A 72,089-nucleotide genomic window follows, 5' to 3' on the forward strand; every position below is an offset into this window, starting at 1 on the left:
CTCCACCAAAACAGGGTTGGAAGATATGCTAAAGGGACTGGTTTAAGAAGATGAAGAAAAAGAGTGAGAAAGAAACACAGATACAAAATGAAAAAAATGAATATGTACCTATCAATCATAACTCTAAATTTAAATGGACTAAATGCCCCAATCAAAAGACACAGAATTGCTGAATGGATAAGAAAAAACGTCCCACATTTATGCTGCCTACAAGATACCCACCTCAGAACAAAGGACTTACTTAGACTGAAAGTAAAGGGTTGGAAACAGTATTTCAAGCAAATGAACAGTGAAAAAAAAATCAGGGGTAGCAATACTAATATCAGACAAAATTGATATCTAAACAAAGGCCATAAAAAGATACCCAGAAGGGCACTTTATAATACTCAAAGGAAGAATCCATCAAGAAGACATAAACATTGGAAACCTCTATGCACTCAACATTGGAGCACCCCAATATATAAGGAAAACCTTGGAAGACTTCAAGAAAGATATAGAAAGTAACAGACTGATAGTAGGGGATTTTAACATCCCACAGTCAACAATGGGTAGATCTTCTAAAGAATACATCAACAAGAATATTGTGGAACTGAATGATGCATTAGATCCAATGGACTTAACTGATAGATATAGAACCTTTCATACCAAAGAAGGAAAATATACATTCTTTTCAAATTTACTTAAAACATTTTCAAAGATAGACCACATGATAGGACACAAAATTAGCTTCAACAAATTCAAGAAAATAGATATCATAACAAGCATTTTCTTGGACCACAGGGCCTTTAAACTAGAAATGAACCTCAAGGAAAAAACTCAAAACCTTTCAACTCATGGAGATTGAAGCACACGCTATTAAACAATGAATGGGTCGATAATGAGATCAAAGAAGAAATAAAAAAGTTTCTGAAAACAAATGAAAATGAACACACAACATTCCAAAACCCATGGGACACAACGAAGGCAATCCTGAGAGAGAACTTCATAGCAATACAGGCCTATGTAAAAATACTAAAAAACATTTCAAATACACAACATAACCCTCCCACTTCAAGAACTGGAGAAACAACAACAAAGCCCAGAGCAAGTAGAAGGAAGGAAATAATCAAGATCAGAGCAGATTTGAATGACAGAGAAACTAAAAGAACAATTCAAAAGATCAGCCAATCCAGGAACTGGTTCTTTGAAAAGATAAACAAATTTAACAAAACTTTAAGCAGAGTCCTCAAGAAAAAAATAAAAAGGACCAAAATAAATAATATCATAAATGAAAGAGGAGAAATAACAAGGAACACCACAGAAATACAAAGGATTGTAAGAAATTACTATGAACAATTTTATTCCAATATTTGAAAAATTCAATGGAATGGAAAAATTTCTAGAAAAATATAACCTTCCAACACTGAATGAATAAGAAGCAGAAAGTCTGAACAGACCAATAACAGCTGGGAAATTGAAGCAGTAAACTCCCAGCACAAAAATCTCCCAGCACAAAAAAGCCCTGGACTGGACGCTTTCACAAGAGAAATCTACAAAACATTTAAGGAAGAACTAACCCCTGTCCTTCTCAGACTATTCCACAAAATCCAACTAGAGGGCACACTCCCAAACTCTTAATGAGGCCAGCAACATCCTTATGCCAAAACCAGATAAAGACACCACCAAGAAAGAAAACTACAGGCCAATGTCATTAATGAACATAGACGCTAAAATCCTCAACAAAATATTGGTAAATCATATCCAGCAATACATTAAAAATACCATCCACCATGATCAAGTGGGATTCAACCCAGGGATACAAGGGTGGTTCAACATTCACAAATCAATAAATGTTATATATCACTTAAACAAAAGGAAAGGGAAAAACAACATGATCATATCAATAGATGAGGAAAAAGCATTTGAGAACATACAGCACCCATTGATGATAAAATCACTCATCACAGTGGGAATAAAGGGGGCATACCGTAATGTAATAAAAGCCATATATGAAAAATCTACAAAAACCAACCTCTTACTCAATGGACAAAAACTAAAAGCTTCCCCACTAAGATCAGGAACAAGACAAAGATGTCTGCCTTCACCACTTCTATTCAACATAGCATTGGAAGTCCTAGCCACACCAATCAGACAAGAAAAAGAAGTAAGAGGCATCCAATTTGGAAAGGGGCAAGTAAAACTATCATTGTTTGCAGATGACATAATAATGTACATGAAAACCCCATAGACTCCACCAAAAAAAAATAATAACTCGACCTAATAAGTTAATTTGGCTGAAGAGCAGGATACAAAGTCAGTGTTCAGAAATCAAAGGCATTTTTGTATACCAAAACAGAACTATCAGAATCAGAAATCAGGAAGACAATCCCCTTTGCTATAGCAACAAGTAAAATAAAGTACCTAGGAATAAACTTAACCAAGGAGGTAAAAGACCCATACGTAGAAAATTATACAACTCTGTAGAAAGGAATTAAGGACGGCACAAATAAATGGAAGCATATACCGTGTTCATGGACTGGAATAATTAACTGGAATCGTTAAATTGTCCATACTGCCCAAAGCAATTTATAGATTCAACGTGATCCCTACTAAAATACTAATGTCATATTTCACAGACATAGAGCAACTGATTAAAAAATTTATAATAAGCCATAAATGACCATGAATATCTGCAGCAATTTTGAGGGAAAAAAAACACAGTAGGAGGGATTACAATACCTGACCTCAAACCATATTTACAAGGCCACTGTAGTCAAATCACTCTGGTACTGGCATAAGAGCAGACACATAGATCAATGGAAGAGAATAGAGAGCCCAGAAATAAACACAAGACTCTATGGTCAATTAATATTCAACAAAGTGTGAGGAAGCATAAAATGGAGTAAAAATAGCCTCTTCAACAAATGGTGTTGGGAGAGCTGGACAGCTACATGCAAAAAAGTGAAATTCGACCACCAACTGACACCGTACACAGTAATAAACTCAAAATGGATAAAAGACTTAAATGTGAATCCAACACCATAAAAGTCCTAGAGGAGGACATAGGCAGGAAACTCAGATATCCCACACAGCAATATTTTCACTGATATGTCCCCTAGAGCAAGGGAAATAAAGGAAATAAACAAATGGGACTTCATCAAAATAACAAGCTTCTGCACTGCTAGAGAAAAAATCAGTAAAAATTAGAATGTAACCAACAATATGGGAAAATATATTTGCCAATTATGCATCAGAAAAGGGTTTGATATCTAAAATATATATGGAACTCACACAACTACACTCCCAGAAGAAAATAATCCAATTAAAAAATGGGCAAAGGACTTGAACAGACACCTCTCCTAGAATGACATACACAGGGCCCAGAGACATATAAAAGGATGCTCATCATCACTAGTCATCAGAAAAATGCAAATTAAAACCGGAAAGTGATACAAGTTTACACTGGTCAGAGTGGCTACCATAAAATAGTCAACAAACAATGGGTGCTTGTGAGGTTGTGAAGAAAAGGGAACCCTTGTATACTGTTGGTGCAGCCACTGTGGAAAACAGTTTGGAATTTCCTCAAAAATCTAAAAGTGGAACTGCCTTTTGACCCAGCAATTTGACTGCTGGGATTATCCCCTAAGAATTCCAAAACTCCAATTTAAAAGAACCTATACATCCCAATGTTCTTAGCAACACTATTTACAATAGCCAGGTGCTGGAAGCATCCTAAGTGCCCATCAGTAAATGAGTGGGTAAAAAAATTTGGTACATTTACACAGTGGAATAATACAGAGCAGAAAGAAGAAGCTACTACACTTTGTTACAGCATGGATGGAACTGGAGAACATTATGCTAAGTGAAATAAGCCTAGAGATGAAAGACAAATACCATATGATCTCCTCTATAAGTGGAACCTAATTAGCAAAGCAAGCAGGCAAGGAAAACGTGACCAGATACATTGAAAGAAAGAAGAAACCAGCTGGGACAGGAGGGAGGGAGGGGGGTTGCAGGGAGGGAAAGTGTAAGGGTTAGATCAAGGAACAGGTGTGAAGGACACATGGAGGAAACCAAGGTTGGGAGGGATTGAGGGGGGATGGTGAGAGTGAGTTGGGCAGCTGAGAGTGGTGGCATGTAAGTGGAGAGAAATGTATGTGAAAAATAAAAAAAAATTAAAAACAAACAAAAACAATAAATAAATAAAATCAATCTGCATTTTAAAAAATGTACAAAATAAGGAACTCATACCTTTTGCGACATCATGAATGGACCTGGATAATATGCTAAGTGAAATACACCAATGTATGAAATAGAAATTTCATATGATCTCACCTAAATGTGGAATCTATTCAATAAAATAAACTAAAGAACAAAATAAACCACAGGTAATGAAACATGGAGCAGACTGAAAGTGACCAGATGGGTGGGGAGGGAGGACAATGATGGAAAGAAGGGGAAGGGACTAAACAAAGAACATGTATGAATGACCCATGGACATGGAGAACAAAAGAAGGAGTTGACTGTGGGAGTTGAAGATGAGGTTGGGTGGGAGGAGGAGGGAATAGGGGGAAAAATTGAGACACCTGTAATAGAATAAACATTATTTAAAAATAAAAGTAAAAAAATAAAAAGTTATGAAAAATGAAAGTTCAAAGGTGTCTTTTTATCATAAATTGAGGAAGGGCAAAAGAATTTCAAAACTAAGTCAGTGATGGTCCATCAGAAACAAAGACAAAACTGCTCTGAAATGGTAACTTAAGTCCATGGGAAAATAGGGTTTGATTAACTTAATGTATCATTTCTTTCATAAATTATTTACATTTTATATCAAAATCATACCTTATCCTGTCAGGTTGCTTCTGGTCACAAGGAATAGGAAAACTCAAACTGGCTTTAGTATAATTATAAATTTATTAGCTCATCTGACTCAAAAATTCAGATTGTTTTCATGTGTTGTTTCATCAGAGCCCCAGTCCTATTTATCTTTCTTTATTTTTATTGTTATTCAAGTACGTTTTGTCTCTCTTTTGACTGCCTTTTTGTGTCTATCTGCCTTTTCCCCTGGCTGGACATCCTCATGATCACATAATGGTTGCCAGCATTAATTGGGAAACCATAATGGAAGCCCACTTCTTTCATATTAACATTTTGGAGAATGAGTACCTCTCCCTTGGCCATTGAATAAAAACAGTCAGCTTCCTTTATTATCTATTCTTAAGCCAATTAATGTTGCAAGGGAATAGAATTATGCTGACTCAGGCCAATCATGGTGTATTGCTGAAAATAGGGATGGGATTAAGCCACCTTAACCTGTTACTTTTCATGTTGAACTCTTTTTACTCACCACTTTATTGTGTTGCAATTTATTGTAGCATATATGTAGAAAGAGGTGGGACACTATAGAAGTATTTTCATTTTTAGCAAAAACCTCAACCCAGAGATCTTTAAATGTGGGTACCATGTTGCACATTTGCTCAAAACTATTTAGACACTGAAAGATGTCCCCAAGTTGCTTCAGGGAAGATCAGACTTCTTGCCGGAGGGGATGGTGGTCCCCAAGTCATTGACTATTTCTGTGTGATTCCTACTGAGTTAGCCAAACTGGGCACAATTAAGGTGTACAAGTACTTCAAAGAGATAAATTTGTTGTCAGGAGACTAAACATAGAAGGCTAAACTGATATCCAGTGCTTCATTAAAGTATCTCAATCTGAGCCCATTCTTATAGTATTTTATTTTATATCCCAAAAGTTATGTTCATTTCTTGTTTTCATATCTCAAAAATTCATCAGAGTTGAAGAATGTCCAGATAAAATTAGAATAGGCACATCTGCTACAAATTCCAGAATTAGAGGCAAACCCACATCACTGGGTTTTATCAATGTTATTGATGTAACAGCCTCTAAATATTTCCAGTGTAATTTATTATTTATTTATTTATTTAATAAATAAATAATAAGGGGATATATTTATTGATGAAAGAGAGAGAGAGAGAGAGAGAGAGAGAGAGAGAGAGAGAGAGAGAGAGAGAAACATTGATTGGTTGCTGCCCATACCCAGCCATGAACGGGATGAAATCTACAATCTGCAACACAGGTGTGTGCTCTGACCAGGGATTGAACCTGCAATCTTTTCGTGTTTGGGATGATGCTACAACCAACTGAGCCACCCATCTAGGACTCCAGTGTAATTTAGAGAGAGCCAAGATGGACTAAAATATTGAGACTTTTAAATCTAGACAAATGAAGACAAAGAATATCATTAAATGCTATAAAATAATAAATGATATGAACATATGCACAAACCTATTCACCAAATACTAGTATATTAGAACTAAAAGACATATTTTATCTATCAACTTTAGGACAAATGAAAAGATATGTCCCTTTGTAAAGGGAGAAGTCAGTTCATAGAGATAAATACCCCCAGAAATTGCTGCTACCTGAAAATATACCCTAAAAAAGTTTATATTATTTTAAGACTGATCTATCTATAATGGATGATGAAGGGAAATGAAGATGTTTTCAAGACATCCTTAAATTTTGAGATTAGTGTCAGAAAGAACAGCTTTGCTATACTTTGTGCCATGCCCCCTATGATTCATACAGCAAGGCTTATTTTTTTTCTAAAAATCTACTTTTTATGCCTGCTGCATCTGTTTGTGCACAGCCTCCAAGCAGGTCAATTTTAGAACACTCTCTCCCCAATTGCCTGTTGAACTGGGAAGAGCTTAAAAGTATGCATAGAAATATAATTCAGTGGAGCTATCTACATAAAGACATGACCACAGGCCTGTGTAATTTTAAAAACACCATTTTTTAAGAGTTGGAAATTCATTCACAATAGAAGTTGACCATAATGCTACAGTTATAAAAATCTAGATTTTCACAAAGATAGGTTTGAAGTTTAGCTATGTATTTTGATAAGCACGATTATGTAGGATTGGGGTACACTCATATCTGGTTTCTCTTTTGTTGTCTCTGGATGGTGTACAAAACACAATATATCGCTCTAACAGCTATCCTTGACTGGATTCTTGCAGTAGCATTTCCTCGCCTTGCTCATAGGTGCCTAGCTCAGTGCCCTGTCAGCATCGGCCTTACCTAATCCCTATCCTGGTAAAAGGGGGTGATTGCAGGGGTCAAAAGACCATTTTGTATAAAAGGTCAAATAGCAATAATTTCGATTTGCATGCCATACAGTCTCTATTACAATTACTCAAGTTTGCCATTGTAACATGAATGGAGCCAATATGTAAGCTAATTAGCATAGCTCTGTTCTGATAAAATTTTTGTATAAATACAAAATTTGAATTTCATGTCATTTTCACTTGAACTAAAAGACATATTTTATTCTTCTTTTCCTAGATCGTTTAAAATGTGGAAAATATTCTTAGCTCATGGGCAATACATAATCATGAAATTGGCTGAGTTTGGCCTGAGGGTATAGTTTGCAGACCTCTAATTTTTGTTGAAAGTATCAAAAGGGAAGAGGATCAATATTTTGTCTTTTTTCAACGTTGTTTACTTGTAATGCTCTTACATTGTGAATATCAGCCTTGTTTTTGCTAGTATGTTTCCTCACTTAAGGAGATAACTGTGTCCATGTGCTTATAATATAAAAGACCCAGAGGAGGAAGTTCCTGCTTTGTCTCTCATATTACTTTTGCACAGTGCATGTTTGGAAACTGTGAAGTAAAGCAGATTATGTATTTCTTCCATTCATTGTTTTATGGTAAATGTCTACATGTAGAATCACATAGTACATGAGTATCACCAAACAGTAAATCCTAAGTGTATATGCACAGGACATGCATAGATACCATCAGAATCTGAGAAATAAGTGGGTTGCACAACCAGGAGAATATGTGGTAATGTAATAATAAGATGTAGTCCAGTGACATATTCTGTTGCCAGAATGTTTATTACTGTTGATTACAAAAATATAATTGTTAAGTTTAACATTAGTGATAATAATAATAATGAAAGAGAAAGTAAGTAATAAGGAGAATGTAGTTTCTTTCTTTATCATGCAATGGAAGAATGGCCATTTCCTGCTCCTCCGGTTGGTATTCAACCAGAATCAACAGGTACAAGCATACCAATTATCTATGGCTGCCATCCATTTTGATTGGGCCCTGCCCATGGTCTACCCTTGGACTTAAATGTGTGTTAATTAAAACTACTAGATTGATATACCATATGATCTCATCTGTAAGTGGAACCTAACCAACAAAACAAAGATGCAAGGAAAATAAGACCAGCAACACAGAAAAGAAAAGAAACCAACAGAGACAAGAGGGAAGGAGGGAGGGGTGGGTGGTGGAAAAGGAAGGGAAGGGGAAAGTCTAGGAACATATAGCAAGGACTCATGGACAAAACCAAAGTGGGGAAGGATTGAGGGAGGGAGGGAGGGAGGGAGGGGCGAGGGGGAGGGGGCAGGGGAAAGTGCTGAGGGGAAGGTAGAGACAAATGTATTTGGAAAAATTAAGTAATTAATTAAAATAAAAATAATAAAAATAAAACTACTAGATTGAGTCTTGGGAAAGAGCATGAAAACAAAAGTATGAAGTGTCATCCTCAGTTGCAGAAACAATAAACATTAATATGCTTAACTTCCAGACCTATGGAAGATAAAATATAATTATGGTTAATTTTCAGAATAATTGAAGATAAATATAAATATCCTGTTATAATCCCTAGAAGTTCTGTAAAATATAACATATAACAAGCAAGAAATTCCAACTTGCCACTGAAAAAGAAAACCTATAACTGCCAGAGGCAGGGTACATTATGGTCAGACTATATAAACCAAGAATGTTTCAATGTCTGTGTAGCAAAGAGATGAAGCCTTGGGTCCTTGTGAAATGACATTTTGGTATCATATACACCAGAGGATAGCTTTTACTTTGAATTTTTGACCTTTAGTAAGAAGGTGAAAAAGAAAAAAATCCTACCCACAGAGAAACAAGGAACTTGACTATTTGCCCACGATTTGTGTGAAAAAAGACTCCCACAAAAATTTGTAACCATGAGTTTAAAAAATCACCCCATACCTAGAAAGTAGCATAAAAATCTGGCCTGAACTGGTGGTCCCCCTGGGATTCTAGACAGAAGCAAATTCAAAACAGGTTTGAGGAATATACAGACTATATGGTATTCTTACAGGAAAAATAGCCCTGTAAATCATGTATTCACAATAAAATACTACTAAGCAGATGAGGAAATGGTCCACTATAATGAAAGTCAGTAGACACAACAAACAACAGAATTTTATTCCCCAAAATAGAAATAGAAGAATAGAGATACAAGAGAAAATTTAAAAATCAAAACCCAAAGAATTAAATATGAAATTATGAAAACAGGACTGGTGGATTTTTAAAAAGAAGAAAATAAATATTTATAAATAAAAATTATCATTTGTGGACTAATCACCAGATAACATTAAGGTAGAGGGAATTAGTAAGCTGTTAAATGGACTGAGGCAATTACCCATAATGCAGCAGAAAGAGGTAGCAAAATATGAGAAGTTAAGAGATGTGAGAAGGAGAAAATTAAATGCATCTAAAAGGGGTTCTAAAATAATAATTACTGAACCTGAAGGAGAAGGAATATTCAAAGAGATAATGGCTGATAATTTTTCAAAACTCTTGAAAGACATGAGCAGATTTAAGAAACTCAGAAAACATTAAGCAGGGCAAATAAAGAGAATTCTACATATAGTCATCTTTTAATGAAACTGGAGATCCCCAAAGAAAATTAGAGAATGTTAAAACACACCAAAACAAAAAGACAAATTACCTATGAAGCAATGGCAAATATACCAACTACAGACATCACAACAATATTTAGGCTAAAAGAATATCTTTCAAATACTGAGGAAATAACCATTTGTCTAGAACTTCTACATTGAGTAAATATAAAAGGGTGTGGGAAAAATAAATGCAAATTTAGCTGAAGACTTCTCTAGATACTTGGTGAAAAAAAACTAAAAATATATATATCAGAAGAAAGAAAATTGAATCCAGAAAAATAAACTCAAGATGCATGAACCAACGGTGACCAATGAAAATGATAAATATATATAAATCTAAATAAGTACAGATTATGCAAAATAACAATAACATTAATGATTAAAAGACATAATAAGTATGTTATGGGTTGAATTTTGCCCCCCTAACTTATATGTTGAGGTCTTAACCCTCAGTACCTATTATTTATAAATAAGGTTGTTGCTGATGTAACATATTAAGATGAGGGCATACTTGAGTAGGGTTGACTCCTAATATAATGTGTGGTAACCTTATAAAGGGGAGAAATTTGTACACACACACACACACACACACACACACACACGCATACTTAATCATGTGAAGAATAGAGGTATGCTGCTATATCTATCAAAATGTCAGAAGTTAGAGAACGGCCTGCACACAAATCCTTCCTGGTACCTTCAGAGGGACCATGGACCTGTTGATATTTTGATATTATACTTCTGTCTTCCAGAACTGTGAGACAAATTTCTGTTATTTAAGCCACTCAGTTTGTGGAACTTTGTTATGGCAATCCTAACAGACTAATATAAATTATAAAATAGATTGAAACACTTGAAAATAATAATAATAATAATAGATATTACAATGTGAATTGCATTTTTCTAGGTCTCTTGTATTACAATCTGAGAGGAAGAATAGAAAAACTGATTAACTTAGAATTTAAGTCAAATATGCATGATAAGAATCTGATGGTAATCAACAAAATAAATAGAATGTTCATAACCAAACCAGTAGAGAAGGACATAGAGGAATTGTAAAAATTTAATTAACACAATATAAAGAAGGAAGGGAGAAAAGAAGCAAAGAATAAGAATGGTAGATAGAACAAAATAAAATAGAAGAAATAATTTCAAATATATAGTTAACAATAATAAATGTAAAAGACCTAAACTCCTCTGGGAAGTGTGTAGAAGCTCATATTGAAAATATTTTTAATCATCTATATGCTACAGACAAGGGATAAAAGTAAAATACAATGCAGACATGTTTAAAATAAATGGATAAAAGAAATAGGGGAGAAAAATAGTAACTAAAAGAAGCCTGGCATTGCAGTGGTGTAATAAGAAAAAGTATTTAGGCCAAAAACATTTTTAGTGTGAAGGATGTTCACCAGTTTTTAACCAATGCTTCAAATAACTTTATTTAGTAAGATAGATGATGTTTCTTTTAAAAAATTATATTCATTGGGGTGGCTTGGTTAATAAAATCATATAGTTTTCAGGTCTACAATTCCATAAAACATCAACTGTATCTTGTATTGTGTTGTCCGCCATCACAAGTCAAGTCTCTTCCTCCTTATTCCCCTTTTACCTTCTTCTACCTACTCCAACTCTCCTTCCCCTTGGTAATCCTTTTAATGATAAAGAGCAAAACTCATTAGGAAGGCATATTTTTGTTTTTTAATACAAAAATTATACAAAAAAATTATGGTTGTTCCATTACAGTTGTCCCTATTCGCCCTCCCCCATTTCTCTCCCCCTACGCTACCAACCCCCACCTATCAAATTCAATCCTTCTTCGCTGTTGTCTTTGTCCATGGGTCCTTTATACATGTTCATTGACAACCCTTCCCCTTCTTCCCCTGACATCCCCTCCCCCATCCTATCTGGTCACTGTCAGTTTGTTCTTTATTTCCATGTATCTGGTTCTTTTTTGCTCACTTGTCTGTTTTATGGATTAGGTTCCACTTATAAGTGAGAACATATGTTATTCATAATCTCAAATATATAAAGCAAGATGACAGAAATACAAGGAAACATTGACATTTTGCAGTCATATTTGAAGATTTTAACACACCTCTCTTAGTAATTGATAGAGTAAGCAGGAAAAATAATACAATTATAGAACAAACGATATAATGGACATCAATAGGACACTGAGTTCAACAATTAAATTGTTTTTCTTTTCAATTATTCCTGAAATATTTCTAAAAACTGACTGTGTACTAGATTACAAAGAAAATCTCAATCAAATAGAAAAGTTCATATAAAAACAATTTTCTCTGACCACACTGCAATAAAGGTATAAAATCAACTTAAAACAACATTAGAATCCTTGTAAATTTTAAAATTTAAATTAATGAAATTAAAAAATTTATACTCTTTAATATAATCCACTAGTTGAGAAACAAATCACATGGGAATTTATAAAACATTGAGAATTAAATAACAATAGTGACACTTCATACCAAAACTTGTGGAAGGCTCCTAAAGCCACATTTAGAGAGAAATTTTCAGCTTCAGATGAATGTGTAAGAAGAGAAAAAAACAACATTAATGAACTGTACCCACTTTAAGGAGTTAGAAAACAAACAACAGAGTTGGCTTCAATAAATAAATAAATAAAAGGATGGAAGGAAAGTTACAGGTAGAAATTAATAAAACAGAAAACAAAGAATTAATAGAGCAGATCAATAAAAGCAAAAGCTAGCTTTTGAAAAGACTAGTAAACAAGACTGACAAATTATGCATGCTGTAATATTGATTTTACAAAGAATTGACAAATGATAAATATTAGGAATGAAAAAGAAGAAACAATAAACTTTAAAAGCACACTAACAATACTTTGAATAACATTGTAAATAAATTTGTGTAAAAAATTACACAAATCTTCAAATTTATATGAAGTGTTCATACACTTCATACAAAAATAAAACTTATTAAACACTTCATACACAAATAAAACTTATTAAACACTTCATACAAAAATAAAACTTATTAAAACTGTCTCAAAGAAAGCATTATGCTAAGTGAAATAAGCCAGGGGGTGAAAGATAAACATCGTATGATCTCACCTATAAATGAAATCTAATCAACAAAACAAACAAGCAAGGAAAATATAACCAGCAACATTGAAAGAAAAAAGAAACCAAAAGAAACAAGATGGAAGGAGGGAGCAGGGTAGTGGGGAAAGGAAGGGGAAGGGTCAAATCAAGAAACATGTATGAAGGACCCGTGGACAAAGCCAAAGTGGGGAAGGATTGAGGGAGGGAGGTGAGGGTGGGTAAATTGAGACAAATGTATTTGAACAATGAAAATTAAAAAAAAAAAAAAGAAAGAAACTGACAGGTGCCAGAGGGAGGGGAGTATCGGGGAAAGGAAGAGGAAAGATCAAATTAAGGAACATGTATAAAGGACCCATAGACAAAGCCAGAGTGGGGAAGGATTGAGGGTTGGAGGTAGGGGTGGTTGGGGCAGGGGAAAGTGGTGGTGGGAAAATGGAGACGAATATATTTGAACAATAATAAAAAAAAAAAGGGTACCAGAAAAAGTCTTATGTAGGGAAAAAAAGCTGTCTCAAGGAGGTATAAATGACTTGGATAAATATAACCATTAGAGAAATTCTGTCCACAGTAAAAAAATTTAGTACAGAAAATATCACCACATCTAGAGCTTTTCATGTCAGTGCACCAAGATTTCGAGAAATAAGTTCCTGTGAATATGAGCTCTTTCAGAGAACAGAAAAAGAAAGGAACCTCTCCTCAACTAATTTTTAGAGTCTAATAGAATCTTATCACCTAAACTAGATAGACATACTTTGAGAAAGATAAATTACAGGAAGGCTTCACTTATGTATATAGAAATAAAAATCATAAATACAACAACAAATTGAATTCATAAATGGATTTGGTGAATAAAATGCAACCTTATGCCAATTTGTATTTATATCAGATATATTAAAGAGTAGTTTAACTGTTAAAAATGTATTAGTATTTTGATCACCTTATGGTTCATATATAACCATTTCAACAGGTTAAAAATCATTTAGTATAGTTCATTCAACATTATTTTATGATTTAAAAACTCCTAGCAAGTCCCTGGCCTGGTAAATCAGTTGGTTAGATCATTGTTCGGTACACTGAGGTTGCAGGTTCCATCTCTGGTCAGGGCACATACAAGGATCAACTTAATGAACAAACTGAACTAACAAGCTAAATATAGACAGACTCATAGATAGAGAGCAAGTTAACTGCTCTGGTGGTGGTGTGGTTGGGTGGAAGGGATTGAGTGAAAAAGAGAAAGGACTCATGGACATAGACAACAGTGTGGTGACTGTGTGGGAAGGAGGACGGCGGGTGGAGGTGGAAGAAGGTATAAGGGGGATAAATGGTAATGGAAAAATACAATAAAAAATCAAGTAATAAATACATAAATATGTGGAACAACAAACTGATGCCTCTTTCTCAAAAAAAAAAAAAACACCTAGCAAACTATGAATAAAATAAGTCAATTAAAATTGGATAAATGTTATTGACTAAGAAACATTTGGAACAAAATAATATTGCCCACTATCATTACATCTATGTAACAGACAATAAGAAAAGAAAAATAAAAATTTTAATCATAGGAAAATTATTGTCTATTGTTAACAAAGTTATTGTCCTTGTAATCACCTATATTGTCTTCAGAACTAAATTGTCTTTATAGAAAATTCTAAATAATCTAATCAGGTAAAGTGTTAGACTTAAAAATAATTAAGCAATATTTCTGGATATAAAATACAAAACAGACTTCAGGTCAAGATGGAGGCGTAGGTAAACATGGCTCACATCCTTAAATAACCACATCAAAATTACAACTAAAATATAGAACAATCATCACTCAGAGCTGTCAGAAATCAAGTTGAATGGAAGTCTGACAACTACTGAATTAGAGAAACAACATCCATCCAGACTGGTAAGAGGGGTAGAAACATGGAACAGGCTGGTCCCACATCCACAAATTCAGGAGGTATATCTCAGGAGCAGGGAGTCCCAGCGCCATACCAGGACCCCTAGCCCAGGGTTCCAGTGCCTGGAAGATAACCCCAAATAATGTCTGGCTGCAAAAACCAGCGGGGATTGAGTTGATGAAAGAAACTTCTGGAGTCCCAAGAAGTTCCCCTTAAAAAGCCCACACATGGACTTAAACTCACTCCCTCTGAGCTCCAGCACCAAGGTAGGATCTTGAAAGGCACCAGTGGCATACAGGGAGGAACTGAAGTGTTTGGCCTCAAGGAGAGGTCTTGGGGACAGCTTTGTCCAAGACAGAAAGGTGGGAAGAGGCCATTGTCCCTTTTATGAGCCCTCCCCACAGTGAGTCAGAGCAGGCAGGAAGCTGCCATACCTTAGACTCCGTCAACCTGGCTGACATTGTTTGCCGACCCTGGAGATTCCCTGAGAGTCTGTCCCACCCAACTTATGGGCCCACCCAAGCTCTCAACCATGACTTTTCCATGTAAATGGTTGGTCTTGGCTTAAGCTTCACACCTTCCTAAATCCAATCAAACAAACAACAGCTAGACAGCCAGAGACAACCACACATTGATGTTTCTCTCCCTCTTTCTCCCTCCTTTCCCCTCTCTAAAAATGAATAAATAAGAATCTTAAAAAAACTATGAAGAATAAAATGGCAATAAATATGTGTCTATCACCAACTGAATCTGACAAACTAACTAAGCAAACAAGAAGAACACAGACAGAATTATGAATACAGAGAGTGTTTTGATGGTTGCTGGGTTGTAGGGGTTGTGGGGGAATGGATGAAGCAGCGAGGTGATTAAGTACTAATAGGTAGTTGCAGAATAGCCATGGGGATGTAAAATATGGCATAGGAAATGGAGCAGCCGAAGAACTTTTATGCATGACCCATGGACATAAACAATGGTGCAGGGATTGCCTGAGGAAGTGGGAGATTTTGGGTGGAGGGAGGCCAAGAGGAAAAATTCAGACAACTGTAATAACATAATGAATAAAATATAAAACAAATGACCATAAAACTTCTAGAATATACATGGGAGTTTATATTCATGACCTGCACTTAGGGAAAGAGTTCTTTATTAATATTGTAAACTTCTGCTCTGGGAAGTACACTGTGAAGAAATTGAAAATATAAAGAGCAGACTGAGAAGAACATTTGGGAATCACATATTTGATAAAAAACTTGTATTCAGAATGTATAAAGAACTGTCAAAACTTAACAATAAGAAAACCAACAACACAAGTAAAAATGGACACAAAGATTTGAATAGATACTTTACAAAGTAGACAAACAGATGTTATACATACATGAAAAGATGTTTAATTCCATTAGATATTAGGAAGTAGAGATTAAGGCTACACTTATATGCCCCTACAGGCCTATCAGGATGGCTGAAATAATTTTTTTCTTAGAAAATGCAATATAAGTCACAGTGTGAATGAAGAGAAACAAACTTGTGAACATTGCTAGTGAAAATGTAAAAAGGTACAACACTCTGGAAAAGAGTTGGGCAGTTTCTTATAAAACTAAACATGTAATTCTGTATACCTCAACAATTGAACTTTTGGGCATTTATCCCAGAGAAATGGAAACTAATGTATACACACAAATCTGTCCATGATTGTGTAGAGGGCTTTATTTCTAATAAGACAAATTGGGAGCAACCAAAATGTCCATCAGTGGATGAATGGATAAAGCACATTGTGGTGTATTCATATAATGGCATACTACTTAACTTACTAGAAAAAATAACTTTTGATACATGCCATCAACTTGGATAATTTGTAAAAGCAGCATGATAAATTAAGGAGGCCAATCTCAAAAGATTACATACTTTATGATTTCATTTATATGACATTCTCAAAACACCAAAAGTGCAGTAGTAGAGTGGCTGCTAGGGTTTAGGAGTTGAGGAAGAGTGACTACAAAGGGCTAACATGAGGTCCTTTTAGGATGTTTTTAGGATGAAGGACTTGTTCTGTATCCTGACTGTGGTCTTGGTTACATCTATACATGTGATAAAACTTATAGAACTATTAAGCATGATACCATCAAAATGTCTTTCTTTTTTTATTGTTGTTCAATTACAATTGTCCCCATTTTCCCCCATTACTCTCCCCTGTCCTACCCACCTTTACCTCCCACATTCAATCCTCCCCCCACCACTGGCCTTTGTCCTTGTCCATGGTCCTTCATACATGTTCCTTGAAAATGTCTTTCTTGAATAGTACATTATAGGGTAACCCTAAATATGACACCGTTTGTTTTTTTTTAAAGTGTGTAAAGCAATAGTAAAAAATATATTGTTTTTGTTTACCAGACACATGGAAGCATATAACATACATGGCATACATGTTTTCCCTGAGGGAGAGGAAAGGAATGGGGGCTTTAGTTATCATTAGTAAATGTGACGAAACTTAAAGTTAAAAACTAAAAAAATAAATAAAATATGGGTCTCAATGGAAAGAAAATAATAAAGTTGTTTTTTTTTAAATAACAACTCATGTCTGTGTTCTAAATTAATCAGTTCTTGAGACAAGTGGGTGATTGGAAATGGTGGTGGTCCTCTTTGTTGGAAAGTGAAATGATAAGTGTTGATGTTACTTACCTATCCTCTGACTGTGCTGACTGAAACTTCCCCACTGTCTAATACGTATGAATGGTGTTTGTTAAAGTTCGGGCTTAGCAACTATATGAACAATAGCCATCCTGAGGAAGGGCACCATGATTACCCTAATACCAGAGAGAAATTACAGATGCAGTAGCTACCTAAACGCTAGAATATATTATTGTCACCTACTGCTTTAATGGGAAAAAATAGTCATGTCATTAGTGTCAAGTGCATCCTATGAGCAGGTTCTCTTTGTATGACTCAATCCACTCACAGTTTGCCTTTGAAAGGAGACAAAGGGGATTGATTATATGCAATTCTTATTTGATAACTTTAGTTATAGAATTTTTTTCTATAACCCATTTGCAAAACTCCTTTAAGGATAGATCTTTCTCACAGAACTAAGATTTTAGTTTTGAAGTTTTCTCACTTCAGTCAAGATAAATGCAAAGGAGGCTTTTCCCCTCATGTAAACATGTCATCATAGAGCATAAGCATCCCTTCCCTCAATCCACTTCCTCTGACAAAAAGAGACATGGCTTTCATTTAGGTATTACAATGACATCACATTGTTACTTTCTTTAATTTGGTCCTCTTTTTCTTTTTCTAAAAACTACTTTCTTCAGGTATAATTCACATACCACAATTGGATTATTTATCTTTTTATTTGTGACTTGTAAGAGTTCTTTATATATTCTAGATATAAGTTCATTATAAGATATATAATTTGAAAAGATCTTTTCTCATTCTATGAGCTATCTTTTCACCTTATTGATGGTAGTCTTTCAATGACAAAGGTTTAAAATTTTAATTAAATCCAGGTTATCTTTATGTTGCTGTTGTTGTTGCTCACACTTTTGGTGTCATAGCTAAGAATCTGTACAAAATATAAAGTCATGAACAATTTCTCCCATGTTACCTTGAAAAAGTTTTATAGTATTTCACTTAAGTTTAAGTCCTTGATTCATTTTGAGTTAATTTTTTATGTGCTGTGAGATAAAAGTCCAGCTTCATTCTTTTGCATGTGGATGGTTATCCAGTTATCCCAGCACCATTTCTTGAAAAGACTTATATATTTACCTTGTGGAATGGTTTTTGCACCCATGTCAAAAATCAGCTGACCATATATGGATTGGTTAATTTCTGGATTCTATGCTCTATTTTATTGATCTATTGTCTATCATCATGCTAGAACCACATTATCTTGATTTCCTCTTTTGTAGTAAGTTTTTATTTCTTTTTTTTTTGATATTCAATAAACAACCATTTATTTATTTTCTTTTTCCTCTTTTCATTTTTTCTTTTTTCTATTTTCTTTTCTTTTGAATTTTTATTTTTTTATTTTTATTTATTTTTTTTGGGTGTTCCCTCTTTTTTTTTCAAATTTATTTACTTTTTAAATACATTTGTCTCTGCCTCCCCCCTCACCACTTTCCCTTGCCCCCTCCCTCCTTCCCTCCCTCAGCTCTTCCCCTTTGGTTTTGTCCATGAGTCCTTGCTATATGTTCCTTCACATTCCCCTTCCCTTCCCTTTCCCTGCCCCCTCTTCCCTCTTGTCTCTGTTGATTTCTTTTCCTTTCAGTGTTGCTGGTCATATTTTCCTTGCATCTTTGCATTGTTGGTTAGGTTCCGCTTATAGGTGAGATCATATGGTATTTGTCTTTCGCCCCCTGGCTTATTTCGCTTAGCATGATGCTCTCCAGTTCCATCCATGCTGTCGCGAAGTTTAGTAGTTCTTTTTTTCTTTCTGCTGTGTAGTATTCCATTGTGTGTATGTACCATAATTTTTTGATCCAATCATCTACTGATGGGCATTTAGGTTGCTTCCAACACTTGGCTATTGTAAATTGAATTTTTAATTTTCTATTATTCTGATACATTTGTCTCCATTTACTTGTCACCACTCTCCCTTGCCCCACCTACCCCCACTTCCCCTCCTATTAATCATTCCCCATGTTGGCTTCATCCATGTGTCCTTCACACCTGTTCCTTGAACTGACCTTTCCCCTTCATCTCCCCACTACCCCCTCCCTCCCTCCCTCCCTCTTGTCTCTGTTGGTTTCTTCTTTCTTTCAGTGTTGCTGGTCATACTTTCCTTGCCTCATTGCTTTGCTGATTAGGTTCCACTTATAGGTGAGATCATATGGTATTTGTCTGATTACCCTGGCTGATTTCACTTGGCATAATTGAAATTGGGAAGTATAAGTCATCCTAATTTATTCTTTTTTCCAGGATGGTCTTGGCAGTTCTGGGTCTGCTGCAATTTCATATGAATTTTAGAATAAGCTTGTCAATTTCTACAAAGAAACTAGTAGGAATTCTGATAGAGATTGCACTTAATCTGTAGATTAGTTTGAGGAGTATTGCCATCTTAACAATGTTGTACTCCAATCCGTGAATATGGGATATTTATCCATTTATTTAGAGTTTCCTCTAATTTTCTTTCAATAATGTTTTGTAGTTTTCAGTACATACATTTTGCACTTCTGTTACATATATTCTGAAGTATTTTGTTCTTTTTGATGTTCTGTTGTGAATGGAATTGTTTTCTTTCATTTTTTTTGGATTGTTCATGCTAATGTATGGAAATACAATTAGGTCTTTTTATATTGATCTAGCATCTTATCATTTTTTTGAACTCATATATTAGTACTAATAGTTTTTTAGTAGATTCCTTCATATATTCTATAAAATATCTCTTTTTTGAATAGAGATAGTTTAACTTCTTGTCCAATCCGGATAACTTGTTTATGTATTTTCTGTTCTTTATTTTTGAAGACTTTTAAATCATGTTTATTCTATCACAGTTATCTCAATTTTTCCCCTTTTACCCTCCTTCACCCATCCCACCCCACCCCCCACTTCCACAGTCAATTCCCACTCTGTGGTCCATATCCATGGGTCATTCATGCATGTTGTTAGGCTAGTGCCTTCCCCTTCTTTCCACCATTGTCTTCTTTCCCATCCCCTCTGATCACTTTCAGTCTGCTCCATGTTTCCATGCCTGTGGTTTATTTTGTTTGTTAGTTTATTTTGCAGAACAGATTCCATGTATAGGTGAGAACATATGGTACTTGTCTTTCACTGAGTGGCTTATTTCCCTTAGCATAATATTCTCCAGTTCAATTCAGGTTGCCACAGAAGGTAGGAGTTCTTCTCTTTTTCTTTCTTTCTTTCTTTCTTTCTTTCTTTCTTTCTTTCTTTCTTTCTTTCTTTCTTTCTTTCTTTCTTTCTTTCTTTCTTTCTTTCTTTCTTTCTTTCTTTCTTTCTTTCTTTCTTTCTTTCTTTCTTTCCTTCTTTCTTTCTTTCTTTCTTTCTTTCTTTCTTTCTTTCTTTCTTTCTTTCTTTCTTTCTTTCTTTCTTTCTTTCTTTCTTTCTTTCTTTCTTTCTTTCTTTCTTTCTTTCTTTCTTTCTTTCTTTTTCTTTCCTTCCTTTTTTCCTTCTTTTCTTTTTTAAATGCAGATTGATTTTATTGTTTTTTTAATGTCAAAGCAAATTATAAAATATTAAAAATGTAAAACCATTATAAAGTCTCTGCAATTAAAACACAATGACACAAACACAGAAATAATCAAGTAGGTCAATGAAATACAATGAACATTCTAGAAACAAACATATATATCTGTCTAACAATGTAATATATGATTAAATTGATATTTGAAATCAATGGGGAAAATAAGGCTTATTCAACAAATAAGGTGCCTGGACCACTATTACTTGAAATAAAACAATTATAGAGCCCTATTTCACACATTATATAAGAAATGTTCAGGTGCGTTAAAAATCAGTATGTAGAATATAAGGAATTTTAGGAGAAAACACAAACTAATATTTTTCTTACCCTGAAGTAAAATATTCCAACCCAAAAGCAGTAAAGTAAAATATTGACAATATGACTATATTAAACATTTAATTATATAGTAATATACATATAAAGAAAGTTAAAGGACAAGAAATAGAATGGGAAAGTATTTGCCACACATCTAAAAAGGGGTTAATAGGTTTGTTTGTTTTTTTTTTTTAAGGAATAAAATTCTACAAACCATTAATCGATAAATAAAGAATACCAAAAAGTCATTTAGACTTGTTTTTTAATAAGAGAAGTAGGCAAGAAATATACAAAAACAGGTTTAGATTCAACAAATAATAAAGGAACAATTGAAATAACACATCTTTGTCACAATCAGATTAATACATATTAAAAAATATTGGTAATGTCCAGTATTGGTAATTGAAAGGAACTGGGTATCGATAGACTCTTTTTCTTCTTCTTAAAGCAGTCCCTTTAGCAAATTTTATAGTGCTGGTTTGGTGGGGGTGTATTCTTTTAGTCTTATTTTGTCTGGGAAACTCCTTATTTCCCCTCCCATTTTAATTGAGAGCTTTGCTGGGGAGAGAAGTCTTGGTTGCAGGTCTTTGCTTTTCAATCTTTTGAATATTTCTTGTCACTCCCTTCTGGCTTGCAGTGCAGAAACACTTCTTGCAGTGTTTCTGTTAAGAAGTCAGTGGATATTTGTATTGGGGCTCCCTTTTTTGTTACTACCTGTTTCTCCCTTGCTGCCTTTAAGATTCTCTGTCTGTATTTGATATTTGCCATTTTAATGATGATGTGTCTTGGAGTGGGCTTCATTGGGTTCTTCTTGAATGGGGCCCTCTATGCTTTCTGGGAATTGTGTGACTTTTTTTTTCTCCTCCAATTAGGGAAGTTTCCCATAATTACTCTTTAAAACAGGTTCTTTATCGCTTCTTCATCATTTTCCCCTTCTGATATCCCTATTATACAGATATTACATTTCAGGTTGTCCTGTATTTCCCTAAATGGCTCTTGATTCTTTTTGAATCTTTTTTTATTTTCTTCCTTTTTCTGGGAGCTTTTTTCTACCTTGTCCTCCAGCTCGCTGTTCCATACTCTGCTTCATCTAGCCTGCTCTTGATTCCTTCTAGTGTATTCTTCAATTCAGAAAATGTATTCTTCATTTCCTCTTGTCTCATTGATAGTTTCTATGTCCTTTTTCATGCTGATATAGTTTCAGTAAGTTCCGTATAGTTTCCTTGTAAATTTTAATAATTATCTCTAAGCTCACTGAGCTCATTGAGCTTCCTTAGAACTGTTGTTTGGAACTCAATATCTGATAGTTTACTTGCCTCTATTTCATTTAGTTCTCTTTCTTGGGATTCCTCCTTTCCCTTTGACTGAGGGGGTATTTCTTTGCCTTCCTATTATTTGTGAGACTCTTCTTTTTTGCTTCTGCTTCTTAAATTGATATGTCTTGAATCCTGACTTTGTGGTGTGAACTTCTATGGTAGGAGACTGCTGTTTTTACTTTCTGGACCTGCCTCTGATGATGTCAGATATTGTCCCTGTCTGACATTAGGCAGTCTTTTCAAGACTTCCAGGAATCTGCTGTCTGTGGCTGTCTCCTTCAGCTGTTAATCTATTCACTCTGCACTCAGCAGGCGGCTTAGGCCTGCACAGGTCAGGGTGGAATCCCACCTGGTGGCAGTGCTATTTTGTCCTCTGATGCTACTGCCTCTCAGGGCGAGTGGTCTCTGCCTGGTCAAGATGGATCCTGCTGCATCGGAGATGAGTCAGCACTGAGGTCTCACGGGCTGCTCTCTCAGTTTTCTCCCCAAATACTCCTTCCCCTGTTTCTCCTTAGCAGTCTATAGCCCACTCTGCCCCTGCTTTTGCTGGAGACCAGGGTAAGTGGCTGCAAATAAAAATTTATGCGTTTACCCTTTAAATAGCTCTTTGCATCTCCAGCTGCCTGTCTCTGGCAGAGAGCAACTCTGCTGTTTTTCGCAGCTGGCTTTTTTTCTGTGTACTTTCTGGGCTCTGGTGCTGCAGGCTGGAGACCTGTGCTTTTGGTATAGACCCCACTCTTCTCAGCTGGGTTCCAACTGGCTCTTTCAGTTTTGGTGCTGCCGCCATTGGATGCCTGGGTGCCCTGCCTCCCATCTTCAGTCTCTACTGCACTCTTTACCAGTTAGTTTGTGCTAAAGCTGATTTTTCTGTCTCCAGGGTTGTAAGGCCCCTCTCTTGCTATTGTTCAGATCATTGTTCCAGGTGATTTCTCCACAATTTTGTTGTAATTCCAGGTTGGTCCTGGGAGAATTTCAGTGTTCTAATTGCCTTTCCTTGAACCTCCAGTACAATATTGGAATGGTTAGAACAGAAATACAGTAGTCCCTCCATATCCACAGGGGATATATTACAAGAGTACCAATGGGGGTTTGAAAATGCAGATAGTACTGAGTGTTATATATACCATGTCTTTTCCCTTACATATATATCTTTTAACTTAAAGGAGGTAATTTATTGCTTTTATTTGGCATATCCGAATTTCCAGTATCACTTCTCTTGCACTTCAGGGTCATTATTAAGACAAAATATGGGTTACTTAAACACAAGCATGGTGATGCTGCCACAGTCAATCTTATTACCAAGAAGGTTACTAAGTCACTAAGGGGCAGGTAGCATATACAGTGTGGAGATGCTGGAAAAAGTTGTGATTAACATCCTGGAAGTTGGTGGTAAAATTTCACTTTTTTGCATGTAGCTGTATAGCTATCACAAGAGCATTTGTTGAAGAGTCTATTTTTATTCCCTTTTATGCTTCTGTCTGTTTTTTAAAATTTTAATTGACCATAGAGACTTGGGATAATTTCTGAGATCTCTATTCTGTTACAATGATCTATGTCTCTGTTCTTATGCCAGTACCAGTCTCCTTTAATTAGAGTGGCCTATTAATATAGTTTGATGTCAGGTATTATGACCCCTCCTACTTTGTTCTTCTTTCTCAAAATGGATGCAGCTATTTTGGGTCATTGATGATTAAAATAAATTTTTTAAATGCTTGTTTTGTGTCTGTGAGTTACATTATTGGTATTTTAATAGGTATCATATCGGATCTATAAATTGGTATTGTCAGTATGAGCGTTTTAATGATGTTAATCCTTCCAATCCATGAACATGGTATATCCTTCCATTTATTTGTGTTTTCCTTCATTTCTTTCATCAGTGTTGCATAGTTTTCTCCTTACATTTCTTTTACCTCCTTGGTTAAATTTCATAGGTACTTTGTTTTCAAGTTGCTATAGCAAGTGGGATTTTTTTTTCTAATTTCCAATTCTGATATTTCATTTTTGGCTACATAAATACCTTCGAGTTCTGAATATTGAATTTGTATCCTGCTGTTTTGCCAAATTCATTTATAAGGTAGATTAGTTTTGGTGGAGTTTACTTGGCTTTCTATATACACTATCATGTCGTCTGCAAACAGGGACAGTTTTACTTCCTCCTTTCCAAAGTGGATGCCTTTTATTGATTTTTCTTATCTGATTACTGTGGCAAGGACTTCCAGTGCTATGCTGAATAGAAGTGGTGAAAGCGGATATCTTTGTCTTGTTCCGAATCTTACAGGGAAAGCTTTTAGTTTTGCACTTTGACTATGATGTAGGCTGTCAATTTTTCACATATGGTCTTCATTACGTTGAGGTATGCCCCCTTTATTCCACTGTGATGAGTGTTTTTATCATAAATGGATGCTGTACCTTATCAAATACTTTTTTCATATCTATTGACATGATCATGTGGCCTTTGTCTTCCTTTTGTTTTTTTATTTGTTTTTGTATTTTTTAATTTTATTTTAATATATTTTTTCAAATACATTTGTCTCTGACTCCCCCCACCACTTTCCCTTGCCGCCGCCCTCCTACCCTCCCTTAGCTCTTCCCCTTTGGTTTTGTCCATGAGTCCTTGCTATATGTTCCTAGACTTTCCCCTTCCCTTCCTTTTCCCTGTCCCCCTCACTCCTTCCCTCTTGTCTCTGTTGGTTTCTTTTCCTTTCAGTGTTGCTGGTCTTATTTTCCTTGCATCTCTGCATTGTTGCTTAGGTTCCTCTTATAGATGAGATCATATGGTATTTGTCTTTCGCCCCCTGGCTTATTTCACTTAGCATAATGCTATCGAGTTCCATCCATGCTGTCACGAAGTTTAGTAGTTCTTTCTTTCCGCTGGGTAGTATTCCATGGTGTATATGTACCATTACTTTTTGATTCAATCATCTATTGATGGGCATTTAGGTTGCTTCCAAAACTTGGCTATTGCAAATTGTGCTGCTATGAATATTGTGGTGCATAGGTTCTTTTATATTGGCATTTTGGTGTTCTGAGGGTATAGTCCCAGCAGGGGAATCACTGGATCAAAAGGCAGTTCCATTTTCAGCTTTGGGAAGAAATTCCACACAGCTTTCCACAGTGGCTGCACCAGTCTGCATTCCCACCAACAGAGTACTAGGGTTCCCTTTTCTCCACAGCCTCGCCATCACCTGTTGTTTGTGGATCTGTTTATGATGGCCATTCTGACCAATGTGAGGTGGTACCTCATGGTGGTTTTGATCTGCATTTCTCTGATGGCTAGTGATGCTGAGCATCCTTTCAAATGCCTCTGGGCCCTCTGAATCTCCTCCTTGGGAAAACAGTCTGCCCAGGTCCTAGGCCCATTTTTTGATTGGATCATTTATCTTCTTGGAGTGGAGTCGAGTGAGTTCTTTATATATCTTGGAGATCAAACCTCTATCTGATGAATCATTAGCAAATATATTTTCCCATATGGTTGGCTCCCTTTTCATTTTGCTGATGTTTTCTTTTGCTGAGCAGAAGCTTCTTATTTTGATGAGGTCCCACTTGTTTATTCTTTCCTTCATGTCCCTTGCCTTAGGAGACATATCAGTGAAAAAATTGCTGCATGGGATAACTGAGAGTTTCCTGCCAATGTTCTCCTCTAGGACTTTGATGGTGTTGCAACTTCCATTTAAGTCTTTTATCCATCTTGAGTTTATTTTTGTGTATGGAGTCAGCTGATGATCCAATTTCAATTTTTTGCATGTAGCCCTCCAGCTCTCCCAACACCATTTGATGAAGAGGCTATTATTGCTCCATTTTGTGCATCTACCCCCTTTGTCAAATATTAGATGCCCATAAAAACCTGGGCTTATTTCTGGGCTTTCTATTCTGTTCCAATGGTCTATGGGTCTGTTCTTGTGCCAGTACCAGAGTATTTTGAGTGTGGTGGCTTTGTAGTAGAACTTGATGTCCGATATTATGATCCCTCCTACTTTGTTTTTCTTTCTCAAATTGCTGAGACTATTCGGGGTCGTTTATGGTTCCATATAAATTTTTGAAATGACTGTTCTATTTCTGTGAAATATGTCATTGGTATCTTAATAGGGATTGCGATGAATCTATAAATTGCTTTGGGTAGTATGGACATTTTGATGATATTAATTCTTCCAATCCATGAGCACGGTATATGTTTCCATTTATTTGTGTCTTCCTTAATTTCTTTTTTCAATGTTGTATAGTTTTCTGCATACAGGTCTTTTCTGTCTTTGGTTAAATTTATGCCAAAGCACTTAATTTTTCTTCTTGCTATATTGAATGGTATTTTTTTTTCTGATTTCTTCCTCTTCTATTGCATTGCTGGTGTACAAAAATGCCTTTGATTTCTGAATGTTGACTTTGTATCCTGCTGTTTTGCCAAATTCACTTGTTAGGTTGAGGAGTTTTTTGGTAGAGTCTACAGGGTTCTCTATGTGCACTATCATGTCATCTGCAAACAATGATAGCTTTACTTCCTCCTTTCCTATTTGGGTGCATTTTATCTCTTTCTCTTGTGTGACTGCTGTGGCTAGGACTTCCAATACGATGTTGAAAAGAAGCGGTGAGAGCGGACATCCTTGTTGTGTTCCCGATCTTAGTGGGAAAGCTTTCAGTTTTACCTGTTGAGTATGATATTGGCTGTAGGTTTTTCATATATGGCCTTTATTACATTGAGGAATGCCCAATTTATTCCCATTTTGCTGAGTGTTTTGATCATAAATGGGTGCTGTACCTTATCAAATGCTTTTTCTGCATCTATAGAGATGATAATGTGGTGTTTGTCCTTTCTTTTATTTATGTGATGTATCACGTTTACTGATTTGCTTATATTGAACCATCCTTGCATTCCTGGGAGGAATCCCACTTGATTGTGGTCGATAATCCTTTTAAAGTGTTGCTGGGTGCGCTTTGCCAACATTTTGTTAAGGATTTTAGCATGTATGTTCAACAGCAAAAGTGGCCTGTAGTTTTCTTTCTTTGTAGGGTCTTTATCTGGTTTTGGGATCAGGGTGATGCTGGCCTCATAGAAAGAGTCTGGGAGTCTTCCCTCCTCTTGGATTTTTTGGAATAGTCTGAGAAGGAGAGGGGTTAGCTCTTCCTTAAATGTTTTGTAAAATTCTCCTTTGAAACCATTCGGCCCTGGGCTTTTGTGTGCCAGGAGTTTCTTGATGACTGCTTCAATTTCCCCAGCTGTTATGGGTCTGTTCAAGCTTTCTGTTTCTTCCTCCTTCAGTGTTGGAAGATTATACTTTTCTAAAAATTTGTCCATTTCATCAAGATTTTCAAATTTCTTGGCATACAATTGTTCATAGCAGTTTCTGATGATCATTTGTATTTCTGTTGTATCAGTTGTTAGTTCTCCTCTTTCGTTTTTGATATTATTAATTTGGTCCTCTCCCTTTTTTTCTTGATGAGTCTGCTTAAAGGCTTGTCAATTTCATTTATCTTTACAAAGAACCAGCTTCTGGATTGGTTGATCCTCTCAATTGTTCTTTTTGTCTCTATGTCATACAGTTCTGCTCTAATCTTGACTATTTCCTTCCTTCTACTTGCTCTGGGATTTATTTGTTGTTGTTTCTCCAGTTCTTGAAGTTGCAGTGTTAGGTCTTTTATTTGAAATGTTTCTGTCTTTTTTAAGTAAGCCTGCATTGCTATCAAATTCCCTCTCAGGACTGCATTTGCTGTGTCCCATAGGTTTTGGACTGTTATCTGTTCATTTTCATTTGTTTCCAGAAATTTCTTGATTTCTTCTCTTATCTCATTATTGACCCATTCATTGTTTAATAGTCTACTGTTCAGTCTCCATGAGTTTGTAAGTTTTTGAAGTTTCTCTTTGAGGTTGATTTTCAGTTTCAGTCCCTTGTGGTCTGAGAAAAAGTTTGGTATTATTTCAATTTTCCTGAATTTGCTGATGTTTTCTTTGTGTCCTATCATGTGGTCTGTCTTTGAAAAACTGCCATGATCATTTGTAAAGAATGTGTATTTTTCTTCTATGGGATGAAAGGTTCTATATATGACAGTTAAGTCTCTTTAATTCAGTGTGTCATTCAGCGCCACAATATGTTTATTAATGTTTTGTTTGGAAGATCTGTCCATTTTTGACAGTGGGTTGTTGAAATCTCCTACTATCAGTGTGTTGCTGTCTATATCTTTTTTGAAGTCATCCAAAAATTTCCTTATAAAATTTAAGGCTCCAATGTAGAGAGCATATAAATTTACAATATTGATGTCTTCTTGATAGGTTCTTCCATTATGTATTATAAAGTGACCCTCTGGCTCTCTATTTATGACCTTTGTTTTGAAATCTACTTTGTCTGATACAAGTATGGCAACCCCGGCCCTTTTCTCATGCCCATTTGCTTGGAACATTTTTTTCCATCCCTTTACTTTCAATCTGTGTAGGTCTCTTGCTCTGAGGTGGGTCTCTTGTAGGCAGCATATTTGTGGGTCATGTTTTCTTATCCATTCAGCTACCCTGTGTCTTTTGATTGGTGCAACTAGTCCATTCACATTGAGAGATATTACTGATAGAAACTTACTCTTCTTTTCTCTTTCTACCTGTGTTTCTCTTTCTCTCATTTTTTTTCCCTCATTTGCTTAAACCAGTCCCCTTAGCATATCTTGGAGTGCTGGTTTGGTAGAGATGTATTCTTTTAGTCTTCTCTTGTCTGGGAAACTCCGTATTTCCCCTTCCATTTTAATGGAGAACCTAGCTGGGTAGAGCAGCCTTGGCTGTAGGCCCTTGCTTTTCATGGCTTGGAATATTTGTTGCCATTCCCTTCTGTCCTGTAGTGTTTCTGTTGAGAAGTCAGCTCCTAGGCGTATCAGGCCCCCTTGTATGTTATTTTCTCCCTCTCCCTTGGTGCCTTGAGGATTCTCTCTTTGTCTTTGACATTTGCCATTTTAATGATGAGGTGTCTTGGAGTGGTCCTCTTTGAGTCCCTCTTGAGTGGGGTCCTTTGTGCCTCCTGGATCCATGAGAGCCTTTCTCTCCTCAAATTAGGGAAATTTTCCATCATTACTTTTTCTAGGAAGTTCTGTATCCCTTGCTCCTCTTCTTCTCCTTCTGGCATCCCTATTATACAGCTGTTATTGCGTTTCAGTTTGTCCTGCATTCCCCTAAATGCCTATTCATTCTTTTGGCGTCATTTTTCCATTTCTTGTTCTTTCTGTGAGCTTATTTCTACCTTATCTTCCATCTCACTGATGCGATCCTCGGCTTCATCCTGCCTGGTTTGGATTCCTTCTACTGTATTCTTAAATTCAGAAATGGCATTCTTCATATCCTCTTGTGTCTTCTTGATAGTTTCTATGTCCTTTTCTAGGCTGATATAGATTGTTGTAAGATCCTGATAGTTTCTCTGCAGTTCCTCATAGTTATCTTTGAGCTGGCTGAGCTCATTGAGCGTCCTTAGAACCATTGTTTTGAATTTAATATCTGATGGTTCCCTTGCCTCTATTTCATTTAACTCTCCTTGTGGGGAGTCCCCTTTTCCACTCATTTGGGGGGAACTTCTTTTTCTTCCCATTTTTGTGAGAGTCTGTTAAGTATTTTTGTCCTCTACTTTTCTTTCTGGGCCTGCCTCTGATGATGTCTGTTGTTGTCCCTATATGACCTTTGGTTGTTTGTTTGAGCCTTCCAGGTGTCTGCTGTCTGTGTCTGACTCCTGCTTGGGGCAGCTCTGTGACCCCTTCGGTCAGGGCTGGGCTATTCTTTGGGATCTCTCTGCACTCTCATTCAGGCTCCTTGAGCGTGCTCCCGGCAGGGCTGGATCCCCCCCCGCCTGGTCTTGCATGTGCTTTCCCCAGACCAGCGGTCTTATTCGCGACATTGCGTATTCATCTGGCCTCTCTGGTGGGCGACCTCCCCGGCACTGGTCAGTTTGGGGTCTTCTGTTGTGTGTTTTCCCTGCTTTTGTCTCTTTGGGTGCGTTGCTTGCCCTCGCCAAATGGGGACTACGGAAATAGGAGGAAGTCAGCTCCTGGACTCTCTGGTTTATCCTGTCTCTGGTCTCTCCTCCAGGGTCTCTGGGCAGCTCTACTACTTTTGTGGGCCTCTCTGGAATCGCGGGTGAGCTGGTCAGTTTACGCTTGCCTTTGCAGCTCTGTGCACTCCCTCGCAGGCCGTATCTGTGCTAATCTGTGGGAAGCGTTGCCGGCCGGTGCAAGCGTTCGACAGCCCTCGCGGATCACACACATGCTTGCCAACCCTCGCTGGTCACTTGGCGCAAATGTGCGCGCCTGCACTGGGTGTTTGGCGTGTCTGTGTGTGCTTTTCAGCTTTTGGCTCTTTGGGGTTTGGCCTCTTTCTGCGCAATGGAGACTATGGCAAGGAGAAGTATTCGGGACTCCCTCGTTCCTCCTCCCATTATTTCCCCAACGCCTCCGTTTCTAGTCTCTCCTCAGGGGTCTCTGGGCATTTCTGTGACCCCTTCGGCCAAGGATCCACCGCCTGTGTGGCTTGTGTTTCAATCGTAGGCAGTCTGTTTCCTGCACATCCCTCTTCTGCCTCTTTGGGGGCACGCCTTTCCAGCCCACAATGGAGACACAGAACGAGGAGAGAGTTGGGACTCCCAGGTTCCTCCTCCAGTTCTTTCCCCAACGCCTCCATCTCCAGTCTGTCCTCAAGGCTTTCCCAGCCAGTCTGCACGCAGCTGTGCATCTCACACTCGAACAAGCTATGTGAGGAGCGCTCAAAAGGCAGGTTAATTAATTCCCTTAAGCCTGAGCGGGTTGGGAGCTGCAGAGTGGGAGGTGCGTTATCACCCGGGCTCCACTGGCCGCCGTGTCAGTACTCTTCACAAAGTTTTCCTTACCAGTCTTTTCCCAGGCACCAGCCCACCCTGCTGCCGCCTCTACCCAGAGATCAAGGAGGGTGGCTGCCACTCCAGTTTTTGCGTTGGCCCTTTAAATGTCTCTTTGCATCCCCAGCTGCCCGTCTCTGGCAGAGAGCACCCCTAAGCTTTTTGGGGTTGTGTTTTGTCTGTATTTTCTTGGTTTTAGCTGCTGTAGTTTAGGGGTCCCCGTTTATGATTCAGACCCCGTTCCTCTCGGGGGAAGCTAACTGGCCGTTTCAATATCCCTGTGGTGCTAGTGCCCTTGGGCACCCAACCCCCCGTCTCAAGCCTCCGCCGCACTTCTCACCCGTTGGGATGTGTGAGAGTTGACTCCACTGTGTGTCCGCGGCTCCAAAGCTCCTCTCCCACTATCGTTCCATTGTTTCCAGGTGATTACTCCACTCTTTAGTTGCAATTCCAGTTTGGTTTTGCTAGGAGGTCAGCGTGACTCCCATTCACTCCTCTGCCATCTTCTCTCCTCCTTCCTTTTTTTTTTTTGATGTATTATGTTTATTGATTTGTGAATATTGAACCATCCTTGCATTCCTGACATGAATCCCACGTGATCATGTTGGACGATCATTTTAATGTATTGCTGGATATGGCTTGCCAATATTTTGTTTCGGACTTTAATGTCTATGTTCATTGCAATATTGGCCTGTAGTATTCTTTCTTGTTTTGTCTTTATTTGGTGTTGGGATTAGGATGATGCTGTCCTCGTCATAAGACTATGGGAGTCTTCCCTCCCTTGGGAATTTTTGGAATAGTGTGAGAAGGACAGAAGTTAGATCTTCCTTAAATATTTTCAAAAATTCTACTGTGAAACCATGTAGTCCAAGGCTTTTGTGTGCCAGAATTTTTTTATTACTGCTTCAATTTCACCAACTGTTATTGATCTGTTCAGGCTTCCTGGTTTTTCTTCATTCAGTGTTAGAAGGTGACATTTTTCTAGAAATTTGTCAATTTCTGCCAGGCTTTCAAATTTCTTGGCATATTAATTGTTCATAGTAATTTCTTACCATCCTTTTTATTTCTGTAGTATCAGTTGTTATTTCTTCCCTTTCATTCCTGATATTATTTATGTGGGTTTTCTCCCTTTTTTTTCTTCTTCAGGAATATGCTTAAATGTTTGTTGATTTTGTTTCTCTTTTCAAAGAACCATCTCCTGGATTGGTTGATTCTTTGAATTGTTCTTTTATTCTCTATGCCATTCAATTCTGCTCTCATCTTGATCATTTCCTTTCTTCTCCTTGTTCTGGGCTTTATTTATTGTTGTTTCTCCAGTTCTTGAAGCTGTAGGGTTAGGTCGTTTATTTGAAATGTTTCTATCTTTTTGAGGTAAGCCTGTTTTGCTATGAACTTCCTTCTCAGAACTGATTTTGTTGCATCCCATAGGTTTGCAACTGTTGTCATTGTTTTCATGTGTTTCTTCAAAATTTTTGATTTCTTCTTTGATTTCATTTTTGACCCATTCATTGTTTAATAGCATGCTATTAAGTCTGTATGAGATTTAATATTTTTTAGTTTTTTCCTTGACATTGGTTTCTCGTTTCAAGCCCTTGTGCTCTGAGAAAATGCTTGTTATTATTTCAATTCTTGAATTTGTTAAGGCTTGATTTTTTCCTATCATTTGGTCTATCTTTGAAAATATTCCATGTGCATTTGAAAAGAATGTATGTTTTGCTTCTTTGGGATGAAATGTTCTATGTATATCAGTTCTGTCCATTTGATCCAATTCATTGTTCAGTTCCACAATGGGCTTGGTGATGTTAGGTTGGGAAGATGTAGCCATTGTTGACAGTGCGGTTTTAAAACCCCCTTGTATCAGTGTGTTGCTGTCTATATTTTTCTGAAGTTCTCCAAGATTTTCCTTATGTATTTTCATGCTTCTATGTTGGGTGTATATAAGTTTACAATGCTTATGTCTCCTTTTGGATTCTTCCTGTGGGTATTATGTAGTGTCCTTCTAGGGCTCTTTATTCCCTTTGTTTTGAAAACTATTTTGTCTGATACAAGTATTGCTGTCCCTGCATTTTTTCCCCTGTCCATTTACTTGAAATATTGTTTTCCATCCCTTTCCTTTCAGTCTGTGTAGGTCATTTGTTCTGAAGTGGGTCTCGTAGGCAGCATATGTGTGGCTCATGTTTTCTTATCCATTCAGGTATCCTATATATTTTGATAGGGACATTTAATCCATTTCCATTTAAAGTTATTTATGATAGGTACAAATTCATTTTTTTCCCCTATGTACCTATTATCCTCTCTCAGTCTTTTTATTCACTTCTTAAAGAAGTCCATTTAACATATCTTGAAGTGCTGGTTTGGTGGTGAATTGTTTTAACCTGTTTTGTTTGCAAAACTCTGTATTTTGCCTTCCATTTTAATTGAGAGCCTTGCTGGTTAGAGTAGTCTTGGCTGTAGGTTCTTGTTTTTCATTTCTTGGACTATTTCCTGCCATTCCATTCTGGCTTGTAGTGTTTCTGTTGTGAAGTCAGCTGCTAGCCATGTTGGTCTCCATTACATGTTACTACTTGTTTCTCCCTTGCTGCCTTTAGGATTCTCTTTGTCTTTGATATTTGCCATTTTTTTTCAATGTTAAGTTTCCTTTAATGACCTCATCTCTCTGAAGGACAGGTGTAGGCAGCTAGGTGATGGCAAAGATGTTCACTTGAAGATCTTTCCCTGATTGAAGGCTTTGCCCACATGGGAAGGCCCCCTCCCAGCAAAAGTACTCTTGAACCAGCATCTGGGTTTCCTTGCTGCCAGGATCCAGTTTCTGCCATGTATATGACTCGTAGTCCACCTGCCAGTCTGGACTCAGCAGAAAGGCAAATTCCTGGCCTCGGAAGACCCAGACTCCAAAAATGGAGCTGCTGTTCTTGGTTCCAAAGAGGATGACGCTGGCGAAGTCATTCTTCCTCAGCTTGTCCAGTCGCTGAAACATTCCAGTGATGAGGTTACAACTCATGAAGGTCTGGGTGAGCTCTTAAGGGAAGTGGTACTCAGAGTACCACAGGGACCAGCAGTCCTTATCGAAGTGCTCCGAAAAGTACGGCAGCACCACGGAGAGCGTGTATGCATTGGACTACTTGCACTTAAATTCATCCAATACAAAGGTACTTTTGGGCAGGTGAGCAAAGGGGTCCTTGGCCTTCGGTTCAGCAGCCAGCACCTGCTCACACTCATCCATCTCCTCCTCAGGGGTGGGGGCAGCTGCCTTCTTCTCCTCTTTCCGCTCAACCTGGGGTTTCTGCTTCTCCTCCCGAGACCCCTTCTCCTTCTGAGGGGTGTGCTTTTTAGGCTGGCTCTTTGTAATCTTTTTAGCATCAGACTGGGCCATCTTCTCACAGAGCTCTACCTCCCCCAAGACAGCGCGGAACTGGGGCTGGTTAATGCAGGTGAGGAACCAGTGGTTGGTATTAGGGAAGGCCTGGCAGAAGGAAGGCTCCAGGACCTGTTTATAGGGCTACAGCAGGGTGCAGACAACCAGGATGTCAGCCAGTGTCACACGTTCACCCACCAGGAAAGTCCGTGTCTTCAAGTGAGCATCCAGCAGCCCCAGAACTCACCTCACTTTATCCTTTGCATTCTCTTTGGCCTGCTTGTTGTAGTGCATGATGCCCAAGGTGGGGAACACCCAGGTACTGGCTGGGGGCACTATGTTGCTGTCAGCAAAGCTCACCCACTGCACTACCTGGGCCGCTGCCTCTGGATTGCTTCCCCGCAGCTCCTCATTGCCCACATAGTAGGTGATGGCATTGCTCTCAAACACAGAGAATCCATCATCACCTTCAAATTCTGGAACCTTGCCAGCAGTAAATTTGCGGAGAAATTCTGGGTTGGGGTTGGTTTGGCTGAAGTGGAAGTAGGGTGGTGCAGATAGCACGTGGACCTGAGCCCCGCTGTACTGAGCAGCAATGAGGGCCTTGAAGGACCTCCAGTTTTCAGGGTACGTGTATAGGGTCCCAGACGCTATGGTGATTCCACAGAGAAAAGGGTGATATTTGCCATCTTAATGATGATGTGTCTTGACGTGGGCCTCATTGGGTTCCTCTTGAATGGGACCGTCTGTGCTTCCTGGACTTCTGTGAGTTTTTCTCTCCTCCAATTTGGGAAGTTTTCTATCATTACTTTTCCAAACAGGTTGTCTATACCTTTCTCATCCTCCTCTTCTTCTGGTATCCCTATTATATGGATATTATTATGTTTCAGGTTGTCCTGCATTTCCCTAAATGTCTCTTCATGCTTTTTGAGTCCTTTTTAATTTTCTTGCACTTTCGGGGAGATTTTTTCTACTTTGTCCTCCAGCTCACTGTTTCCATTCTCTGCTTCATCTAGGCTGCTTTTGATTCCTTCTATTGTGTTCTTCAATTCAGAAGTCGTATTTTTCATTTATTCTTGCCTTTTATTGATAGTTCCTATATCCTTTTTCTTTTTCCTGCTTGGTACAGTGAACTTTATTGATGGTACATGATCAGGCAGGGATCCCTAAGCCCCTCCTCTCTTAAGGGTTCTAGGATGGAAACTGGTGGTCAGGAGATTCTCAGTGTATTGAGTGATTGATGAAGGGCAATGACTACCCAGCAGCTCCTGTCTTTCTTCCTGTCACTGGGTCTGGTGGTCTAGGGGGCTCTTACTCCTTGGAGGCCATGTGAACCATGAGGTCTACCACTATGTTGTTATAGCCAAATTCATTTTCATACCAGGAAATGAGATTGGCAAAATGGTCATTGAGGGCAGTGCGAACTCTGGCATCGAAGGTTGAGGAGTGCGTGCCACTCTTAAAGTTGCAGGAAACAACCTGGTCCTCGTTATTGCCCAAGATGCCCTTGAGGGGGCCCTCTGATGCATGCTTCACTACTTTCTTGATGTCATCATATTTGGCAGCTTTCTCTAGGTGGCTGGTCAGATCTACAACTGACACGTTGTGGGTGAGGACACGGAAGTCCATGCCAGTGAGCTTCCCATTCAGCTCAGGGATGACCTTACCCACAACCTTGGAAGTGCCAGTAGAAGCAGAGATGATGTTCTGGGCATCCCCTCGGCCATCCCACCACAGCTTCCCAGAGGGGCCATCCACAGTCTTCTGGGTGGCAGTGATTGCATGGACTGCGGTCTTGAGTCCCTCCACAATGCCAAAATTGTCATGGGTTACCTTGGCCAGGGGGGCCAAGCAGTTGGTACAGGAGGCATTGCTGACAATCTTCATGGAGTTGTCATACTTGTCATGGTTCACACCCATCACAAACATGGGAGCATTGGCAGAAGGGGCAGAGATGATGACCCTCTTGGTTCCACCCTTCAAATGAGCCCGTCTTCTGCATGGTAGTGAAGACATCAGTGGACTCCGCAATATACTCAGCACCAGCATCACCCCATTTGATGTCAGCAGGATCTCGCTCCTGGAAGATGGAGATGGACTTTCCATTGATGGCAAGCTTCCCATTGTCAGCCTTGACTCTGCCTTTGAACTTACCATGAGTAGAATCATACTGGAACATGTAGACCATGTAGTTGAGGTCAATGAAAAGACCATTGATGATGACAAAATCCACTTTGATGGAGTAAAAAACCGCCCTGGTGACCAGGTGTACAATATGGCCAAATATGTTCACTCCAATCTTCACCATCTTGTCTCAGGTTTGAGGCTGGCACTGCGCAGGAAGACGCAGCTGTCTGTCAAACAGGAGGAGCAGAGAGCCTCTATGTCTTTTTTCATACTAATACAGTTTGCAGTATGTTCCTCATAATTACCCTATAGTTTTTCATAATTCTCTTTGAACTTGCTGAGCTTCCTTGGAACCATTGTTTTTAACTCAGTATCTGATTGTTTACTTGCCTCTATTTCATTTAGTTCTCTTTATGGGGATTGCTCCTTTCCCTTCAATCAGGGGGTGTTTCTTCATCTTCTCCTTATTTCCGAGTCTCTTCCTTTTACCTTCTGCTTCTTAAATTGATCTGTCTTGGTTTCCTGACTTTGTGGTATGAACTTGTATGGTAGGAGATCGCTCTTTTTTTTTTCCTTTCTGGATTGGCTTCTGAAGATGTCAGCTGTCGACCCCATCTGACATTAGGCAGCCTTTTAGAGACTTCCAGGAATCTACTGTTTGTGGCTCTGTCCTGCAGTTGTTAATCTAGTCACTCTGCACTCAGCAGTCAGGCTTAGGCACCCCAGGGCGGGGCAGAGTCCCTCCTGTGGGCAGGGTTATTGTATCCTTTCATGGTGCTGCTGTCTATGGGAGTGGTCTGCCTGAGCAAGATGGCTGCTGCCTTATTTGGAAGGAGTCAGCACCGGGATCCCACTGGCTACTCCCTCAGTTCTCTCCCCAACACCTCTGTCTGCAGACTCTCCTGAAGTGTTTCTGGATGTCCTTTAGCCAGGGATCCATTATCTGTGACTACTGCTCTGTATTCAGCAGTTGGGCTTGTACTGGGCCAGGGCAGAGCCTTCTTGGGGTGGGGCTATTGTAGTTACAAAATTTTTTCTTGTGATGAAAACTTTCAAGGTCTCCTTTCTTAGCAACTTTCAAATATACAATACAGTATTATTAAGTATAGTTGTCAGGCTGTGTATTACATACCCAGGAGTTATTTTATAACGGGAAATTTGTGATTTTGTATTACATTCTCCCATTGTACCACCCACCCCCTCATCTCTGGCAACTACCAATCTGTTCTCTATATCTATGTTTTTTTAATCAAATCTATTTTTTAGTTTTATTTTTCTCTGATGTTTATGCTATTTGTGAGTTGAATTGCAGCTATTACTTATTTCTTCACTAATGACATTTCATTACTTTTTAATCTGCAATTCAAGAGTAAACTATATATATATATATAGTTTAGTCTTTGTGACTGGAACACATTAAATAGTAAAAATTGCTGTAAAATGGCACTGGGTTAAAGTAGAAGGATTTAAGGTGAGAACCCAAGGCTATAACCTACTTCTTCTTTCTGCTCAATCAGATTGAAATAGTATACTCCTCACCTCTTAACACTGCTCCTCTTTTCCATTTAATGCCAAGCACATTGTGCTTCATTGTCCTTGACTGCTTCATTCATTCATGTCTTCTGGGTAAATATGCAGTACACATCTTTTTGAAGCAAGCAATTTGACCTAAATTGCAAGAACTGTCACTTTTCTAAACATGATTAAATTGGATTCAAGGGGTGTGAGTGTGTTGTTCAGGGTAAGACTTTGCATATCTGCTAACTGTGGCATCTTTCTTAAACAGTGCATTCATTGTGTCAGGTAATCATTTTCAACATCAGTGAATTGTCCCACCTGCATTAAGCCAAAACTCCTTAGCTTGGTATCCAAGACTCTCCATATTGTGGCCTGTCCTATTTATACAAGGTCACTTACCATTATTTCCCATCATGTGCCATTTCCTGTAGTTAGGCCAGCTTCCTCGTTGTCCTATAAGCACACTGAATTCTTCCCTGTCTTGTTTTCCTTAGATGGAATCCTAATCTATTTTCTGCACAATCCTAAAACCCTGAAAGACCCAACCCAAGCCTCACTAGTGTAAGAAGTCATCCTTGACTAATTTAACTCTCATTAATCTCTTCTGAACTATAACACTTATAATTGTGTTTACAGATTTATAGTAATAACTTTTCCATTGTTGGCTATTTCACATATATTGGTCTTCTCTCCCTCAACAGACCATATAGGCTCTTTGCAGGAGAGTGCTCATGTCTCATACTTCTTTTCTACTCTTTGTAGAACATGGTCGGTGCTCAGTAAACTTTTCTGACTGACTGGAATACCCATCCCAATTTTTTTCACTGTTTTAACCAAACAGAAGTTGATCATTATTATTACTCCTATAACTTCTTTTCTGTTCTTTGCCTTTTATTGTTTAATAATTAAGTATATTTTAGTGATATATGACCAAAACTGTATATCTACAATTATACAATCCCAGGCCTCTATTTGATTATTCTGGTGCTTCTTTCTGTCTTCCGAGAATATTAGGATACCACAAGCAAAAGTAACTTCCTAAGACAATGAAAATAAAATGCTTTTTGCTCATCAATATAGTTGAATCTCTCCTCAGGAACAAGCAAATAAGTTTAATATCTGACTAAAGTTTTGGCAAAAGCCTAAGCCTTCTTGGAAAATAGCATAATCATGCTACTGTTGGTAGTGATTATGATGTTAGCAATATTACTCTGAATGTTATGTCACCATAGACATAGAACATAAACTTTGTGGGATGCAAAAGCAGTGGATGGTGATCAGTAATGGAAGTAGGACCAGAGGTTAGAATCAAGAGAGTTAAGTGCTTGGCTAAATCCAGAAGTTCATGCAAAGGTTTTATTCAGTATAACTGGACATTCAATATCCTGGAAATTCACAAGATCTGGTGGTTCAGTCATATCAGAAATCATAGAGGTACTCAAGAGAGCAACAAGGAGACCTTTAAATTGAATCAATATTTCCTTCATTCAGAACCATTTTATTTACTTCTCATTTGGGCAAAAGCTAGTCACAGGCCAGCACAAGGCCATGTAAAGCTAGGCTAAGTGTTTTAATCTGCTCTGAGTAGTGTAGGGCCACATAAAAAAAAGATGATTCTTACATTCTAGCAAAAATCCATTCTAATAACAGAAGTGACTGAAGCAAGCAATATGTATAAACAGGATTTATTTGAGGTATGGCAAAATATATTGCAAATTGGAATGCAGAACCTCTGCTTTGTAGCAAATCCAATGACTATTGATTTTGATACTGCTGAAATAAAAAGTTATTCATGCATATACGTTCTGCCTGATAAAATTCACAGCCCAATGGATTAGCTTTCAATAAATCAGAAATAAAGTAGGAAGGCATACTTTTCTGTAAATAATCAAGAATCTTCATAGCTTATTAAGATATTACTTTGGCATGAGTAATGAATCTGTGTTAGCTTGTCTTCCAACATAGAAAAGTGGGCCACCTGAAGGTTGAACTCATGTTATAAGGGATGAATAGGTGACAGTTATTGTAGATGATGTTCTTCTAGTAGTGCCTTGCAGGGTAGACACTTAGGACCTGTCAGTGACTTGGCCTTTTAGCCTGTGAAATGACTCTTGACTCTCATAAGTGAAGATGAGAAGTTCCTTATTATTTCTGAACATCAGGAAAAATCTGTGAGTTCATGAACTCTGTGGCTTACCCTTGCTCATCGTCTTCTTGTTCTTCTACCACTATTATTACTCATGTCATTCTCCTTTACCACTCCATATTCGTTCTCAATTTATGTCTTAACACTGAAGTTATACCTATCCTTCAAGGCTGAGCACAAATCTGATCTTTTCTGAAAATGTCATTTGGTTCTTCCTGTACCCACTAAGTTCTACTTGCTCCAATACTTTAGTTTTCTCTGGTGGTAAACTATCTGTCAGCATTTAGTTATTACACTCTTGTTTCTTAACTTAAATTTATTCAAAGTAGACTTTAGATGAGATCAGGAGAGTTCAGGGTAGTATGGCCATAGACTCAAAGTAGACTTTAAATTGAATATTGAAACTCATTTATTTGTCTTCATGCTTCCACAGTGCCTACAATTGCTCTAGATAAATAGCTACATCTTACACACACACTGCATTTGCTCCAGAATATGGTCACTGTATAATTCATTTTATAAACAAGAAAACTTTTGAGAGTAAAGGAAGATGCCATTAATAATTATACTGGGATTCCTTTGAAATGCATTAAAAATAGGATGGGCTGCTAGATGGGTAGAGGGAAGAGGCTAGATGAGTATATATGTGATAAAACAAGTGCAATAACATGTTAATGGCAGATTTTAGGTGGTGTTCATTATAAAAATAACTTCTATTTTTTGTATCTTCAAGAGATTTCATAAGAAAATATTAAAAATATAATTATGCTGGAATTAAATGGATAAACCAAGATATATAGTCATGCAAGTTCAGTCTTGTTACAGAATTGACCCCAAAAGGGAAAGAATGAGTAGGGAGACAGATAAGTAGGAGAGAATAGAAAGCAATGTAGCTAGGTGGATAAGTATTGTATAAACTAATAGACGAGCTTAAGATCTAGAATTAGGAATATAGGATTAACATCAAGAGTAAAGTTCTATTCCTCTAAAACTACAGTGATGTAGAAGCTTTTGGCCATTACATTTTAAAATGGCTTATGAGAGTGAGCAATGAAGTGACTAGGGAGGAGGACCAGATAGGATGAGGCATTACATCACCCTCCAGTCTGGCACTGTTTATGTAACATAAAGCCAGGCTACACAGAGGCCGTGCCCCTGTGAAGCACATATCCTCAGAAACAAGACCTTTTATTTCATTGGCAACAGTTGACATAACAGGTGATAAGGGTAGAAACATCTCATTGAAAATCCCTAGGAAATTCTGGCTCTCTTTGTTTCTTTGCTTTAAAAAGGAGATATGTTCCTGAAATGTGGATTTTAATTATTTTTAAAAACCAGGCTATATTTTCCTAAGATCTAATACAATGGTTCTGAAGCCAGGCTTCACTCTGTAATTATCTGGAAAGATTTTAAAAATACTGGTGCCTAGGGCTCAGCCACAGATATTCTTATTTAATTGGGTATGAGGTGTGGCCAGAGCATCAAGACTTTTTAAATCTACCCAAATGATTATTTTTTAAAAAAGTTTTTTTCCAACTTTATTGAGGAATAATATACAGGTACAATTGTGCATATTTAAAGTGTACAATGTACTCCTCAGGAAGAATTAAGAGAAAACATAAGTCAAAGATGAGCTTTTGACTCTGAATATTGTAATTGTTGGTATTATTAAGTTAGTGTTAACAACAGCAATATGTTTATTACTAAATGATCAAGAAATAAAGATAAATGATCTTAAAAATTAAAAAGTGTGCAACATGATGACTTGATATACATATAGTTGAAATAATTAACACATTTGTTACCTCATATAGTTAATTTTGTGTATGCATGTGATGAGAATGTCTAATATCTATCAGCAGCTTTCAAGTATACAATATGTTATTGTCACCACGCTGCACATTAGATCCTTAGAACTTTCCCTTCTTATAACTGAAAGCTTGTACCGTTTGACCTACAACTCCCCATTCCCCCATCAATATAACCCCGGGAAACAACCAATCTATTCTTTATTTCTATAAAATCAGAGTTTATTTCTAGATTCCACATATAGTGGTAACATACAATATTTGACTTTATGTGTTTGTCTCATTTCACTTAGAATAATGCCCTCCATTCTGTCATAAATGGCAGGATTTCATTGCTTTTCTTCATTGTTCAAATATATTTGTCTCCATTTTCCCACCACCATTTTCCCCTCCCCCACCCACCCTCACCTAGCATCCGCAGTCCTTCCCACTTTGGCTTTGTACATCGGTCCTTTATACATGTTCCTTGAATTGACCCTACTCCTTCTTTTCCTGAAACCCCAACCCTTCTCCCCTCTCATTACTGCTGGTTTGTTTTTTCTTACAATGTTCCAGGTTATATTTAACTTTCTTGTTTTGCTGATTGGGTTCCACATATAGGTGAGATCATGTGGTATTTGTCTTTCATTCCCTGGCTTATTTCAATTCTCAATATGCTCTACATTTCCATCCATGCTATCATGAAAGGTAGTAGGACTTTATTTCTGCTGTGTAGTATTCCATTGTGTAAATGTACGAACCATAGTTTTAATCCATAGCTTTTTAAGATTTTTTGAAAATTTTACTTTAACTTTTTTAAAACTTTATTTATTTTTTCAAATACATTTGTCTCTGCCTACCCCCACCACTTTACCTTGCCCCCTCCCTCCCTCCCTCAACTCTTCCCCTTTGGTTTTGTCCCTGAGTCCTTGCTATATGTCCCTTGATGTTCCCCTTCCCTTCTTTTTCCACCCCTCTCCTTCCCTCTTCTCTCTGTTGGTTTCTTTTCCTTTCAGTATTGCTGATCTTATTTTCCTTGCATCTTTGTATTGTTGGTTAGGTTCCACTTATAGGTGAGATCATATGGTATTTGTCTTTCACCTCCTGACCTATTTCACTTAGCATAATGCACCTGAGTTCCATCCATGCTGTTGTAAAGTTTAGTAGTTCTTTTTTTTTTCTGCTGAATAGTATTCCATTGTGTAAATGTACCATAATTTTTTGATCCATCATCTACTGATGGGCATTTAGGTTGCTTCCAACACTTGGCTATTGAAAGTTGTGCTGCTATGAACATTGGGGTGCATAGGTTCTTTTGAATTGGCATTTTAGGATCCTTAGGGTACAGTCTGAGCAGGGGAATCACTGGCTCGAAAAGCAGTTTCATTTTCAGCTTTTGGAGGAAATTCCACACTGTTTTCCACAGTGGCTGCAAGAGTCTGCATTCCCACCAACAGTGTACTAGTGTTCCCTTTTCTCCACAGCCTCTCGAGCACCTGTAGTTTGTTGATCTGTTTATGATGGCCATTCTGACCAGTGTGAGGTGGTACCTCATGTTGGTTTTGATCTGCATTTCTCTGATGGCTAGTGATGCTGAGCATTCTTTCAAATGTCTCTGGGCCCTCTGTATCTCCTCCTTGGAAAACCATCTGCCCAGGTCCTTTGCCCATTTTTGGATTGGATCGTTTGTGGTCCTCGAGTGGAGTCGAGTGAGTTCTTTATATATCTTGGAGATCAAACCTCTATCTGACGTATCATTAGCAAATATATTTTCCCATATGTTTGGTTCCCATTTCTTTTTGCTGATGTTTTTTTATCGCCGTGCAGAAACTTCTTATTTTGATGAGGTCTCACTTGTTTATTCTTTCCTTTATGTCCCTTGCTTTAGGAGACATATCAGTGAAAAAATTGCTGTGTAGGATATTTGAGAGTTTCCTACCAATGTTCTCCTCTAGGACTTTTATGGTGTTGTGACTTTTATTTAAGTCTTTCATCAATCTTGAGTTTATTTTTGTGTATGGTATCAGCTGATGATCCAATTTCAATTTTTTGCATGTAGACATCCAGGTCTCCCAACACCATTTGTTGAAGAGGCTCTTATTGCTCCATTTTATGTTTCTGCCCCATTTCTCAAATATTAGATGCCCACATAGAGCTGGGCTTATTTTTGCGTTTTCTAATCTGTTCCACTGATGTATGGGTCTGTTCTTGTGCCAGTACCAGTTTGTTTTGAGTATAGTGGCTTTGCAGTAGAGTTTGATGTCCGGTATTGTGATCCCTCCTACTTTGTCTTTCTTTCTAAAAATTGCTGCGGGTATTCAAGGTCATTTATGGTCCCGTATAAATGTTTGAAATGTCTGTTCTATTTCTGTGAAATATGTCATTGGTATCTTAATAGGGATTGCAATGAATCTATAAATTGCTTTGGGTAATATGGACATTTTGATGATATTAATTCTTCCAATCCATGAGTACGGTATATGCTTCCATTTATTTGTGTCTTCCTTAATGGTTTTTTTTTTTTAATATTGTATAGCTTTCTGTGTACAGGTCTTTTACCTCTGTGGTTAAATTTATTCCTAGGTACTTTATTTTTCTCCTTCCTATATTGAATGATATTTTTTTCTGATTTCTTCTTCCTCTATTTCATGCTGGTGTACAAAAATGCTTTTGATTTCTGAATATTGACTTTGTATCCTGCTGTTTTGCCAAATTAACTGATTAGGTTGAGGACTTTTTTGGTAGAGTCTACAGGGTTTTCTATGTACTCTATCATATCACGTGCAAACAAGGATAGCTTTACTTCCTCCTTTCCTATTTGAATGCCTTTTATTTCTTTTTCTTGTCTGATCGCTGTGGCTAGGACTTCCAATACGATGGTGAAAAGAAGCGGTGAAAGCGGACATCCTTGGCGTGTTCCCGATCTTAGTGGGAAAGCTTTCAGTTTTACCCGTTGAGTATGATGTTGGCTGTAGGTTTTTCATATATGGCCTTTATTACGTTGAGGAATGCCCCATTTATTCCCATTTTGCTGAGTGTTTTGATCATAAATGGGTGCTGTACCTTATCAAATGCTTTTTCTGCATCTATCAAGATGATCGTGTGGTTTTTCTCTTTTCTTTTATTTATGTGATGTATCACATCTATTAACTTGCGTATATTGAACCATCTCTGCATGCCTGAGATGAATACCAGTTGATTGTGGTGGATAATGTTTTTAATGTATTGCTGGTTCGGTATGCCAATATTTTGTTGAGAATTATAGCATCTATGTTCATCAGCGAAACTGGTCTGTAGTTTTCTTTCTTTGCAGGGTCTTTATCTGGTTTTGGGATTAGGGTGATGCTGGCCATATTAAAAGAGTTTGGGAGTCTTCCCTCCTCTGGGATTTTTTGCAATGTGTCTGAGAAGGACAGGGGTAAGCACTTTCTTAAATGTTATATAAATTTCTCCTTGAAAACATCCTGTACAAGGCTCTTGTGTGCTGGGATTTTTTAAAAATTTTATTTTAATTTATTTTTTCAAATACATTTGTCTCTGCCTATCCCCCACCACTTTCCCTTGCCGCCTCTCTCCTTCCCTCCCTCAGCTCTTCCCCTTTGGTTTTGTCCATGAGTCCTTGCTATATGTTCCTTGACTTACTGCTTCAATTTCACGAGCTGTTACCAGTCTACTCAAGCTTTCTGCTTCTCCTTCATTCAGTGTTGGAAGCTTAGTGATATTTTTTCTAGAAATTCGTCCATTTCATTACGATTTTCATATTTATTGGCATATAATTGTTCATAGTAATTTCTCACAATCCTTTGTATTACTGTGTCAGTTGTAATTTCCCTCTTTCATTTATGATATTTTTTATTTGGGTCCTCTCCCTTTTTTTTCTTGAGGAGTCTGCCTAAAGCCTTGTTGATTTTATTTCTCTTTTCAAAGAACTAGCTCCTGGATATGTTGATCCTTTCGTTTGTTCTTTTCGTTTCTATGTCATTCACTTCTGCTCTGTTGTTGATGATTTGCTTTCTTCCACTTGCTCTTGGCTTTGTTTGTTGTTGTTTCCTCAGTTCTAGAAGCTGTAGGGTTAGGTTATTTATTTGAAATGTTTCTATCTTTTTTAGGTAGGCCTGTATTGTTATGAACTTCCCTCGCAGGATTGCTTTCGCTCTGCCCATAGGTGTTGGATGTTGTGTGTTTGTTTTCATTTGTTTTTAGAAAGTTTTTTATTTCTTCTTTGATCTCAATATTGACCATTCATTGTTTAGTAGCATTCTATTCAGTCTCCAGGAATTTGAATGTTTTGGAGTTTTTTCTTTGAGGTTGGTTACTAGTTTCAAGTCCTTGTGGTTCAAGAAAGTGCTTCTTATCATTTTAATTTTCTTGAATTTGTTGATGCTTTTTTTGTGTCCTATCATGTAGGACACTAAAATCCATCTTTCTTTCAAAATGTTCAATGTGCATTTGAAAAGATTTGTATTTTGCTTCTTTGTAATGAGTGGTTCTATATATGTCAGTTAAGTCAATTTTCTCTAATGTATCATTCAATTCCACAATATCCTTACTGATGTTTTGTTTGGAAGATCTATCCATTGTTGACTGTGGGGTGTTAAAATCCCATTCTACCAGTGTGTTGCTGTCTATATCTTTCTTCCAGTCCTCCAAGATTTTCTCCAAAAATCCCAGTACATATTTGGGTGCTTCTATGTTGAATGTATATAAGTTTACAATGTTTTTCTTCTTGATGGATTGTTCCTCTTCATAGTATAAAGTATACTTCTGTGTCTCTTTTTATGGCCTTTATTTTGAAGTCTATTTTTCTGACACAAGTATTGCTACCCTGGCCTTTTTACCCTGCCCATTTAATTGGAATTTTTTTTCCATGCCTTTACTTTCAATCTGTGTAGGTCTTTTGTTGTGAGGTGGGTCTCCTGTAGGCAGCATTTGTGCAGTCATGTTATCTAATTTTTTCAGCTACCCTCTGCCTTTTGATTGGAGTATTTAATCCATTTAAATTTAAAGTTATTTTTGAGAGGTTCTTATTCATTTTTTCCTTTTTCCATGTGTTCCTCTCTCACTCTTTTTCCTAATCTTCTTAAAACAGTTCTTTTTTTACATCTTGCAGTCCTGGTTTGATAGAGATGTAATCTTTCAGCCTTCTTTTGCCTGGGTAACTCCTTATTCCACTCTCCATTTTAATTGAGAGCCTTGCTGGGTAGAGCAGTCTTGGTTGCAGGTCTTTGCTTTTCATTATTTGGAATATTCCTTGTCATTCCCTTCTGGCTTGTAGTATTTCTGTTGAAAAGTTAGCTGCTAGCTCTATGGGACTCTCTTTTATGTTACTACCTGTTTCTGCCTTGCTGGCTTTAGGATTCTCCATTTGTCTTTGACATTTACCTAAATATGATTTGTTTTGGAGGGGGCCTCTTTATGTTTGTATTGAATGGGACCCTCTGTGTTTTCTGGTCTTGTGTGACTTTCTCCTCCAGTTAGTAAAGTTTTCCATCATTTCTTTTCCAAACATGTTCTCTATTCCTTCCTCCTCCTCTTCTCCTTCTGGTATCCATATTATATGGATATTATTGCGTTTCATATAGTACTGCATTTTTCTTTATGCCTCTTCAATTTTTTTTGAGTCTTTTTTCTTTTCTTTTCTTTCTTTCTTTTTTTTTTTTTGCTCTGTCTGGGAGCTTTTTTCTCCTTTTTCACCCAGCTCACTGATTCGGCCCTCTGCTTCATCTAGCCTGCTTTTGAGTCCTTCTATTGTGTTCTTGAATTCAGAAATTGTGTTCTTCATTTCCTCTTCCCTGTTGTTGATAGCTTCTATGTCCTTTTTCATGCTGATATATTTTGCTGTAAGTTCCTTATAGTTTCTCTGTAGTTTTTAGTATTTCTCTCTGATCTCAGTGAGATCATTGAGGTTGTTTATAACCATTGTTTTGAATTCAGTATCTGATAGCTTACTTGCGTCTATTTTATTTAGGTCTCTTTCTGGTGATTCATCCTTTGTCTTTGATTGGGGGTTGCTTCTTTGTCTTCCCATTATTTGTGAAACTCTTCATTTTTGCTTCTTTTTCTTGAATTGGTCTGTCTTGACTTCCTGACTTTTCCATGTGTACTTGTGTGGTAGGGGGCTTGTGATATTCAGCAGGCACTCTCCTTGATTTCATGAACCTGAGACTCTTCGATGTCTTTTATCCCATTTATGTTGGCTCTCTGGAAGTAATTTGGTTTTGATTTTTGCTTTTGTATTCTTTGGTTTTCCCCACCCTCCAACTGGTTGACTGAGGGTCATTCTGCACACCACATCTTGAATGTTTTTGTGGAAATGCTGCCAGAACAAAACCACAAAGCCCATGAAACAAATCCACATCTGCAAAGATAACTGTTCCTTGAATCCCACTATCCACAGCAAATGAACCAGTATTAATAAGGTTATAAAGAGGTTAAGGTTATTATAAGAAAGGAGAGAAATAAACTATTAGTATAAAATCTAATGACTGAATATGCACAAACTTGATGGTTCTGAAATGCATGTTGAAAAGCTATGTACTAAAGAAAATATTGCAAATTATGGAGAAGACCACAGTGGATTTCTTCTCAGTAGACTAGAATTTACCGTTGTTTTTTCTTCTGTAACTGCCTCTGATGATATCAGATGTTGACTTCATCTGATCTTAGACTGTCTGTTTGAGACTTCCAGGAATCTACTGTCTGTGGCTGTCCTCTTCAGTTGTTAATTTAGTCACTCTGCACTTAGCAGTCAGGCTTATGCACCACAGGATGGGGAAAATCTCTCTTGGGGCCTGGGTTATTGCTTCCTCTCATGCTGCTGCTGCTTCTGGGCATGGTCTGCCTAAACAATATGGCTGCTTCCATATTTGGGAGGAGTCAGCACTGGAGTCCCACAGGCTACTTTCTCCCCAAAGCCTCTGTCCTCAGTCTCTCCTCAAGTGTATCTAGCCCACTGTGCACCCCCTGTAGTCAGGGGTCTAGTATTTGTGGCTGCTGCTCTGTACTCAGCAGTCAGGCTTAAGCACCACAGGGCCAGGGCAGAGTCTCTCCTGGGGGAGGGGTTATTGTGTCCTCTCTTGCTGCTTCTGCTCAGATGAGTGGTCTGCCTGAGCAAGATGACTGCTGTCATATGGGGGAGGAGTCAGCACTGGGATACCGCTGTTTACTCTCTCAGTTCTCTCCCCAAAGACTTCATTCCCAGTCTCTCCTCTGGCATCTCTATCCTACTCTGCCTCCACCATTGCTAGAGACCAGGGTAAGTGGCTGCAAATAAACATTTATGCATTAGCCCTTTAAATGGCTGTTTGCATCTCCAGCCACCTCACGCTGGCAGAGAGCCACTCTGCCACTTTTCACAGCTGGCTGTTATCTGTGTACTTTTTGGACTGTGGTGCTGTAGGCTGTGTATCCCTGCTTATGGTTTAGACACCAGTCTTATCATGCAGATCTAAGTGGCCATTTAAATATCGCTCTGATGTTGCTGCCTCTGGGCATCCTGCAAGCATTCTGGAGTCTCCACTGCACTCCTTAGTAGTCACGTTGTACTAAAGATGATTCTTCTGTCTGTCTGAGTTTATATGGCTTCTCTTTTGCTATTGTTCTGTTGCTTGTTCCAGGTTTTTTCTCCAGTTTATTTGTTGTTTCAGATTGGCCTGTGAGGAGGTCAGTGTGACTTCCATTCAGTCCTCCACCATCTTCAAAACAATCCTTCCCATATGATTCAAAAGTCTGAAAACCACTCTTCTTACTCTTAGAGATTTTAATACATCTTCAGTTCAATAGAGCTATTGAACATATAGATAGCTCCCAATGTAACTAGAACTTTTATGTATAAGGGAGGGTTGGATGTTTATAGAGGGTATTGTGTCTGGGAGAGAAAGTCTAGGGAGAAACAGAATTGTCTGAAATTTTGCTCTGTGGGCCAGAATTTAATCTATAGCACTGCTGTTAACAATTTACATGTCTTTTGTTCTACTCCCTACATTTCATAAATGATAAAAAAAAAACAAATAAATATATAATATGTTATCATGATAATATACCCCTAATTTTTCTCCCTTGCATATTTGGATTTTTATTGAGTTTTTCTCAGGTTGAAATCCACCTCTTATTGTAGAGCATTGTATACAATGTTAGGTAAAATAATGCAATGCAATTTTATCCTGCCATGGCTAATAATAAAGCATGACTTGATGGGGTGGGTGGTAAGGAACATTGTATTCTGTTTTTCTGTTTGATAGGTGCATCTTAGGAAGTGAGTAAAAGTAGTATTTTACTAGAGACTAATGGCAGTAAGTAGATTATAGTCTGTTTGGGCACCCATATTTTTCTCTTCTCTTGGTCAGTAAAACCAGTCACTATTTGCATTATCTATTGCCTGCAACAGTGACATACACACCCTCTTTGCAGTGTCCTGGTATACGGCTGTAGGTTATCTGCAACCTGTTACATGGGTGGTTTGGTCACTTGTCATTGGGTAGATACTGTATTTGATTTCCTGGGAAAGATCTGGGGACTGTGGTTGCAAAGCCATTACTTAATTCACTTCAAATATCCACTGGAGTTGCTTTATGATGATCTTTCAGTTTTTATGGGACCTCAGCCATTAAACCAGATAATTGCTATCTGTTATATTGTGTCCATGTTATATTATCTTTAATCTTCCTAGAAATGTGTCAGATTTATTTCTTCAAAGCAGATTTTCAAAGCAAAACAAAAGCTTTAATGGAATTGGGATTTATATTTGAGAAATGAAAGCTTTGATATTATGAAAACCCATTAATTGTGCCTGCTTTTCCTTTCTTTTCTTTTTTTTCTTTTTGTAGCTCAGTTTAGAGCTAATGCTCCAAACCTAGTAAATTATTTGCCAGGGAAAGTCAAATATACTTTTAATTGGCCTTTTATTTATTTAATATAACAATAGTAGTTTGATTTTTATATAAAATATTCAATCATGATTTAACCATATGGCAAACATCATTTATACATAAAAGCTAGTTACTGTTCTACCTTTGGAGATTGTTAGAGAATATCAGTAAGGGTTTCTAGACATCTGTTTCTCTTTCAAACCTTGTGTTAATATAGACATCTGCAGTGGTGGCTCTAGGGTTATTAAACTTCAGTGTCCAGTTGAGTGCCCTTGTGCATAACTCTTTAGAAAGCAGGCCTAAATGAAAAAAGTACTTCTCCTTCATTGATACTAATGTGGCCCAAGGTGTATTTCACTCAGAGAAAGGATGCTTATATGTATCTTACATACAGCTATCTTTCAAGTAGGGTAGCTATCTTCCTTTTTAAAAAGCCATTGTAATAAGGCCTGACCTTACTATAGAGATTAATTGTGGTGCAAGTGATCACATTACTAGTCTTCCTCATTTTGTTGAAAATAATTTTACGTGGACTTTCTTTAAATTTGAGTTCTCCTAGTACATTTAAATATCTGCTTATAAACCTGTAATTAATAGAAAATGGAGAGGTGAGAAAAATAGGCCAAAGTGCTATAAATTACTCCTAACCAAAGTCCAGAATGGAAACAAATTATTTCTAATAAACCTCTGGGGAACTGTTTCCATTTACAAAAAAGGATTGAAATTTTTCAATGGATTGAAGTTTAGATTGAATTTCTTTAAAAAAAAAATAGATTGCTTATCTACATTTTGTTTAGTTCTTTTTCTGGACTTTCAAAAAAATGTTGTTCAAGTACAGTTGTCTCCATTTTACCTTCACCTCTTTCCCCCACCCCACCCACCCCTACCTCCCACCCTCAATCCTACTCATGTATTGGACAAGGTGATGAATATTTGTATTTGAATTAATATGCATTTTTAAATGAAAACTACCTCTTTTTAGCTATCTAATTATTTAACTATTTTAGTTAAAGCAATTGTGTAGCAGGATATGTGGTGAACCTACTGTTTCTAGCCTCCACATTGATTTGCAAAAATATCTATAAATTTTATTTGTAGAATTTATAAGTGTTTCACATTGTGACGGCAGTTGACTTCAATGAGATGTGAAATAGGAAGCAAGAAATAAAATCAAGGAGAATCTTTTATTTTTGTTGTTTCAGCACTGAAGATCAGCAAAATGACTTAACATTCATACACTGATAATTAAATTATTCAGTTATGAAAGTAACCTTCACATACCATAACTAAGAATATAAATTTTGAAATTCAGTGCAGGAAAAAAATTACTCCCATAGAAAGAAATATTATGACAGATAGGCAGTGATATTCCTATAAACCTGTAATGCATGACACTGCCCAGTTATTTTGATCCACTGAGTTGATTGGTAAAACAATAAGAGGTAACTTTCTCATTATATCCCGAGTTTTCCCATTCTTTCTATTGCTAAATACAGATCTCTGAACTAAATTATAGCACAGGCTAATATTCTAGGTAGCTGAAGATATCTAGTATTTAATGACAGTTTTGTTTGATTAAAAGCTGAAACAACAGTCTTGAACCTGATAACTGCAAAATCTGTTTATTGACAGCATAACCTTGGCAGTGATGAGTTATGTTTATTTTATTCGATGATATTAAAGAGAAGTCAACTATTTTTTAGAAAACATTTTGTCTCCTTTCTTCTTCTCCTTCTCCTCCTCCTCCTCCTCCTCCTCCTCCTCTTTCTTTCTCCTTCTTCTTCTTGTCTTTTTTGATATATGAGCATTTGGAAGTACTTGCTGCTATTTCCTCAGGACTTGCGCTGACCTTACATAATGGGATATATTTTGAAATAAATAACTGTGGGAGGTTTCAGTGGCCTAACAGAAACAAAATCTGAGGTGTCCTGGACAATGTTTCACTTCACCAAATGTTGTGTGTGTTTGTAAATGTGCAAATTAATTATGCTTCCTTGGACAATTGCAAACATCTCAAAGTCAAGGATCTCAGTATTGATTTATCTGGAATTTCATAGCAATACTAGGCTAACTCATAGTAGGCACTAACTGTATATTTAATAACATTAAGAAAATGAGCTTCACTCAATGAGCTCAGCCAGCTCAAAGAGAATTATGAGAAACTGCAGAGAAACTATCAGGATCTTACAGCAAACTATATCAGCCAGGAAAAGGACATAGAAACTATCAAGAAGACACAAGAAGATATGAAGAATACCATTTCTGAATTGAAGAACACAGTAGAAGGAATCCAAAGCAGGCTGGATGAAGCTGAGGATCGCATCAGTGAGATGGAGGAAAAGGTAGAAAGAAGCTCCCAGAAAGAACAAGAAATGGAAAAACGGTTCAAAAAGAATGAAGAGGCATTTAGGGAAATGCAGGACAACCTGAAACGCAATAATATCTGTATAATAGGGATACCAGAAGGAGAGGAGAGGAGCAAGGGATAGAGAATACCCTCGGAAAAGTAATGATGGAAAATTTCCCTAATTTGAGGAGAGAAAGGCTCTCATGGATCCAAGAGGCACAGAGGACCCCACTCAAGAGGGACTCAAGGAGGTCCACTCCAAGACACATCATGATTAAAATGGCAAATGTCAAAGACAAAGAGAATCCTCAAGGCAGCAAGGGAGAAGGAGAAAGTCACATACAAAGGGGCCCCAATACGCCTAGGAGCTGACTTCTCAACAGAAACACTACAAGCCAGAAGGGAATGGCAACATATATTCCAAGCCATGAAAAGCAAGCGCCTACAGCCAAGGCTGCTCTAACCAGCTAGGCTCTCCATTACAATAGAAGGGGAAATACAGAGTTTCCCAGACAAGAGAAGACTAAAAGAATACATCTCTACCAACCAGCACTCCAAGATATGCTAAGGGGACTGGTTTAAGCAGACGAAGGAAAAGAATGAGAGAGAGAGGAACAGAGGTACAAAGAGAAAAGATGAGTAAGTTTCTATCAGTAATATCTCTCAATGTGAATGGACTAAATGCCTCAATCAAAAGACACACGGTAGCTGAATGGATAACAAAACATGACCTACACATATGCTGCCTACAAGAGACCTACCTCAGAGCAAGAGACCTACACAGATTGAAAGTAAAGGGATGGAAAAAAAAGTGTTACTAGCAAATGGGAAAGAGAAAAAGGCCGGGGTTGCCATACTTGTATCAGAAAAAGTAGATTTCAAAACAAAGGCCATAAAGAGAGACCCATGATGGACACTTTATAATACTTAAAGGAAGAATCTATCAAGAAGGCATCAGCATTGTAAACTTATATGCTCCCAATATAGGAGCCCCCATTTTTATAAGGATATTGTTGGATGACTTCAAAAAAGATATAGACAGCAACACACTGATAGTAGGGGATTTCAACACCCCACTGTCAAAAATGGACAGATCTTCCAAACAAAACATTAATAAACATATTGTGGCGCTGAATAACACACTGAAACAAAGAGACTTAATTGACATATATAGAACCTTACATCCCAAAGAAGAAAAATACACATTCTTTTCAAATGCTCATGGCGATTTTTCAAAGATAGACCACATGATAGGACACAAAGCAAGCCTCAGCAAATTAAGGAGAATTGAAATAATACCAAGCTTTTTCTCGGACCACAAGGGCTTGAAACTGGAAATCAACCTCAGAGAGAAACTTCAAAAACTTGCAAACTCATGGAGATTGAACAGTACACTATTAAACAATGAATGGGTCAATAATGAGATAAGAGAAGATATCAAAATATTTCTGGAAACAAATGAAAATGAACAGACAAGAGTCCAAAACCTATGGGACACAGCAAAGGCAGTCCTGAGAGGGAAGTTCACAGCAATACAGGCTTACCTAAAAAAGACAGAAACATTTCAACTAAAAGACCTAACACTGCAACTTCAAGAACTGGAGAAACAACAACAAATAAATCCCAGAGCAAGTAGAAGGAAGGGAATACTCAAGATTAGAGAAAACTAAATGACATAGAGACAAAAGGAACAATTCAGAGGATCAACCAATTCAGAAGCTGGTTCTTTGAAAAGATAAATAAAATTGACAAGCCTTTAAGCAGACTCATCAAGAAAAAAAAGGAGAGGACCCAAATAAATAATATCAGAAATGAAAAAGCAGAAATAACAATTGATACCACAGAAATACAAGTGACCATCAGAAACTATTATGAACAATTATATGCCAAGAAATTTGAAAATCTTGATGAAATGGACAAACTTTTAGAAATGTATAATCTTCCAACATTGAAGGAGGAAGAACAGAAAGCTTGAACAAACCGATAACAGCTGGGGAAATTGAAGCAGTAATCAAAAAACTCCCAGCAGACAAAAGCCCAGGGCCGGACGGTTTCACAGGAGAATTTTACAAAACATTTAAGGAAGAGCTAACCCCTGTCCTTCTCAGACTATTCCAAAAAATCCAAGAGGAGGGAAGACTCCCAGACACTTTCTATGAGGCCAGCATCACCCTGATCCCAAAACCAGATAAAGACCCTACAAAGAAAGAAAACTACAGGCCAATTTCGCTGATGAACATAGATGCTAAAATCCTCAACAAAATATTGGCAAACCGCATCCAGCAATACATTATAAAGATTGTCCACCACGAATAAGTGGGGTTCATCAGGGATGCAGGGATGGTTCAATATACGCAAATCAGTAAACGTGATACATCACATAAATAAAAGAAAAGACAAAAACCACATGATCAGCTCGATAGATGCAGAAGAAGCATTTGATAAGGTACAGCAGCAATTTATGATCAAAACACTCAGCAAAATGGGATAAATGGGGCATTCCTCAACGTAATAAAGGCCACATATGAAAAACCTACAGCCAATATCATACTCAATGGGCAAAAACTGAAAGCTTTCCCAGTAAGATTGGGAACATGCCAAGGATGTCCGTCTCACCGCTTCTTTTCAACATCGTATTGGAAGTCCTAGCCACAGTGGTCAGACAAGAGAAAGAGATAAAAGGCATCCAAATAGGAAAGGAGGAAGTAAAGCTATCATTGTTTGCAGATGACATTGTATTGTACATATAGAACCCTGTAGACTCTACCAAAAAACTCCTCAACCTAATAAGTGAATTTGGCAAAACAGCAGGACACAAAGTCAACATTCACAAATCAAAGGCATTTTAGTACACCAGCAATGCAATAGAAGAAGAAGAAATCAGAGAAAAAATACCATTCGATATAGGAAGAAGAAAAATAAAGTACCTAGGCATAAATTTAACCAAAGACATAAAAGACTTGTACGCAGAAAACTATACAACATTGAAAAAAGAAATTAAGGAAGACACAAATAAATGGAAGCATATATTGTGCTCATGGATTGGAAGAATTAATATCATCAAAATGTCCATACTACCCAAAGCACTTTATAGATTCAACCCAATCCCTATTAAGATACCAATGACGTATTTCACAGAAATAGAACAGACATTTCAAAAATTTATATGGAACCATAAATGACCCCAATTACCCACAGCAATTTTGAGAAAGAAACTCAAAGTAGGAGGGATCACAATACCGGGCATCAAACTCTCATACAAAACCACTATACTCAAAACAATCTGGTACTGGCACAAGAACAGACCCATATATCAGTGGAACAGAATAGAAAGCCCAGAAATAAGCCCAGGTCTCTATGTGCATCTAATATTTGACAAAGGGGGCAGAAGCTTAAAATGGAGCAATAATAGCCTCTTCAACAAATGGTGTTGGGAGAGCTGGAGGCTACATGCAAAAAATTGAAATTGGATCATCAACTGACAACATACACAAAAATAAACTCAAGATGGTTAAAAGACTTAAATATAAGTCGCAACCCCATCAAAGTCCTAGAAGAGAACATTGGCAGGAAATTCTCAGATATCCCACGCAGCAATTTTTTCACTGATATGTCTCCTAAAGCAAGGGACATAAAGGAAAGAATAAACAAGTGGGACCTCATCAAAATAAGAAGCTTCTGCACGGCAAAAGAAAACATCAGCAAAATGAAAAGGGAGCCCACCATATGGGAAAATATATTCACTAATGATACATCAGATAGAGGTTTGATCTCCAAGATATATAGAGAACTCACTCGACTCCACTCCTAGAAGACAAACGATCCAATCAAAAAATGGGCAAAGGACCTGGGCAGATGCTTTCCCAAGGAGGAGATAGAGAGGGCCCAGAGGCATTTGAAAGGATGCTCAGCATCACTATCCATTAGAGAAATGCAGGTCAAAACCACCATGAGGTACCACCTCACACTTTTCAGAATGGCCATCATAAACAGATCAACAAACAACAGGTGCTGGTGAGGCTGTGGGGAAAAGGGAACCCTAGTACACTCTTGGTGGGATTGCAGACTGGTGCAGCCACTGTAGAAGGCGGTGTGGAATTTCCTCAAAAAGGTGAAAATGGAACTGCCTTTTGATCCAGTGATTCCCCTGCTGGGACTATACCGTAAGAATACCAAACGCCAATCCAAAAGAACCTGTGCACCCCAATGTTCATAGCAGCACAATTTACAATAGCCAAGTGTTGGAAGCAAACTAAGTTCCCATCAGTAGATGACTGGATCAAAAAATAATGGTACATATACACAATGGAATACTACACTGCAGAAAGGAAAAAAGAAGTACTAAACTTTGCAACAGCATGGATGGAATTAGAGGGCATTATGCTAAGCGAAATAAGCTAGGGGGCGAAAGACAAATACCATATGATCTCACCTATAAGTGGAACCTAACTAACAATACAAAGATGCAAGGAAAATATCACCAGCAACACTGAAAGGAAAGAAATCAACAGAGACAAGAGGGAATGAGGGAGGGGTGGGCAGGGAAAGGGAAGGGAAGGGGAAAGTCCAGGAACATATAGCAAGGACTCATGGACAAAACCAAAGGGGAAGAGCTGAGGGAGGGAAGGAGGGAGGCGGCAAGGGAAAGTGATGGGGGGGAGGCAGAGACAAATATATTTAAAAATAAAGAAAGAAAGAAAAAAAAGAAAATGAGCTTCCTTGTGTCTAGGATAGTTCAAAGTTCATAGTCAGAAAGTACTCATAGTTGATATTTTTAATAGTAAGCCAAGTCATTTAGTGCTTTGAGATTTTGGTTGACATTCAAAAACCCATGTTAAGGTTAACTGCTCACCAGTTCAGAAGGTGCATCTGACATTTTAACCCTATATTGTTGATAATTAGCTGCTTTTAACTTTCAAGGACAACTGTCGACTCATAGGCCATGGAACATCCGTGAAGCAAGGGAAAACTCTTTTTGATATGACTACAGAATCTAGCAGGATCATTCATTTTTAGATTTCAAAGGCAAGTAAAGATGCGGCAATAGAAGTTGAATTTCAAAAAAAGAAAGTGTGGCTTTAACACATTTCAATGCCAAATTTAAGTGTCTATTCTGAATCCAGCTGATATGCTTGGAATATACCAGTTTAAATAGGGACAGTTATTTGCTTATAAGTTTTATAGAAATATTACTTCCTCTTTATAATTCTGCTCCAGACCAGATTACACTGTTAAGCAGTAGCTGTCATGGTTCATTAGAGGATTTAATTGACTTGAAATTCAATGAGCTGTGTTAGTGTGTTTACTGTCAATTAGAGAGGCTATGTTTAATTTGGTTGCCTCTTTTCAATATTCTTAAATATACAGTAATACATTTTCAAATTTATTATTGTTCTTAAGTCCTCTCGTTGAGGTCACTTGTTTGTTTCAGACTTTCTTCCTGTCCTGATTTTGGTTTCAAAGATTATTTATTTATTTATATGTTGTTACTATTCTCATCCAAAGGTAATTTAAATAAGTTTAGGGAGCCTTTTTTTTATGTTTATTTTTTTTTTATGTTTTATTTTTTTGGTATTTTTTTAAATTAATTTATTTACTTTTTAAATACATTTGTCTCTGCCTTCCCCCCACCTCTTTCCCTTGCCCCCTCCCACCTTCCCTCCCTCAGCTCTTCCCCTTTGGTTTTGTCCATGAGTCCTTGCTATATGTTCCTTGACTTTCCCCTTTCCTTCCCTTTCCCTGCCCCCCCTTCCCTCTTGTCTCTGTTGATTTCTTTTTAGGGAGCCTTTTAAGGAGCACTCTTCAAGTTTAGAGTTCACCTCTATCTGATTGAAAATCACGGTAGAGCAATGGCGGGAAAGTAAACACTTTGGCTTACATAAGAATAATTACCACTTTAATTTTTTTTGAAATTATCATTAGCTGAAACTTCAAGTGCCTTCTGGTCACATGGTGTAACATTTTGGGACTGCAAGAGAGTTCCTATGGTTATTTTGTACTTCTCTGTGCCTTTTGGAAACTTAATAGCCTCTGAGATTTTCTTTAGCCTAAGGCACAAAAGGATCCTTGCTGCTTGCTTCATAGGGTTTGAAAATAGTGTGAAAAAGAAAATCTTGGGCAAACACAGCATGTTCAGTCTTTCATATACAGAAAACTCTGCAGACTTTCTTTCAGTAGAAAGTGTGTTTTCTCCCCAAGTGGTCAGATAAGCTGTCTGCTGTCTCCTTACACCCAGTGCACATATTTTATTTTTAAAATTTAAAAATTTGAGAAAGTTTTAAGATGGTAGTAATATAGGTGGGAGTTGAGCCCACTTGCTCATGCACCCAACTGGGACACCTAGCCAATATTCCAAAGAACAGAGTGAACAGCTAACAGAATCCCAGCTGATATGAAGTTTGGCAGCCAAAGTGTGCAGAGGACACTTAAAAATGTGTGGTAAGGAGATTTTGTAAGCCTATGGGAAGATCCTGGGCTGTGCGCCAGAGACCACAGCTGCCACAGGAGCTTTAGAAGAGAGCCAGGTTAGTGATAGTCACTGAGTAGCTCCCTCCACTCCCAGAGCAGGGAAGTCTCAGACCCATGCCAGAGGAGATCTGGACACAGAGTTGCTGGGGGATAAAAAGGTGATAAATGACACAAAGCCAGTGGTGTACTCTGGCTGGGAAAGCAGTCACTGTCTGGGACAGTACCAGAGAAACTGGGGAGCTGGATGACACCTAGAGCTGGGAGAAGAGATGGGCAGCGACTAGCCATACCCAGATAGACTCTGGGTTGGTACGGGAATTGGACTGTGTGGAAAGCTAAGTGCTTGTTAGGAGTGGCAGGCAGCATCCAAGGGGACTTTTCTCAAAAATAGAACTGAGCAGCTATTCAGGGACCCACATGCAGGGACCTCACATGCCCAGTGGCCTGGCTAGCGAAGACAGAGGAATGGGGACACAATTTCCTCCACTCAGGGATCCTCAGGGATTAATCATAGGGGGCAGGAGGGGCTCAGAGAAGCAACAGCCCCAAGAGAGACTCCTTCCAATAGTGGAACTGAGCCACTGCACAAGGACCTCAGAGGGCAAGCAGCAGCCAGGCTAACAAAGAGTGGGGGGCGTGATTTGCTCCCACTCAGTGTTCCTCATGGACTGATCAAAGGGTCGAAAAACAAGGTGGACTGTCAGTGGTGGCCGGGAGCAAATGTGCAGAGTGGACAGTAGGGGCCACAAAGTGCTCTAAGGGCATGGGCTGGAAACCGGGCACTTGTGTTTATTGAAACTCAGAGGAGGCCCCCGACTCGTGGAACCACAAGGCAGGAAAATAACAGCCCATTCCCCTTCTGCCTGGATCCTAGACCTGCAAAACCATTTTGGCAGGTTAAAAATCAGCAGGAGGCTTTTATTTTTTTCTTCAAGAGTAAGACAATAAGACCTGGTGCTGTGAGAAAACCAGAGAGGGATCCAGAAAAAAGCCAGAAGGTTAAATCCAACAGCTGAGAAAATTTTCATATTGCTATCTTTCAGAATTTACATGTTTTTTTTATTTCTCTGCTTTCAGTTTATTTATTTATTTATTTATTTATTTATTTTTTACTTTTATTTTTTTTATTTTTTTTTATTTTTTTAAATTTATTTACTTTTTAAATACATTTGTCTCTGCCTCCCCCCACCACTTTCCCTTGCCCCCTCCCTCCTTCCCTCCCTCAGCTCTTCCCCTTTGGTTTTGTCCATGAGTCCTTGCTATATGTTCCTTGACTTTGCCCTTCCCTTCCCTTTCCCTGCCCCCCCCTTCCCTCTTGTCTCTGTTGATTTCTTTTCCTTTCAGTGTTGCTGGTCATATTTTCCTTGCATCTTTGCATTGTTGGTTAGGTTCCACTTATAGGTGAGATCATATGGTATTTGTCTTTCGCCCTCTGGCTTATTTCACTTAGCATGATGCTCTCCAGTTCCATCCATGCTGTCGCAAAGTTTAGTACTTCTTTTTTCCTTTCTGCTGCGTAGTATTCCATTGTGTATATGTACCATTATTTTTTGATCCAATCATCTACTAATGGGCATTTAGGTTGCTTCCAAGACTTGGCTATTGTAAATTGTGCTGCTATGAACATTGGGGTGCATAGGTTCTTTTGTATTGGCGTTTTGGTGTTCTCAGGGTATAGTCCCAGCAGGGGAATCGTTGGATCAAAAGGCAGTTCCATTTTCAGCTTTCTGAGGAAATTCCACACTACTTTCCATAGTGGCTGGACCAGTCTGCATTCCCACCAACAGTGGACTAGGGTTCCCTTTTCTCCACAGCCTCGCCAGCACCTGTTGTTTGTGGATCTGTTTATGATGGCCATTCTGACCGGTGTGAGTGAAGTGAAAGGAGAATGTTTGATTTTTTAAATTCTCTGTTTCCTATTGCATTTTAACTATTCTCCTTTCACTTCACTCATATTCCAAATAACACATGACCCTTGGTCTTTTATTTTTTATTCCTTTTATTCAGACTATATATTTCTTATCATACTATTGTTATTCCAAATCCCACACAGCACCCTCCCCTTGTCTTAATCCATTTCACCATCCTCCTGTACTTTATTACTGTGGTGGTGAACTTTATTTTATCTCACACTACACTAAGTTTATATACCTTATTCTCACTATTTCTCCTCTATATAACTTCGCATAAGCATTCTTCTTTCTTAAGGCAACTTATATTCTTTTTCAATTCTAATAAGAAAAAAGAGTTTTATTTCTTTTTCACCTTTTATAAGCAGTGTCTAGTTGGGTGAAATATCACGGCTATTGCTGTGCATCTCCAAAGGAACCCCTATTTGTTCACTATTTATTTGTACTTTATTTTTTATTACTTTTGCTTCATTTTAAAGAAATTAACAAGAAAAATGGTCTTTTATATTTTCTCATGCTTTTCAGTCAAATTTGCACACCTCAAAACTAACTGAACTTGTAGATTACCAAAGTGCACCATTATCCCCTTATGTTAATGAACACATAAAATTCACATTAAGACTGTTTCAGACCTTTCTCATGAACTCACGATAAGAAATATCATTTGGCACCACTGTGCTTGTAAACTACAATGGAAATTTAAGCAATGAGACCGGCAGCAGTACTGATTTTAAGGTAAGTTAGTTATAATATGATGTTTGCATTTGTTTTCACATTATCAATGATAATTTTTTTATATTTTTTATTGTTCAAATACATTTGTCTCCATTTTCCTGCCACTACTTTCCCCTGCCCCACCCACCCCCACCTCCCACCCTCAATCCTTCCTCACTTTGGCTTTGTCCATGGGTCCTAAATACATGTTCCTTGATTTGACCCTTCCCCTTCCTTTCCTCATTATCCCCCTTCCTTCTTCCCTCTCCTACCTGTCGGTTTCTTTTCTTTTCTTTTTTAATGCTGGTTATATTTTCCTTGCTTGTTTGTTTTGATGATTAGGTTCCACTTATAGGTGAGATCATATGTTATTTGTCTTACACTGCCTGGCTTATTTCACTTAGCATAATGCTTTCCAGTTCCATCCATGCTGTCATGAAGGGTAGTAGCTCTTTCTTTATGTCTACTGTGTAGTATTCTGTTGTGTAAATGTATCATAGTTTTTTGATCCACTCATTTATTGATGGGTACTTAGGTTGCTTCCAGTACTTGGCTATTGCCAATTGTGCTGCTATGTGCATTGGGGTGCATAGGTTCTTTTGAATTGGTGTTTTGGGATTCATAGTGTATAATCCCAGCAGTGGAACTGCTAGGTCAAAAGACAATTCCATTTTTAGCTTTTTGAGGAAATTGGCTACAGTGGCTGCACCAGTTTGAATTCATACCAACAGTGTACTAAGGTTACCTTTTCTCTACAACCTTGCCAGCAATTGTTTTTTGTCGATTTGTTTATGATGACCATTCTGACCAGTGTGAAGTGGTTTGTCATTGTGGTTTTAATTGACATTTCTCTGGTGGATAGTGCTGAGCATCCTTTCATAAGTCTCTGGGCCCTGTGTATGACCTCCCCAGAGAAGTCTCTGTTCAGATCCTTCGCCCATTTTTGAATTAGATTGTTTGTCTTCCTGGAGGGGACTCATGGGAGTTCTTTATATATTTTGAAGATCAAACACCTGTTGAAGGTATCATTGGCAAATATATTTTCCCATACAGTTAGTTCCTTTTTCATTTTGCTGATGTTTTCTTTAGGCATGCAGAAGCTTCTTATTATCATGAAGTCCCATTTGTTTATTCTTTTCTTTATGTCCCTTGCTCTAGGGGACATATCAGTGAAAATATTTCTATGTGGAATATCTGAGAGTGTCCTGCCTATGTTCTTCTCTAGGACTTCTATGGTGTCACGACATATATTTAATTATTTTATCAATCTCGAGTTTATTTTTGTGTATGGTGTAAGTTGGTATTTGAATTTCATTTTTTTGCATGTAGCTTCCTGGATCTCCCAACACCACTTGTTGAAGAGGCTAATTTTACTCCATTTTATTCCTCTGACCCCTTTGTGGAATAATAATTGACCATAGAGACATGGGGTTATTCCTGGGCTGTCTATTCTGTTCTATCAATTTATGTGTCTGCACTAATGCTAATACCAGGCTGTTTTGATTAAAATGGACTTGTAATATATCTTGATGTCAGGTATTGTGATCCATCCTACTTTGTTCTTCTCAAAACTGCTGCAGCTCTTTGGTGTCGTTGATGGCTCCATAGGAATTTTTGAAATGTTTGTTCTATATCTGTGAAATATGCCATTGGTATTTTAATAGGGATTGCATTGAATCTATAAATTGCTTTGGGTAGTATGGACGTTTTAATGATGTAATTCTTCTAATCCATGAACATGGTATATGCTTCCATTAATTTGTGTCTTCCTTAGTTTCTTTCTTGTGTTGTACAGTTTTCTGAATACAGGTCTTTTACCTCCTTGGTTAAGTTTATTCCTAGGTACTTTATTTTTCTTGTTGCTACAGCAAATGGGACTTTTCCCCTGATTTCTGATTCTGATATTTAGTTGTTGGTGTACAAAAATGACTTCCATTTCTGAATATTGACTTGGTGTCCCACTGTTCTGTGAAATTCATATATAGGGTTGAGTAGTTTTTTTGGTGCAATCTATGGGGTTTCTATGTACACTATCATGTCATCTTCAAAAAATTGATGGTTTTCCTTTCTTCTTTCCAATGTGGGAGTCTTTTATTTCTTTTTCTTGTATAATTCCTGTGGCTTGGAATTCCAATACTGTGTTGAATAGAAGTGGTGAAAGTGGACATCCTTGTCTTATTCCCAATCTTAATGGGGAAGCTTTTAGTTTGTGCACATTGTGTATGATGTTGGCTGTTGGTTTTTCATATATGGCCTGTATTATGTTGAGATATGCCCCATTTATTCCCACTCTACTGAGTGTTTTTATCATATATAGGTGCTGTACCTTATCAAATGCTTCTTCCTCACCTATCGATATGATCACATTTTTTTAAATGTCTTTTTCTCTATGTGGTGTATTACATTTATTGATTGTGAATATTGAACCATACTTGCATTCCTGGGGTGAATTGCACTTGATCATGGTGGATGATCTTTTTAATGTATTGCTGGATGCAGTTTGACAATATTTTGTTGAGGATTTTAGCATCTATGTTCATCAGCAACATTGGCCTGCGGTTTTATTTCTTGGTCATGTCTTTATCTGGTTTTGAATTTATGATGATGCTGGCCTCATAAAAGGACTTTGAAAGTTTTCCCTCTTCTTGGGTGTTTTGGAATAGTCTGAAAAGGAGATGGGTAAGCTCTTACTTAAATGTTTTCCAATAACCTCCTGTGAAACCATCCAATCCAGGGCATTAGTGTGCTGAGAGTGTTTTGTTCACTGCTTCAATTTCACTAGCTGTTATCAGTCTGTCCAGGCCTTTTGCTCTTCTTCAATCATTGTTGGAAGGTTATATTTTTCTAGAAATGTATTTATTTCACTCAGGTTTCCAAATTTCTTGGCTATTAATGTTCATAGTAATTTCTTACAATTACTTGTATTTCTGTTGTATCCCTTGTAACTTCTCCTCTTTCATTCCTGATATTATATATTTCAGTTCTCTCCCTTTTTTTTTTCTTGATGAGTCTGCTTAAAGGGCTTGTGGATTTTGTTTATCTTTTCAAAGAAACAGCTCCTGGATTTATTCATCCTTTGAATTGTTGTTTTAGTCTCTATTTCATTTAGTTTTGCTCTGATTTTGATTATTTCCTTCCTTCTACTCGCTCTGGGCTTTGTTTTTTGTTGTTTCTCCTTTTCTTGAAGATGTAAGATTAGGTTGCTTATTTGAAGTGTTTGTATCTTTTGTTGGTAGGCCTGTATTGCTATGCTCTATTGCTCACAGGACCTCCTTCACTGTGTCCCATAGGTTTTGGACTGTTGTGTATTCATTTTCACCTGTTTCCAGAAAGTATTTCATTTTTTCTTTGATCTTATTATTGACCAATTCATTGTTAAATAGCATGCTATTCACTCTCCAAGAGTTTGAATGTTTTTGAGTTTTTTTTTTTCCTTGAGGTTGGTTTCTAGTTTCAAGCCCTTATTGTACAAGAAAATGTTTGTTATGATTTCAATTTTCTTGAGTTTTTTGAGGCTTGTTTTGTGTCCTATCATGTGGTCTATCTTTGAAAATGTTCCATATGTGTTTGAAAAGAGTGTGTGTTTTGCTTATTTGGGTTGGAACTTTCTATGTATGCCAGTTAAGTCCATTTGATCTAATACTTCTTTGAGTTCCACAATATCCTTGTTGATGTTTTGTTTGGAAGATCTCTCCATTGTTGACAGTGGGGTGTTAAAATCTCCCACTATCAGTGTGTTGCTGTCTATCTCTTTCTTGAAGTCCCCAAAGATTTTCTTTATATATTTGGGAGCTCCTATGTTATGTGCATATAAGTTTATAATGTTTATGTCTTCTTGATGGATTCTTTCTTTGAGTATTATGAAGTTTCCTTCTGGGTCTCTTTTTATTGCCTTTGTTTTGAAATCTATTTTGTCTCATATAAGTATTTCTCCCCAGCCTTATTTTCCAGTCCATTTGCTTGGAGTATTTTTTTTCCATCCTTTAACTTTCAGTCTGTTATGCCCTTTGTTTTGAGATGGGTCTCTTGTAGGCCGAATATCTGTGGTCATGTTTTTTTTTTCTTCTTTAATCCATTCAACTAAACTGTGTCTTTGGATTGGAGCACTTAATCTATTTACATTTAAAGTTATTATTGATAGGCCCTTATTCATTTTTTTTCCCATTTGTACCTGTGTTACTCTCTTTGATTCCTTTTCATCATCTTCTTAAAGCAGTCCCTTTAGCATATTTAGCAGTGCTGGTTTGTTGGAGGTTAATTCTTTTAGTCTCCTTTTGTCTCCCCAACTCCTTATTTTGCCTTTCTTTTTAATTGAGTGCCTTGCTGGGTAGAGTAGTCTTGGTTGCAGTCCTTTGCTTTTCATTACTTGGAATACTTCCTGCCATTTCTTTCTGGCATTGTAGCATTTCTGTTGGGAAGTTAGCTGGTAGCCTTATTAGGGCTTCCTTGTAAGTTACTATCTCTTTCTTCCTTGCTGCATTTAAGATCCACTCTTTGTCTTTGATATCTAACATTTAAATTATGATGTGTCTTACAGGGGCATCTTTGAGTTTGTCTTGAATGGGACCCTCTGGGCTTCCTGGACTTGAATGACTTTTTCTCTCCTCCAGTTAGGGGCATTTTCCATCATTACTTTTTCAAACAGGTTTTCTATACATTGCCTTTCTTCTTCTCCTTCTGGTAGCCCTATTATATGGACATTATTACATTTCAGGTTGTCATGCATTTCCCTTAACATCTGTTCATTCTGTTTGAGTCCTTTTCATTTCCTTGCCCGTTCTGGGATCTTTTTTTCTGTGTTGTTCTCCAGCCTGCTGATTTTATCCACTGCTTCATCTAGCCTACTTTTGAGTCCTTTTTCTGTGTTCTTCAATTCAGAAATTGTATTCTTCATTTCTTCTTCCCAGTTGTTTATAGTTTATATATCCTTTTTTATGCTGATATAGTTTGCAGTAAGTTCCTCGTAATACCCCTGTAGTGTTTGGTAATTCTTTCTCAGCTCACTGAGCTCATTGAACTTCCTTACAACTATTATTTTGAACTCAATATCTGATAGTTTACTTGCCTCTATTTCCTATAATTGTATTTCTGAAGATTCCTCCTTTCCCTTCGACTTGGGGGGGTGTTTCTTTATCTTCCCATTATTTGTGAGACTCTTCTTTGTTTGTTTATGCTTCTTCAATTGATTTGTGTTGATTTCTGACTTTGTGGTTTGAACTTCTATGGTAGGAGACTACTGTTTTCTTTCTGGATCTGCCTCTCATGATGTCAGATGTTGACCCCATCTGACCTTAGGTAATCTCTTGGAGACTTCCAGGAATTCTCTGCTGGTGGCTGTCTCCTTAATTTGTTAATCTAGTCACTCTGTACTCAGCAGTCTGGCTAATGCACCACCAGGCCAAAACCGAGCCTCCTGGTGGCAGGGCTATCATGTCCTCTCAAGCTGTTGATGTCTAGAAGAGTGGTTTGCCTGAGCCAGCTGGCTGTTGTTGTATGGGGGAGGAATCAGTACTTGGATCCCTCTGGTAGTCTCCCAGTTCTCTCCCCAATGTCTACTTTCCCAGTGTCTCCTCAGGTATCTCTAGCCCACTCTTCCTTCCTACATTCCTTCCTACTTCTTTCCACAATTACTTACTGAGTGCCTGTAAACCTGTACATATTTTTTTCTAGGAATACCGTGTTCTCTCAAGAAGATACAGGGCTTGCCCTTATGGAGGTCACACTTAAATGGAACAGAAAACCACTGATCAAAGAGAGGACCTATAATGGCTCTGAAAAAAAAAAACACATATCTCCGAGGGAGAAGATGACAAAGGGCCAACATAGACTAAGAAAAATGATTGGATGAGGGACACAGGAGACACCACCTGAAGACATGATCTCTAAGCTGAAGTCTGAAATTTGATTTGTTATTATCAGATTCGGGGTAAAGCATGGGAAGAGCATGGTAGGCATAGAAATTTTATATGGAAAGGCCGTGTGGTGAGAGGAGGAGTGGAGCAAGTTCAAGGTAATAAAAGAATGCCACTGTGGCTGAAATATACTTATGTGACTTATTATTTATTATTTATTTTGCTTAAAATGTCTTCTCAAACAGAATATATGATGCTTTTAGACAAGAATGTTTTGTTATGATGGGATATTAAGTAATTTTTATTTAATTCCTTTGTAAGGACTTTACTGATCATTGCATCCAAGCCCTAATCATTCTTGAAGGGTTAATTGGCTTGCTGAAAGTCATACACACACAGACATGCATCTCCTGTATGCCCTCTCCACATTTCCATGTTCTTTCCCTAATATGATTCTTTATAACTTTGTAAACTGTCAGTGCATCTCTGTCAGTACAATCTCCCACAACCCATAGGTGGTTGTTGAGAAATGCTTTTATTTATACATGATAACTGTGTGATCATCTATAGAAGGGTAGAGCAGGAAGATGTAGCATCAGAAGATGATTCATTACATGCAATATTTAGGAAAAAGCTTTAATTCATTCGCAGGGCAAAGAAGTATAAGCATGGGAGGAAATCTACATTTGTGAAGGATCATGGTAACTAGGCTTTAAAAACATAGGATAAGGACTCAATCTTTGAGGAAAATTGGTATGAAATAAGACATGAAGGACACTGTAATCATCAGAATTTAGAAATACTTGAATTTAATTGTGTTCAAAACAAATATCTTGAGACTGAAATATAAAGAGATAAACAACAATTTGAGGCTGTATTGGTGTGGCAGTTTTCAAACATAGTCCTAAATTCTTTGACTCTCTAAACATTGACTAGTAGGGGTTTACATTCCTTTATCTTGAATCCAGTCTCTGTGATGGTTTGATTAATAGAACACAGTGAAAGTGATACTGCCAGTTTCTGGGACTGTGTCTTAAGGAACAGGCTGCTTCTACTTGCTTTCTATTCAGAAGCTCACTCTTAAAATTTAGCTATCATGCTCTAAGGAAGCCAAGCAGCTCATGGAAAGGTCCACATGGAAAAGAACCAATGCCTCCGGCCCACAGCTCTGGGTGAACTTCTAGCACTTACCAGCCATATAAATGAATCACCTTCAAAGTAGATCCTACAACCCCTAGTTGAGCCACCCCAGCTGACACTTATAGAACAGAGACAAGGTGTTTCTGACAAGACCTGCAAAAAATTGCAGATTTATACGCCAAGTAAATGATTATTGTTGCTCAAAACAAATTAAGTCATGGAATGGTATGTTACACTGTAATTGATAATCAATTCATTTGGGGAAATCATTAAAATATGCTGGGCATGGGTCAAGTTAGGATGTCAGTTCTTACAAAAGGCTCTTTAATTTTAGAAGTTGAATATAAATTGCAGAAGCCAAGAGTAAGATGATAAATTGACAGAACACCAAAACAAAGGCCAACATACAGGAGTACGGGTGGTAACTTGGCAATCCCATCTAGAAACACGTTTGTTTCAGAGGCATAACATGAACCACAAGGAATGACCTTTCATTGACAAGCTAAACTGGCTTTAAAGAGCAACATTCTTGGCCTCACGTTCATGATGGCAGAGTTGTAAGGTCATAAACTCACCTTTCATTGACACAAAACTACAACTACATATATATCGACTTGAAGACTAGCAGAACAGATTTTCAACAAATACAGATATAAAGTAGAAGCCATATTGAAATGGGTAGGGGGGATAAAGACTAAGTCTAGTCAGGAAGTACCATTATCCCCACTCCCCCAGTGATTACACGCAAGTGGGAGGGATATCACAACTGTGGTAGTTGTCCTGAAGAATGAGGTGTAGAGCTCTATCCTGGAGGACCTGAACCAGGAAGAGGAGCCTCCCTAATATCTGGCTTTGAAAATCATCTAGGCTTATATCAGGAAGAGCCAAGGAGATGTAGGAAACCCACGTTGTACTCTTTCTGATTCCCAGCACAGAGGCAGCAGTTTGAAAAACACTTAGGTCATACATTGACTAATTTTAGGGTGTGTGCTGGAGAGACAGGGATCTGCTGGAACTTTCCTAAGTTAGATGTGCTGGTGGGCACAATATTTTTGCCTCTTTCTTTAACCTAGCTGGTCTGACACTGGCAGTTGCCATTTCTGACACTTTCCATTAACACTTGTTAACACTGTTCACCTGACCCTGGCACTTCCCTGAGGACAAACTCAGGCTAGCAACCCTCCAAATCAACTTTTCCCCTGCCACACACAGCAGGTGGCCTCATTCAGCACTAGTACACAGCAGTGTGTCTGTAAAAGCATGACTGGGCCTCAGCCAGCCACATCCAAGTTTTGCCCTGCAGATCAGTGAGTTTTCAACAGCTATTGCCCTGCATTACAACCAGTGGGCCAGAGACCAGCCTTGGCTCCCAACATGTCCATAGAAGTGGTGGCCCAGCCACAACAGGAGGCCACACTAGTCCACTGAGGGAACTTCTCTGGAGCACTTGGGTCTGGTGACAAGGGGGAGTCCAACACTGAGCCCCACAGGACACCTTGTAAATAAGGCCAATTCTTCAGGACCAGGATATTTAACTGACCTACCTAATATACCAAAACAAACAGGCAAAATGAAGAGAGAAAATAATATGTTCCAAACAAACAAATAAAAAGTCCAAAACCCCAGAAAAGAACTAAATGAAACTAAGGTAAGCTGTCTCCTATATAAAATGTTCAGAGTAATAGTCATAAGATGCTCATTAAATTCTGTGACCAAGTGGGTAAACCCAGTGAGAACTTCAACAAAGAGATAAAAATTTTAAAAAAAGGGCCTATCAGAATGAAAGAATATAACAACTAAAATGAAATATACACTGGAGGGAATCAACAGCAGGTCAAAAATGCAGAAGAATGGATCAGCAATCAGGAATACAGGCTAGTGGAAATCACCAAATTGGGAGATCAAAAAGAAAAAAAAGAATTAAACAGAATGAGGATAGCATAAGGGTCCTTTGGGACAGCATCAGGTGTACTGACATTTGAATCATAAGGATCCAGAAGGAGAAGAGAGAGAAAGGAACAGAAAGCCTATTTGAAGACATAATAGCTGAAAACTTCCCTAACCTGGTGAAGGAAACAGATATCCGAGTCCAGGAAGCAGAAAGAATCATAAACAAGGTGAACCCAAAGAGAGCCACATTAAGACACATCATAATTAAATTTTTAAAAGTTAAAGACTAAAAGAGAATCTTAAAAACAGCAAGAGAAAACAACTAGTTACATATGAGTGAATGCCCATAACACTATCAGCTGGCTTTTTAACAGAAACTTTGCAGTCCCGAAAGGAGTGGAATGATATATTCAACGTGATGAAAAGAAAACATCCACAACCAAGAATGCTCTACCCAGTAAGGTTATTCGGAATTGCAGGAGACATCAAGTTTTTCCCTGAGAAGCTAGCGCTAAAGGAGTTCATCACCACTAAACTCACATTGCAATTAATGTTAAAGGTTATTTTTAAGTGGAAAAGAAAAGGCCAAAACTAGAAATAATAAAATATATTTAAA

At 37.7% G+C, this 72,089-nt stretch overlaps 2 pseudogenes; both read right to left on the reverse strand.

Moving 5' to 3' along the window:
- Positions 1-34,049: 34,049 nt before the first annotated feature.
- On the reverse strand, positions 34,050-35,373 carry LOC129073241 (elongation factor 1-gamma-like; annotated as a pseudogene).
- Positions 35,374-36,018: 645 nt separating this feature from the next.
- Positions 36,019-37,015, reverse strand: LOC129073215 (glyceraldehyde-3-phosphate dehydrogenase-like; annotated as a pseudogene).
- Positions 37,016-72,089: the final 35,074 nt, after the last annotated feature.

Source organism: Pteronotus mesoamericanus, unplaced genomic scaffold (assembly GCF_021234165.1).
Source record: "Pteronotus mesoamericanus isolate MK-2021 breed Mesoamerican mustached bat unplaced genomic scaffold, CSHL_Meso_final contig_37, whole genome shotgun sequence".
In the NCBI taxonomy this organism is placed as follows: Eukaryota; Metazoa; Chordata; class Mammalia; order Chiroptera; family Mormoopidae; genus Pteronotus; species Pteronotus mesoamericanus.